The sequence below is a fragment of the Mytilus galloprovincialis genome, chromosome 1 (genome assembly GCF_965363235.1).
Source record: "Mytilus galloprovincialis chromosome 1, xbMytGall1.hap1.1, whole genome shotgun sequence".
NCBI lineage: Eukaryota > Metazoa > Mollusca > Bivalvia > Mytilida > Mytilidae > Mytilus > Mytilus galloprovincialis.
This window is the reverse complement of record NC_134838.1, coordinates 87,344,270-87,416,358: the sequence shown is the minus strand read 5'-3', so window position 1 is coordinate 87,416,358 and position 72,089 is coordinate 87,344,270. Positions and strand designations below refer to the sequence as shown.

General features: G+C 31.6%; 2 long non-coding RNA genes across 3 annotated transcripts; one reads left to right on the top strand and one right to left on the bottom strand.

Moving 5' to 3' along the window:
* Positions 1-15,871: 15,871 nt before the first annotated feature.
* LOC143043262 (uncharacterized) lies at positions 15,872-49,781 on the top strand. 2 transcript variants are annotated; one of them, XR_012968281.1, is made up of 5 exons: positions 15,872-16,005; positions 28,308-28,890; positions 32,034-32,203; positions 48,136-48,353; positions 49,447-49,781. It is a non-coding gene; the product is annotated as an uncharacterized LOC143043262 (long non-coding RNA). The 2 variants fall into 2 exon arrangements; XR_012968282.1 differs by lacking the exon at positions 15,872-16,005 and adding an exon at positions 18,994-19,016.
* Positions 49,782-53,316: 3,535 nt separating this feature from the next.
* Positions 53,317-62,072, bottom strand: LOC143048416 (uncharacterized). The gene is made up of 3 exons (XR_012969832.1): positions 61,977-62,072; positions 60,937-61,044; positions 53,317-54,323 (listed from the first exon to the last, which is right to left on the bottom strand). It is a non-coding gene; the product is annotated as an uncharacterized LOC143048416 (long non-coding RNA).
* Positions 62,073-72,089: the final 10,017 nt, after the last annotated feature.

The window sequence follows — 72,089 nt, the reverse complement described above, 5'->3', positions numbered from 1 at the left end:
CAAATAAGCAAAAATGATAAACGGCAAATATAGATAGCACAAAAATATCTAAGAAGCTCAAATGAAGTGTACTTGTGATATATATCAACAAACTTACCATCTGTTTATTCTTCGTCCATCTTATAATCCGTTCTGTCCTATTACAAACGATGATTTCTTGTCTAGCCAGGCCTAAATTAAGGTCGTATACAGTTTAAGGGGACGACCATTTGATATTCTGGGGGGGGGGGGGTTGAAAATAAATAACTCAGCCTTGATAATCACAAAAATAAATGGTTTGTTCTGTGGTAGTTTGAAAATATATTACAAAAAAGTACCTTACTTGCAATGTATTGAAAATAAATAACTCAGCCAGTCTAATCAAAACTATGAGATGGCACCAGATTCTTCATAAGATCATCTTTTCCAAAAAAAAAAAAAAAATACGGGAAACACTTCCCAAATTTTTAATAATAAAAACATAAATATTATTTAAATATACTTGAAATGTCTGAAAATTGGGTTCATTTAACTTGAGGTATGTTGTCTCAGGAAACCTTACCTCACATTTATTTTAACAGGGTCGTTACTTCAATGAGGCAAATGCCTCATGTAGGAAATTTCAAAACCAAACGTCTTTCTCCATATTTAATTGTGTTCAAGGCGTGTGCCTTGCAAGAAGTAAGTTCTGACTTCCCTCATACGTAGCCCTGATTTTTTGTGTCTTTTGTTCATTGATTGCCCTTCTGTATTCTGTTAGTGTTGCATTCATTTTGTAATCTAGTAATTTGTGTTATGAACTTGATCATGAGTTTAAAAAACAGCAGCCACGACTTAACTATGTGAATTCCAATTTTGCTTTATCATGCACATTGGTCTTTTGATGTTGTTCCTAGAAAATTAAGTCTTGCACTGAATTTATACATTTTGCTTTGAGACCAAAATATTGTCAAAAAATTATTAAAACAAAACTTGCATTTTCAGATTATGAAAGGTTCTTTGGAACACCCAGAAAGCATGATTTTGCATCATTTGTTCTATAGCTTCTTGGGCCTTCAGTGGCTCCAAAAACCCTTAAAAAAAGGTTTGCCAATATTTTCAATAGAGGCAAGTTACAAGTAAACTTTTAAATTAATACTATGTATGTATGCAATACATGTATATGCAGTTGGGAATATAAAAGATTCATTTCTGCAAAGGATGATGATTAATTCTGACTAAATGGTACATAATGACTTGACTATACATATATTATTTATAATAAACAAATCATCTAAATATTGTATGTTTTTGAATATCATAAATATAGTTGTGAATATGAATAATCAGTCCCTTGCTTTAATGAAAATCAAAAATCTTGCTTCAACAGTGCACTAAATGAATAATCTGTCCTCTTAGTTTACAAATATAAATAACCGATAAAAACAAATCCTCCAGCCCCCCCCCCTCCCCCCACACACACACCCCAGAATATCAAATGGTCGTCCCCTAAATGTACATGTACCAGACAACATAACACGTGGGTCTTTGAATTTCAATTAATTTTTCAATCACATTTAATAATATACCACCTCATACTTAAAACTAGATGTTTAACTTACGTTTTGACGATTAACCCCGCTAAATTTGGTTAAACAGGCTTTTTTTCTTCGCAGACAGTTAATATAAAGTGTAACTTCGTTCAATAACAGGTGCTATCAATCAAATTTTCAGTATTAAAGTGAAACACATATATTTTTATTTCGATCTAAACCATGACAATCTTGACCAAAACCATGACGAATTTCTAGACTCTTAACCGAACCATGTCAATCGCTTAACCAAACCATAGCAATTCCGATATCTTGCTTATTCTGCGTTAATTTCGTGAGACAACAATTCCAATATAGATCGTTTGACCTCCAATACAGATTCAAGCATCTTATTTGCTTTTTATCAGCTCGTGTGAATAGAACTGAGGCAAAAATTTAGGGAAGCAATATAAATTAACCATGTCAAACTTATCCAAACTATGACAAAATCACTGTACTAAACGCTCCTCGATATGACGACCTTACTACCCGTGAACATACAGTACTCAGGAAGTGACATTTGTCTATTATGTTCAAGATTCCCTACATTGTACCATTAAATTAATAAAAGGTGTTTTTGTTTCAGATTATAACATAGAAGTTCTAGTACCAAAGTTTCAAAAAGTCTAATTTGAAAAAGATAACAACGAAACAGTGTTTAAAGTTGTTGGGTTAGTCAGGATTCTTAGAAAACATATATAAAAAAGGAGATAAAGCCATCAAAAAGATAACCAAAAACTATAACTTTCGAAAAAGAAAAAAAATCAGAACTGTAGATGCTTACACGTTTGTGACCTTTCGGGGTGTTAAAACGTACATTTTTAATTATATGAATGAGTTTGCTGTCTTCAAAACAATTGCTGCAGAAATGTCAAAAGGTCTTTATCGAAAGAAAATTGAAAATATATATTAGAATGTTGATGAGAAATGTCGAATGCATCTATCCCATTGAACTAGAGATAAAGGATTCAACAGATACATTTAAATCGGCCTCATATCTTGACTTACATCTAGAAATTGACAATGAGGGTCGATTGAAAAAAACTTTACTACAAAAGAGATGATTTCAGCTTTCCAATTGTGAACTTTCCATTTCTAAGTAGCAACATTCCAGCAGCACCTGCATACGGTATATATATCTCCCAATTGATACGATATTCCCGTGCTTGCATTTCCTATCATGATTTTCTTGATAGAGGGTTGTTGCTCACAAGGAAGCTATTAAAATAAGTGTTCCAAATGGTGAAGTGAAATCATCTCTTCGTGAATTTTATGGACGTCATCACAAGTTGGTTGACCGTTATGGAATAACCGTTTCACAAATGATATCGAATATGTTCCTTACGTCGTAACTTCAATCACCTTCCCTTTAATGAATGTGACCTACCGAATTAGACTATTTACCGGATTTGTTATAACATAAGCAACACGGCGGGTGCCACATATGGAGTAGGATCTGCTTACCCTTCCGGAGCACCTGAGATCACCCCTAGTTTTTGGTGGGGTTCGTGTTGTTTATTCTTTAGTTTTCTATGTTGTGTCATGTGTACTATTGTTTGTCTGTTTGTTCTTTTCATTTTTAGCCATTGCGTTGTCAGTTTATTTTCGATTTTCGAGTTTGACTGTCCCTCTGGTATCTTTCGTATCTCTTTTGTACCGCCATTTGTAAAAAAGCCTTTAATGAAAATAACTATCAAACACTTCATATCAATTACATGGCGAATTTTAGTGAGAATGAATGGGACTAAAAAAATATATTTAAGTACCAGTTAAGTAGACAAAATCCACTCATATTAGACTTTCAAGAAACCTTCTCAAGATAATCTGTTTTCTAACAGGCTTATAAAAGTTTTTGAAATTACATGTAAATACTGACATTTCCAAATTTATCACAGAAATTGAGCAGAGGAAAGAGGCTTCTGAGTTGATAAATAAGGAAACAGTAAACTGAATAAAATCATCAATACGTACAATGGTCTTCGACAATTCGTTGGCAATTACCAAAGATATATTTTCAAGCACAAGCCCACCGACACTGTTACTGGGTGTCTGTCATAGCAATGTGTCTACCATACCAATGGCGTTCATGCATTTGTTGAATGTAAAGTTGAAGCAGATTTGGGTCGCTGGAGGAACAAGCTACACTAGAACGTTCAGATTTACATAAAACACATGGTATTGTTGTACCAACAGTGGTTTGAAATTGAAAAAAAAAACATATTGAATTGATATACATTGTAGTTGTAAACAATGTACAAATGACAACTATCATTAGTTTCATTTGAGAGATTGCATTTTTTTCTGAAAAGCTAGGGAACCAAATTTTTCATGTTTTGAATACATATGGTGAAGGTTAAATTCACTCACTTGAACCGAAAACACTAAAACATCAAGACGATGAAGACAATATGTATTGTGAATACATTTTTTTAACCTCTTCATTGAAGGCAATTTGACCTTCTTAAAGAATGGTACTTGAAAGTTTAATCAGAGTTGCATACAAAATTTCGAAATCTTTGTATCGTCAAGGACACATTGCGAGAATACTCGAATACGAAAACTATATTTTCTTTTGAACTTTGGATTCAACATCTCTGATAGAAAGTTTCATGGAATGCTACACCAAATGAACACTGAACAACTAGATGTCTAAATACTATTCAATTTGTATTTAATGCCAAAACATAAAGTAAGATAACCAAGATGGTTACAGAAAAGTTCTGACCTCGACAAAAGATACTATGGCGACTATTTGAAGCATTACTTGATACAAAATCACGATCATCAAGGTGAAGTTTTAAAATAGGAGGTATGCAAGATATACTGCTATTATACTGTGTACTTAGGTAATTTAGTATGATGTAGTATTCATCCTGGCAGGGATGGGGTAATTAAAAATGTAATGGTAATTAAGTGTAATGCATTACAATTTTCCATGTAATTGAATGTAATGTGTAATTGAGCATTTTTTTAATTACTTGTAATGGTAATTTAATTAATTATATTGAAAAAAGCATGTAATGCTCAATTACTTTTGAATTACATTTCAATTACATGTACTTTTATGGTGTTAATGATAAGGATTGATGTTTAATAATATAAATTGTAAAATTATATTTATTTTTCAAATATTGATATCACATACTTTCTGTAATTTATTCTAAAGTTTTTATATTACTTATTTGACCAACAGAATTTTTTCTGAATAGTCTTAATACATATGTTTTAAAGAAAGATCTTTAACTAAATAGATTGAAAAGTAATAAATCACCATGTTAAACAAAAACAAAAAAATGTCTGAAAAATCTTTATGAGAGTTCATTTTGAATTTAAATTTACTGCACACAATCATTTTGTCAAATTAGTATACACAAAAGGATTATAGAGATAAAAATTAACAGCTGTAAAAACAAACAGCAATTAATCAGATTAAAATGTCCATGGGGCAATGCCACTATTACATGTATTTTATCTAATTAGCAAAATATTGCTAAGAAATAGACATGATATACATTGTTTGTACTAAAAATTATTTTCAATGTTGTGACAAGCATACCTTTTAATAACTATTAAGTGATTTTTTTTTTTTTATTTATTTATAATTTCTTTATTCATGCCATGTTTGATTTAAATAACTTCACTTCTGAGATGTCAAAATACCCCTTAATGTATTGGCAAGTTAATAGGAACTAATTTCCTTCTCTATCAACACATCTACTGATTATGAAAGTATAATACCTCCACGATATATGCCACATTAGCTCCTATAGAAATACTTTTGAGAATGGCTGTCAAAGTGTACAGACCAGAGAGATGCAGACTAAATGACAAAACATTGAAATTACTCATGATTATCAAATGCAACGCTTAAACTATGTTTACACGAGTATTTTACACATACATTATACATACATGTATAATATTGGTTAACAAATATTATGATGAAATGTAATGTGTAATTTAATTAATTACTTTAGTAAAGTAATTGTAATTTAATTAATTACATTTCAAAAACTGTGTAATGTGTAATTAGTGTAATTGACCATTTTTACAATGTAATGTGTAATTTAATTAATTACATTCCAATGTAATTGACCCCAAGTCTGCATCCTGGTCCTGGTCCTTAAAAACACAGAGCAAGTTAGATATGTACTCTTACAATCATAATACAAGAACTTCAAAAACAGTCATACTTAATTAAATCCTGGTACCAAGATCTGGACTGTGATCTGCTTGTCAATTATATTTGGACTGTTCAAGTATAAGGCAGGTCAGAGTAGAAAATGTATTTGTGCAAGTGACGATAGATGCCAAAGGATGAGAGTAGCTCACATTGCACAATATACCAGAAGGAGAGCTCGAACAGCGATAAAAGTCCATGAAACATATTGTTTCATTCTAATGAGATTAACTTACAAAATGCTTTACACTGAGGAAATTATAGGATTCTTAGTATTTAAGATTTGGCTAAAACATTATTTCAAATTTCGTCATAGGCTATGCATGTTTATATGCAATATCATTCCATTTTTATTATTAAGACGGATTGGCAAATACCATCTTTAACGTGTCTTTTGAATAACTGATGCTTACGTATGACAAGAACAGTTGAGGGAACACTTTGCAGTAATATAATTTGAAGAAAAGTAGAAGGAAATGATTTTTTTTTTTCAATATAGGTGTTTTAAACTTTCAAATTGCCGTCACTATTTTTTAATTTTAAACTGTTTCTTAGGTTTTTTCCTTGTTTAAAGCAAAATATCGTTATGACCTTAATGGTTTATACGCATGCATTGTGTGTGGTATCATCTCATATCAAACATGAGTAGTATAATGAAAAGAACGATAATGACCAAAGATATGTGAATTTTTATTCGACTATTTACCTGCATGTGTGTAAAACAAGCCTAAAATGCATATTTAGATAATGACATTGAGAATGGAAAAGGGGAACGTGTTAAAGAGTCAACCATCCGATCATCGAGCAGACAACTGCCCAAAACAACCAATAGACCGTCAACACGTCGAGAAAATCTTGCACCCGGACGCAGGTTTCGGCTGGCTCCTAAAAAATGTGTACTTGTTCAATGAAAATGGACGTTACACTTAAATCCAAAATATAAATGAATTAAATTTGGGGGAAAAACAAGACTATCGAAGGCCAGATATGTTTTGTGAATCAAACCTCACATTGAATGACGCACAAACCTCCGCTTTTTCACCGTTTGCAGTCTTTCTTGCTTCTTTAATTCAAAACTATACTCAAACCTGCTTATTCAATTCAATAAAGGTGCTCGCAGGTCTAAATTCTTTTTTTTTTTTTAAATATAGGTTTTCGCTATATTTTTCTATAAATGAACTTTATCGTATACTTATTAGAAAAATTAAATACAAAAATGGGGTCACCGATCATTTACGCTCACAATCTGCATCCGAAAGAGGCACACATTTTGGTAAAGGTATTTTTTTACTGTTGAACTAATAGGAGAAACAGAGGTAATATCGAAATAAAAATAGACCTTAATTACAGAAATCGTTCAAATTTTACAATAGTTTAGTTTAAGTGCAGCTTATTTGAAAATAATAATAAAAAAATTATAGGTCACCGATGACTTAAAATAGATAAGTTAATACCGAAAAATGACATGTTTGCACCACAGGGAGATAATTTGGAGCGTTTTGAATGATATATACATTTTTAAAAGTAATCTGGCGCCAACACGATTTTATTTTTTTGAATGATTTTTATACCATATGATAAAGAAACAACTATTTAAGGTCACGAATAAAATTTGTAAAGAAAGAAACATATTATTTTCTTTCTGAAATTTGTATACACTCGAACCTCCTTAAACGTTTATTTTACACTACTTTGGACCTAGATACAATTGAATATGCTTCCACATTCACCAAAACGAAAGTTGGTTTTCCCAGAAAATCATTACCTTTTATTAACCGACGGATAAATGTCATTTTGGAAGGGCAACTTATAAAATTAATGTTAATTAATAATTGAATTCTTCTTTTTGTAACTTCTTTGGGGTGTAAAAGCGTTGACCGAAGTACATTTTGTATGAAGCGCGGAAGCGCTTCATTCTAAAAATTGCGCACGGTCAACGCTTTTACAACCCTATGAAGTTACAAAAAAAAGCATTCAATACTTATAATTACAATTTCTATGATCATGAAAACACGAATTTTATATTTTTTTTTATTTAATTCACATGTGCACTTTATTGTGGGACCACGTGTTATCATGAATGAAAAGTTTTATTAAGTAATGCAATTGCTTGAGGAATAACACGTGATATGCAGTTAGCCAATCTGAATAAAGTATTATAATGAAACATACATCTATTGTAATAATTATCCAAAAAACATCTCTAGAGATCACTGTTAGGAGAGGGTTAGCTCCCGCTAACATCTTTAACCCCGTCACATTCTGAATATATCTTTCCCAAGTCTGGAGCCTGTAATTCAGTGGTTGTCGTTTGTGATTTGGTTCATGACACATTTCTTTTTTCAATATTTTTAGATAGAGTTTGCCTTTAGTTTTATCGTTTGAATTGTTTTACATGTGTCATCTAGGGGCTTTTTATAGCTTAATATGCGGTATAGGCAATCGAAAATTTAACATTTTGTTATTTTCTCTATATTAGTTGACTGCAAAAACAATTCTTAACAGTACTGAATTTTACACTTCTGATGAATCTGAAAATTAGTGATTGATTGTTCAGTCTTATAATAAAGTGAGAAAAAAACCAAAGAAGACCCATTCAGATAAAATTGACATGCTCAAAATTATAAGAAAAGTTGTCTTTATTGTTTTCCGTCGGTCTAATGAACATACAAATCATTATTACATAGATGAATTATTTTTACAAAGAAATTAGTTTCTTTTTATATTTTGTTAAAATTATGGGCTAAAAGTAATTCCCACGATGTTCAATTCAACTGATTTTTTCATTATGAGTTACCGTTCCTGCGGATAGTGAGATTGCTGACTGAATTTAGAACCTTCCATTCCCTTTTCATTGTATTGTAGCTGCGGTAATCAGGACTTGATATTTTGTTAATCAATTCATATCCTGATATGAAGAATGGCGTGAAGTGTTTATTGTGTTCCAATGAAATACTGAGCAGTTTTGCCAATATACCGATGTATGCATCTTCGATTCGAATTACTTTAGAAAATGGTATCCCTTCTCTTAGTGTTTTTATCACGTGCAAATTTGTGATCATTGTACCACCAATTATGTATGGTGGCCATACATCAAATTCATAGTCCGTAACAGATATATACCACTTTGAATTTTTCCTGCGGTAAGGTTTTTCAAAGTTAGCTTTATATCCTATCATTTTCATGTCAAACTTGTGTAAATTTTTTAATGCTAGTTTTAGAAGATTTTTTGAATTAATCATCCGGTCGTCATCGACAAAATGGACATATTTTGTATTGATGTTCGAATCACATAACCAAGCAATAGAGAAAACTGTCTTATACACGAGATTATCATATATATCCTGCATATCAAACTGCAATATATCACCATGAATTATGGATTCTGTCTCTATAAGTGATTGCACTGATCCGCTATATCCTAATATGAATATTGTTAGTATGTGCATATCTCCATCTTTGCCCCATGTCTCACGAATTGCCTTCCTTTGACTAAAGTTTAAGACAGCAGATTTGATAAGGTATATGATATCAAAAGTCAGGCAAGATTCTGATTGACATTGTTGATGACGAGGATTTCTCAGTAGTCTATAAGATGAAGTTAAATTATTTAATGGCTTTGTTGATGTTGTACCTGTTTTCTCGATCTCAGCTATTATTCTACTTAGATTACTATAAACGAAATCTAAGTGGTAATTTTCTCTTTTGTTATTTGCGTTGGATAGATATATTATGATGACTAAAATGCAGATAAAGTAAAGTATACGCCTGGAAAAAAAGAAATCAGAATTGCACTAAAACTTGTCATCATGATTTAACAAAACACAATGAATAAAGTATTGATATTAAAATAGAATAATTCGTTGTAAATTACAAATAAAGAAAAACGAAACTGTTAGGATGTTCGATATTCTATAATTTGAATGTTATCAGATATATAGAGTAATTCGGAGGTAAAATACGTACTTTTTGTTGCGTTGAATTTGATGTTTGATAAACACATAATCGTAATCAAACATTGTAAACTGCATTTGTCAGTTATAAAAGATTGATTCTTCAGTCCATTTCATGTTTCAGGATGAGTGAGTTTAGATTTAAGAATATGTACAAAATTATTGCAATGAACAAATATATAGCAAATTTGACACTATAATGTAAATAGGTTCAATCAAACTCGATTAAAACTGATTTTCAAAGTTATGTATCTGTTCCAGACCATATGAGTATTTGGACCGTACGCGTACGGTTCGGACCGTATACGTATACTCGTACGGTCCGACCATACGCGTACGGTCGGACCGTATGAGTATACGCGTACGGTCCAGCTGAGCAGACATGTTTTGGGATCATATGGGTTAAATTTAAACAAACATTTATCAAAATCTTTATTTTTAGTTATACAAATTGTTATTATTACAAATAGATGAATAAAGTGAATAAGCGAACAATTGACATTAAATATTTGTTTAATTGTATATCTGAATCCTATTTTGTAACTCTGGACCAAGGTGACACTTGCTACAAATATACCACAAAGAACGTCATATTTTCTTTTACATTAACATGATTTGTTCATGCGTGTTCCTTTGTCTTTTTTTGTAAAGTTCCTAAATATTCTATAACAATTGTCTCCCCACATTATGTTTACTTCCGATAACTTCAATTTCAATGAGCATAATGGGCTGCATGCAGTTAACGAATTACTGACATGCTAAATACGGTCAAAATATTTTTCGAGATCCTGAGGATATAACGAGCAAATTGGTAAAATAATGTTGTTGTTATCTTTAGCGGTTGCGGAGAAGATTTGCACATAAGAATAACAGTGATTTAGAAGATAACTTTTACAATCAAAAGTATAATGGCTTATCAGGGCCAGTTTCAAAATTGTAAAATCTGTTCGATATCATATGCCAAAAATCTAAACGACATCTTGCGAAACAAAAAAGAACCGTCAGAAAATAGTGGCGGATGAAGAAAAAAATATGTCTTTTCACAGAAAAATGAAAAGACCTAAATAAAAACCAATTGTTCAGAGAACAATTGAAAGTCTTTCCGCATCATTTTTTTTCAAAATTATTGATGAGAAGCTACTTCCGGTTAACTTAAAGTTACTATTTACGTCAATCATAGGTTTCTTCATACTGATTCATTACATGAATATGCTTTTTATTTTTTCCTGAAAAAATGGAAAAAATGTCAACTTCCGGTTTAAGAATGTCAATTTTGGTCTTAAATGAAATTATACACTTTCGGTTTATTAAAGGTGATATTCGAATTTCATTCTGAGCGTTATTAAAAAAATTGAAGTGAGGGTGGGTATGCCTTGTGTGTGGTTGTTCTATTTTACTCCCTGCTAGATAAATCTCATACAGTCTAATAAATTTGTAGCTTGCTTTGATTATTTCATGAATGACCGTTAGAAGAAAATCAGTTTAGTTCTTTTAATTTAATGCGCCAAAAATATAAACAGACTTTCGCGGAATTTTATTTAATTTCTATTTTGCCAGATGCTTTCTCCAAGCTCTTATGCATTAATTCGTTTTATTATTATTATTTTATTAATAGCATTTTTAAAACAATAAATTCGGTAAGCCTTTGCAAACAGGGTTCCAATACTGTGGATATCACTTCTAACCTCTTGTTTGAACTGTCAGAATAATCTATCCCAGAAGTGTTCCAAGTAAATCTGTCAGAATCAGTTTTAGGTAGAACTGACCAAACCAGTTGAACTGTCAGCAAAACTGACCAAATCAGTTATCACCGTAGAACTGTCAGCAGAACTGACTGAATGAGTTCTAAACGTAGAATTGTCAGCGGAACTGTCTAAAACTATTCTAGCCATAGAACTGACTAAACCTGTCCGAATAGTACAACAGTTATAAAAATGACATTTTCCGTAGCAAGAAATGTTAAAGCAGTGCTGTGATGAGAATTTTTTAACATATATTATATTAGTTCTTTTGACTTATTTATATTTAAGACAAAGATTTCTTAAAAAATGTTCCATGGATAGAACTGACTTTTTATCAATTCTAGACGCAGAACTGTCCAAATCAGTTCTAAAATATAGGGAAAAGTGAAGATTTTCAAGTAAAAGTGTCTTATTAAGATTAAGTGTAGTAAAAACAAACTGCACATATAATCTGTGCATGTAGCATGGGAAAACCGAGCTTCCTAATTGATATTTCAGTTATTAATAATTTATTGTCTTGTTCCGTTGCAATAAATGTAATTCGTTTGTTTGTTTAAAATGTTTATTTCAGTGACTTCTATGTTTAGCTCAATCAATGTAAATGCTAGCTTATATAAGACTAAATCAGTTCTAGGTAGAACTGTCAGGATCAGTTCTAGGGTAGAACTGTCAGGATCAGTTCTAGGGTAGAACTGTCTAAATCAGTTCTAGGTAGAACTGTCCAAATCACTTCTAACCGTGGAACTGTCAGCAGAACTGACTAAATCAGTCAGGACTGTAGAACAGTTCTAAATGACGTCACTGCAGTAAGGGCACTTTAGAATTTAGAAGAAATAAATCTCTTCCAATCACTTTGCTATATATTAAATAGCAGATTTTCTATATTTTTTACTGATCAAACCACTTTTATTACGTTACATGTACAAATATCGAAGTGAATAGAAGGTTACCCAACTCATCGGAGAAATATTTTTATAAGATTGCGTACGGAAACATCATTGTTTACGTTTCTTCGTTCCCCGTTTTTATCAGTCTCTTTCTAAATAAAACTCTTCATTTAATTCATGGAATTTTAATCGTAATTTACCTTGTTTGCTTTGGATTTACATTCATTTAAGATTCTGTTTTGACAAATGTTCAAACGAAAATTGTACAGTGGATGAATTATGGGATATTAATGAAAAAAGTGTTGTACAACGTAAACAAACTATACATTTGCACCATCATGTCAATTTAGCCAGACTTATCCATAACGAATATAAATGATATCTGGGAGTCTGCAACTCAGAAAATTATACTGGATCTGAACATGAATGAAACATTTGCCCCTGGACGTTCGGCTACAAACAAAATCATGCATTTTTCTTTGCCTTCTTCAAATTATATTAACAGTATTCTATTCCAAGAAGAGAACTTCCCATACATGTACTTTTTATTTTATTTTTAAAATAAAGTATATGAAAGTCATGTGAGTGTTGGATGATGCCATTAAATAGTTTTGTTTAAAAAAAAAACCATCACAAACTACTGACTTAAACATGTTAAAAAGTCACTTTAGAATTTTTAATGACGGTTCATTATTATGGATACAGAGAGGAAATAACGGCGCGCTAAATTCTTAGATGTGGTATAAATACACCTTGTCGCTATTTGTCTGCCATTACTGGATATCACACAGGTTCCCGTAAAATTTTGACGTCTTAAAACAAAATATCTGCCGCCACAATGGAAAAGTCATTGTTAGGGGTATGCTTCAAAAGTTCAAGAGGCCGGGTCAGCCAGGATAAGCGATAAGGTGTATTGTGTTTCAAAGTTGGCGTCATTTTTATCATACGATCCGTCCTCACATAGAAATAATATTGGTTTACCATGTTTACAATGAGGCCATATACATGTTTATTTACATGATAAAGTGTAAATAAGTTCAGTTTTGGTTGATGCGGTCAAATAATTTTGTTAAAACAATTCTCACTCAGTCTGATATATCGAAACCACTGAAATTTGTTTACAATTCAATATTTTGAATAAAAAGAGGACTTGCTGATATTCTAAATTGATGTGGAAATTTTTTGTAGCCAATGTGTTCCAATATTCATTAATATTGCTGTCATTTGAATTATACAATCCATCGTAATATGTATTACTATAAGTGATTTAGTATGCGGCTATATATATATATATATATATATATTAAGATTTACATAACAAAGTGTAATTATGGTCAATTTTGGTTGATGCTGTCACATATGGTCAGTTTTGGTTGATGCTGTCAAATATGGTCAGTTTTGGTTGATGCGGACGAATAATTTTTTATATTCATGGAGTCAGGCTGAGATATCAAAACTACTGAAATTAGTTTACGATTCAAAATTTTGATGAAAAAGAGGACATGCTGGCACTAAAAACTGATGTGAGCATAATTTTATTTTCCAATATTGCTTTCATTTATATTAAACAATCCATCCCGATATAAAAATATACATGATTTACTTTGCGGCTATTAAGATTGACATCATGTACATAATAAAGTGCAAATATGGTCAGTTTTGGTTGATGTGGACAAATTATTTTGTTATACCAGTCAGTCTGAGGTATGAAAACTACTGATATTTGTTTATGATGCAATATTTTGAATATAAAGAGGACATGCTGGCATTTTAAATTGATGCAAATGAAATTAGGTAGCATTGTGTTCCAATATTTCTATCATTTGTATTTTCATGATTTTACAATCCATCCTTACATAAAAATATTACAGATTTACTATGCGACTATAAGAGTTACATAAAAAAGAGCAAATATGATCAGTTTTGGTTGCTGCGGTCAAATATGGTCAGTTTTGGTTGATGCTGTCAAATATGGTTAGTTTTGATTGATGCAGACAAATAATTTTGTTACATAATTACATGTTACTGTCAGTCTGAGGTATAAAAACTACTGATATTTGTTTCTGATGCGATATTTTGAATAAAAATAGGAAATACTGGCACTCTCAATTGATGCGAGAAAAAAAATTGTGGTCATTGATTTCCAATACTGTAGTTATTTATATACTACAGTCCCTCTTGACCTAAAATTATAACTGAGCTACTGTGCAGATATTTAGATTTACATATAAAAAAGCAAATATGGTAAGTTTTGGTTGATGCGGTCAAAAGATCTTATTATACGACTCAGTCTGAAGTATGAAAACTACTGATATTTGTTTATGATTCAATATTTTGAATAAAAGGAGGACATGCTCATTGGCAGATCAAAGGGGGGGGTTCAGGAGTTTTATAGTTGGAAACTCCCCCCCCCCCTCCCTTTTTAAAATGGCTGGATCTGCCCCTGCATGCTGGCACTATAAATTGATGGGAACAAAGTTGTTTTCCAATATTGCTGTAACTTGTATAGTACAGTCCCTCTTGACCTAAAATTAAAACTGAAGTACTGTGCAGCTATATAGATTTGCAGAAAGAAAGAGCAAATAATGTCTGTTTAGATTGATGTGGTTAAAAGATTTTTGTTAAACAGGTCCGTCCGAGGTATGAAAACTACTCGTTAACAGATATTGCATTTGGTTAATGAGGTCAGATAATTTTGTTATGTGATAACGAGCCATCCTGACTCCCAGAATAACAAATGTAAAACAATTCAAATAATACCCCCCCCCTAATACTAATTAACGGCCTAATTAATGTACAAAAAATGAAAGAAAACAAATGTTTTATGTTACACATTAACAAAAGAAAATCACTGAATTACGGGCTCCTGACTTGGAACAGGCACATACATGCAGAATATGGCGGGGTTAAACATGTTCTCTTGCCGATTATAAATCTGAAATAAAACCAACAAAATAGCAAAACTCTATATAATATTAATCGCTATTTTGCAGAAGCCTTTATATTAAGACAAATATTTCTTGAAACTTATAAACCAATTCTAGCCGTAGAATTTATAAATCAATTTTAGCCGTAGAATATATAAATTAATTCTGGCCGTAGAATTTATAAATCAATTCTAGCCGTAGAATTTGAAATCAATTCTAACCGTAGAACTGTTCTAGAAGTAGAACTGACCAAAGATTTGGCCAGTTCTAGCTAGAACTGTCTAAAACTGTTCTAGGGTAGAACTGTCAGGATTAGTTCTAGCTAGAACTGTCCAAATCAGTTCTAGGTAGAACTGACCAAATCAGTTCTAGCTAGAACAGTTCTAACCTAGAACTGACTAAAAGGTGTCAGGCTGACAGTTCTACATACTGTTCTAGAACAGTTCTCCTGACAGATTCTGACAGAATTTATGAGAGGTTAGAACTGATCTCCACTGTACATGACTAATATTAGGATTAGAAAAAAACGTACTTGCTTGCATCTTCAGTGCTCTAAAACAAATTCATATAACAACTGGGAAGTGAAATCGATATCTCACCATAAAATTGACACTTATTGACATTTTCAACAATTTTGTATTTTACGGTTAGTTGAGTTTTGACTGCCAGTATGATCAGGACAAAATGTAGGAGGATAAGGAATGTTATTCTCTGCCTAGCAGTACTTATCTGCACTAGCTTGCTGAGAATGAATAATTATAAAACTGTACGTATGCACTTTTTAATAACAGCATTAACAGCATTAACATGGGTTCCACTCTGTGAAGTATAATATTTCAATATGATTCCTACATTTTGTTTTGGTTAACACCTGATATATACCAGCATAAAACTATGCCAGAACATGATAACTATTTTTTATACAGATACATATGTACTATAATCAATATACCAATGAACATACAAAGAACACTCAAATGAAATGTCTGGACATCTAACTTTTTAATGTTACATGTACTTGATGATAATGCTATACTGTAAACTGTCAACACAAATATCGCACTCCAAGGTAAATCAAAAGTTTCATGAAATCTGAGATAATCAAATGCACGACTAAAATAGCAAAAGAAGCGAATGACAAACAACTGTCATATTCCTGACTTGGTACAAGCACTGTCTGAAGAAAATCTACACCAACAACTTGTATGACACATCTTGTAGGTCCGTAAAAAGGACAATAATACATATTTTTCTTACTGTTTTTGATGTGAAAATTTTATTTTATGATTATGCGAAACATTTTAACGCAAACAGATAATTGGGTAGGATTTAAATTTGTAAAACAAACACATTGTGAGTGGTGCTAGCCGTCCGATGTTTTCTTGAACAAAGTAAATTATCTATACTATTAAACGAGAAGACCTCATTTTGTGTGTGTCACTTCTCTTCTTTCCACAATAAATTAATCATCGTGCCTCTGTGTTCTATAGGTACAGTGCATAGTTGGATTTGTCATCCATTCATACGATTATTTAGATTGAGTTATTTTGGGAGAAAAACCAGAAAAAAGGCGTCCGGATATGTTTCCGTCATTGGACGAAATTTTAAGTCAGATTAGACTTCCGGTTTTCGTTTTTCTGTATACTTTGAACATACATATACTACTAACATAGATGTAATACCCTGTCCCAAGTGTATTTCTTGTCTGATATCATTTTCAAGAATACTATCATCGGCGGTCACAGAGTTTATTAAATAGGGTCTATATAATATATCAATGACCGCCGTGGATCGATTATGAAACTGAAAATTGAAAGTAAAAAGAAAATACACTTTATTTATAGTAATGCATGAGGGGGCAGGAACTTTTTCGTCGGGATCGGGTGTTTTTACCTTTCGGATTCGGGATTTCTTTTTTCGAATTTCGGGACCTCGGGATTTCATATTTTTAAGCCCGGGATATCGGGATCAGGATCACCCCCTCCTTTATGAATGTTCATAATATACAGATAACCGTAAAATTATTCATGTGTTGTTAAAATTAATAGAGAACAAACAAAAAAATAGGAATTTTTGGGGAAAAAGGAGGAGCCAAGCTAGAAAAACAATTATCCTGTCTCATAGTACCTTTTCTGAAATTCTCCAGTCATTAAATCTTTTACAAAAATTCATTGATCATACAAAAAAAGAAGATGTGGTATCATTGACAATGAGACAGCTGTCCACAAAATACCAAAATGACACCGAAATTAACAACTATATGTCACCTTTCGGCCTTCAACAATGAGCAAAGCCCATACCGCATAGTCGGATATAAAAGGCCCTGAAATGACAATGTAAAACAAAACTAACGGCCTTATTTATGTACAAAAAATGAACGAAAATCAAATATGTAACACGTAAACAAACGACAACCACTGAATAACAGGCTCCTGACCTGAATGTTCATAATATACTAAATGTATGTTCATAATGAAAGTAATAGAAAACAAAAAAATGGGAATTTTTGAAATTCTTAAGTCATTAAATCTTTTACAAAATTCTTCCTACAACACTTTACATACTTTCCACCACACTATGAATGCCCTCGATTTCGCGGGTGTGTTCTAGTAAACTTTAAAGCCGGATCATTATTTCCAAAACAAATAGATTGAGTTTCAAAGCATTGACTCCTCCTTTTCTAAATTATTGTATCGATCGGTACCACAAGATGGATAACTCTAAATACATATAAGAATTTCAAGGGTACAGTAAAACGTTGGTACTAATTTAGTCTTTGTTTCTTAACAATTTTATTTAATTAAATATACAGCTGTTTCGAAAATATATGACAGGATGAAATTTAGATCGGCAACATTTCTTCTTATAACTGCAAATCGTGTAATGCATTTACAAATAAGTACTGTTTGTACCTCTTGGTAGTATTTGTATGCAAAATATACAAACATACATAACATATATTTAAATTTATGTCTTCTTTTTTATTGAAACACATGGAACATTTGATAATTATACCTTCTATTCGGATTGATTGCGGTATTTTGTCATGACATATGAATAATATAGTTATACAACAGTTACTGTTTAAACACTTAATTTGCTTACCATTAAAAACCCAGATTACTGCATGTCCTTTGATGAACTGATGTTTTCTCATGTTACCGAACTACATTTTCGATCCTCCTTTTCCTAACGCTTTCTGTTGTTTTTTTTTTTTTCTTTCAAAACAAAACATGGTAAGTGAACATATAATCCCTTGTTAATGTGCTCGATTTATAATCATTGTATTTAATTAATTTTACTTTTGGATTGAAACTAATTAAGTGAAGTGTTTGAAACTGTGCATACACACATTGGAAATAACCAAAAGTAATTTTTATTTTGATGCTATATATAGTACTAATACCTTTATTAATAATTCCCCCGTTTTGAATAAATTAAATGCAGGAAAGGGTTTAATGTTTAATGTATCTAACACAGTAACAAACAATCTAAATATCAATTAGCAAATCGACAACTTACGTTTATTTGATTTTAAGAGACTTAATCGGTTTCGAAGAAAAGCGACCACTATTTGGTCAATTTGAAAGTTTTTATTTACACTTAACCTTCTTAACATGTTTCGAATTTATTGTATTGACAGATGAACTTATTGAAAAATATTTCATTTTATTTTAATTGTCTTTTATTCTCTGAACGGCAAATTGTTTTTTAATAGGAAGAAACAAGTTGGATGAATTGGTGTAGCTTTTTCAGTCCTTGAACTACTATTTACTTGTAAGAATTAATTATGCGACCTTTAGCTATCCAATATCTTAAAGTAAGAAGAATGTTTCCCTTTAAAAAAAAATGGACATTCATACAAAGCACTATTGTTTCTTACAGGTAAAGTAAAACAGTCCAATCACCGATATAAAGAACCGGTACAACAATAAGATAACGTCATAATAATATTTTAAATACAGTTTTATGGACACGAATAGACATTTTCAAATGCTTGAAGAGTCAAAATACCTTAAAATTATGATCAGATAGCAATTGTACAACTTTAAAATTTGAAGATTTTCTCTAATAACATGGTTTGATGAATTTCTTTCGAAGTTCTTTATACTTTTCACATACTAAAATAAATGATATTCATCTTCAATTACATATTACAAAGTCGCAGATGTCTCTCAATATTAAAAAATCTACCAGTTTCTATATTCAAACAATGAGCAGATATACGGTATCTACATATAAATGGTTTGTTAATAAAATTTATAGCCTCATCTAAATAAAATTGTAACATTTTGGGTTCAAATACATATCTATTCAACATACATTTTGAAGACTCTTCAACATTTTTAACACCCTGCTGTAACCATATATCCTGGAACCTATACATGTATAGGATTTCTCTATTTCGACACGCCCAGTTATATTTGTCGTTTGGTTTCATCTCTATAGCATTCTTCATAACAGTATTATCAGTACATAATAACGTTGATAAACCAATATTTTTACATTCGACAATATCTTTCTATTCACATTAAGTATCGTCCAAACTCACAATAAACCAAATAACTAACAGTAGACACTTTCACCCTTAACATAAGTTTTGATAATTTCATTTGAACTTGTTTTATTTATTGTGTCTGTTTATTTAACGCATCAATGTAAATATAACGAAATTTGATGAGACTGTCATTAAAGTGAGAGGGTTAGCGCTATAGAACCAGGTTTAATCCACCTACATTTGAAAATGCCTGTACCAAGTCAGGAATATGACAGTTCTTGTCCATTCGTTTTTTGATACGTTTTGTTATTTGATTTTGCCATGTGATTATGGACTTTCCGAATTGATTTTCCTCTAAGTTCAGTATTTTTGTGATTTTACTTTTTTTTTTCAATATCATCACATTTGTGATTTCCCCAAACTTCACAACTATTATTCAAAATACTTGCTACATACGTGTAAAACAATGACAGCATAGTTTCAAAATTAAAACAGTCAATCGGCAATTTACTTTATAAACTAAATAATTCTTTACGACCTTGGTTTGCAAATGATGTTTGGGTATATGTGAAATAACCATTATATCTAAATAAAATACAAAGATGTACAAATCCATCACACATGTATATGGGAGTTCCATTTGAATACCATCTCTCATTTGCTTTAACTTGACCTCTGTTTCTAACTATAACAGTTTTTGTTTTTATGTAATTAATAAATAAATTGTACTTAATAAATTAGAATTGACATTTAAAGAATAATTACCAATTATCTTTTGTAAATCTTCATTATTTTTGCTGAACAATGCTGTGTCATCTGCATACATAAGTACATACAAGTTCAACATTTTTATCTCAGATGATTAATATCCTTGACTAAAAAGATCTATTTCCATGTCATTTACGTACAATGAGTATACAAATGGGGATAATGATTCCCCTGCATTAAACCAACATTACTATTAAAGAAATTTGAGTAAATACCATCAAATGTAACACAACATTTAAGTTTTGAATACATAGATTTTAATACATTTAATAATTACCAGTTACACCTAATCTAATAAGTTGTACATTTTGTAATAGTAAAAGTTCAATGATAAGTTAATATCAATATTAACTTAATATTAACTTAATTATTGAACTTTTACTGACTTACAAACCGTCAAAAATATAAGAAAAGTACATAAAAAGCACTTGCAGAAACCTAGTTCCCCTGACCTGGACGAGTCTAAAAATGTTCAACTTAAATGGTAGTTAAACAGTACTCAGACTAATATATACAATTAACAGTTACCAAATTGAAATGAAAACGGGCCGATTTAATGGTATTACATCATATAATTATTTATTTATGATAAAACAATTTAGCAGATTCAGATTCAATATTTTATTAAAGTCTCACTACTTGCAATACATAAATATACAGTACATACAGAGTATATACACAATATAAAACAGACAATACACAAATATAAAATACAAGTACCATTCTATTAAGAATTATGAGAGACTGTAAAACAATTTCTATATAAAACTAGTTAAAATACATTCGATTATTAAAATAATTTCATTTTAAGAAAATAAAAAGGTATTTCTTCTTCTTAAAATATCAAAGCAGGTTTTGGCAACCATATAGCATGTTTCTCTGACTATTGTCATAAAAAATCATAATATCTAATAAAATGGATAGATTTAGCTAACAAAGTCCTTATATTTCAATAAGGTAACTTTATTTGTTAATGGAAAATTGTTTTAATGTTAATTAGGCCTAAATTAAAATTGTTTGCTTTCCCCTCTCTGTTAAAGTAAGATAACTCTGGTCAATTTTCCTAACATTCAATCATTATAGGAAGATGATATAGTTCTGTTTTCATTTAGAGTCTTTTTCATAAAAGTTCTAATTGTTTTGGGTAGGTCCCAATTACAATTTTACACTCTAGCATTCGGCATCAGTTAGAAGCTTCTGGAATAAAATGGTGACTATGCTGTACTGTTTTGTGTTTGTGTTAGGCGTTATTACACTTCTTTAATGTATTTGTCTTAAGGGATCGAGTAAAGCAGATAAGTTACATCAGCTTAATGCTTCATTTGAGTTCTGGCATAATGGTATACACCATACCGATCTTAGAAACAAATGCCTTTACGAGTAGAATGACGAATGCTGTTGGACAGTTTCTGATGCATACCACAACTTGAAACAGTGTATTCTTGACAGCACAATTAATGTTTTTCACCGGCATATTGTACCTCAAAAAGTAGGAAAAAAGTGGTTTTTTTTAATAATTTCCAGGATATGGCTTTAATAGAGAGCAATTTCATGAATACTGGGAAGATGCTTTTTCTGTGACATATTCACTTGTTTCAGAATATTTCCCCCTAACAAAGGAAAGTTTTATTCTGTAAGTGCCTGTGATCTGTGATTTTGATCAGTTTGTCTCATCGCTCTAAGAAAGTTAGTGATGATGAAGGCAGAATTGACCTTGTTTATTGTTTTACGTATAAACACGGTATGAATACTTACAGATAACAAAAAAATATTTATAAGATAACAAAATAATTCTTTATATTGGTATATATTAATTTCAAAACAAATAAAAGAAATTATAGGTATACATAAATGTCTTTGATAAACTATTGAAAAATACGAGTATCTAGTACATTACTGATTTTGTAACGATTTTAAATTCAATAAAAAAAACTATATTTATAAGATATAATTATAACCCTGTTCAAGGTAGACAATCAACATATTGACTTTATGAAATTTAACATAGACTCATAGTTCAAAGGAATATAACTCTTGTATACAAATGACACGTCAATCGAGTTATTTAGCTGCGAATTCGTGCACCACCTTCAAAGAAGATTCTAAATTATCAATATAACCACAAGTTGTTAATCTATAGATACTGACGACTATTGAATGCTAACCACAGTAAAGAATATTTGTTTGAAATTTTTTAACACTTACTCAGAAAAATGCTCGAACTACTTGACTTTCAAAGCTCATAATTAACGTGTTTACATACTGATATAATATGGTTGTTAAACATTACAAACCTGTAATCGTATAAGACACTATACACCTCGTGTGATTGCATTAACTTATCCAAAAATATATTTATTTCAAGCCTAAATATTTCTACATGTTGTTGACATTTAATAAATTTTAGAATCACAATTTCCGGTTAAGATTTGACTAAATACCAAATTCTTGATATCGTCAGGTAAATATACTAAACCATATCATAACAATTAATGTTTTTAAATATATAAACACATTTATCATCATCAGACAAATCATTAAAATCTACATTATATTTCATAGCTTCGCTATATAGACAAAAGCGCAAATCTGCATATAAAGGACATGATAGTATTACATGTTTTTCGTCTTCTATGTTATCATTACACATAAAACACACTCTTTCGTCTACATTTTTATTTTCATACCGCCCTGTTTCAATTCTCAACGGAGCTACTCCGCATCTAAATTTAGCAAAAGCACTTCTATATCTATAAGATAAATTTTTAGATAAATATAATTCATTTCCATAACTGTCTTTAAACAATTTATAAGTCCGCAATTTTTTACCGACATCTTGTGTCAATATTCTATTTTGCCAGTTTTCTGTATACTTATCAAGTAAAAATTCTTCTATCTGCGTAATATTTTGTTTACACAATATACATTATTTAAATCAGTATACAAATCTAAATAACATTCTTTAAACTTAGACATAATCCGAAAACACCAATTTCTTGAGAAATCAATTAAGTTGATTGATTGTTGTTTGCTTTACGTCCAGTAGCAAATATTTCATGCATCTTCATGACTATAACACATAAATTTTAAATACAATAGGTAGGTCGTACAATAGAAGGTCGAGAGTGAGGTTGGACGTGAAACTTTAAAATACCACTGGAAAATGCGGGTTTATTGAATAAGGGCAGAAATTAAGACTTTAAACAGCTGGCAATATGCAGACCACTCAAAAAATAGGTGCAAGAGCTTTTAATTTGCCGAGAGCGTTGATCCATACAATCTATCCTGAAGTCGATCATCCATGTTAACGTGTAGTTTACAATATCATTTCACGCATCCAATTTAGGTTAGATACATGTACCTTTAGCTCGCCTTGGTAACTGTGAGAATTCTGTGAAACTGTAGTGTGACTGTATTGTACTTTAGTTTTTGGTATGATATTTTGTACTACCGATCACGACCGCTCTCCTGGTTGGTCTCGTGTGGGGACGTTCGCCTGGAGAGCGGAAGGTCATTTGTTCGAATCCCGAACGGGTCAAACAAAGACGTTAATTCATATTCTATTTCAACGCTAAACACGTCGCATCATAGAGTAAGAGCACAGACTGGCCGACTTAGAGTCGGAAATGTGTCCGGGTCGGTTGACTTTTCTTCCTGCGAACTAATATCTTGTGAACTTACACGATAAAAACAAAACGACTCAACTTGTCAGTCTAGAAAAAAATGGGGTTAATACTCTTATTATATTTACATGTAATCGTCTTGAATATTGATTTTATTTGCAGCTGGTCATCATCCATTATCATTATTTATTTTACCGTTTTATTATACAGTGAAGTGTTTTTCTTTTACTGGTTTATATTACAACTTTTTAAATTTTCACCGATGAAAATTACAATATGGCAGGTGAAACTGTTCAACCAAACACTGTTGATTGTTGGGATATCTTTGATGGTAAATAATATTAAATCTAATGTGCCTTTTCGATATATAATATTTGACGGAAAATATTATAGAATTAACTCCGTATAACTATACTTTAGTCATGGGTCGGTTTTGAGCTTATTATTCTGTAAACGCATCTTTCTATTAAAAAAAGACCGAATGTTGACTCTAAATAATTTTCTTTATCTGTGTCTTTTGGCTGCTGTCGCATTAATGTATACTTTTATCTCCTTTTATTCAAAACCAAATGATTCGCTTGGGTATAGAAATATTGACATCTCTGGACCTCTCCCGTCCCACAGTATACCCTTGCTAAATGTGTGGCTTATTGGTTATATAAATACGCAGCTTTGTCCGATCAAAATATAAGAGGAATGTATATCCGATGCCTGGTGCAGTGAGAATTTCACGCTATCTTTACCTTAAAAAACATTAGAGGGAAAGACGATCTACGCACGAGTTGAATGATTGAAATGTGTAAACAACAAGAAAGGTCAGCTAAATCTTTTCAAAAAAGTCGCATGGCTGATTTTAACAACATTTTTTGTAACTTTTGCTAGAACAATAGAAAATGAAAAAAATATAACAAAATCGATTAGCAAGACAATATCAAAAAATGAATCGCCTAAAATAAGTTGAATCTTTTTATAAATTGTTGTCAACCTTTTTTTATCATTTTATTTTTTTTTTTTTTTGCTTTTATGACAACTATCATACCAGTCTGAGATATAAATAAACTTGAAACAGCAAATGTTGTCACCTAGACGAGACAGCCGTCGTTGTACGCTTCAATATATGAGTTATTACCACTCAATGAAGATTGTTTTTCTGTTCTGTTCCCTTCCCTATTAGTTTTGCTGGAAATTATACAATGTAACCCCTGATGTGTAATACGACAACGTTTTTTTAATGTTAAAAAGAAGATTAAATACAAAGAGAAAAATGAGGGAAGAAATGCTAAGATTTACGCATAAAATTCAAATGTAAATAATAATGAAATATATAAAAATTGTCAAACTGTTTGAGACTATAATCAACTGAGGACAAATGATTATACATCACTTAATGAAGCTGATTAATTTATTGATCCTTTGTGTCAAGTGGCAAATATGTCATGCATATTCACGACTAGATTCAAAGTGGATCAATCTGAAGCAAATGTTACAAATTTGGAGTGGCAGTTTTTAAAATAAGGCAGAGCGTTTGCTAGAGGTAAAACGTATTCCGTTATAGAATAGATTTGAACCACAATGATCGAACTCGTAAGTCAAAGTATTAGCCCTCCTTCCCTCTTTTTTCTCCACGATAGACGAATGCCATAAACAAAACGTCATGAATTTACAATAAAAAACGGCCACTATAAGTTAATGAAATATGTACTTTTTTTATAAATAAATTCCTTTTGCAGCCAACATCTCCCTGTTCGGGACAGATTATTATTTGCACAAAATACCGCCTGATTATTGATCGGAGATATTTAAGCAACCAAAAGCACTTTGAATCAAACAAATTCTTAAATTGTAAATTGAGGTATTTTGCTGGGTGTTTTTCCCGATCCTATATCGGACCCCCTGATTTTAAGAGGGCGTATCTAATTTGTCATGCCCGATTAACTTTAAGTAAATTGAACCTCAACTTAAAGATCTGCATCGGGTAAATAAGTTCGAGGTACAATAAGTAGACAATAGAAATCCTTTGTGAAATGAGATCGTCCCAGGTTTCTTAGATAATTATTTTCGTTGAATAGCAATGAAAAATGCACAAGCAGGTTTGTAAGTAACCATAATTTCATATGTGTGACACTATCAAAAGCCGTTTTATAGTCTACGAGACAACAATAAAACCTTTCAACAGATCTCAAAGATTTGAATTTAAAGAATTTAGAGTGAATACGTCGTCAGTTGTACCATAACCGGGTCAGAAGTCAAACAGGGCATCTGATAGTACATCATGGTTTCTACTCCATTTTGTAAGTCGAGCATTGGTGAGAGTTGTAAACAGCTTTCCAAAAGTGGGACACAAGATATATTCCTCGAAAGTTTCCAGGCTCATTAACGTCACCTTTTTTTAATACAGCGATATTTATACTTTTATCCACAGTTCAGGAAAGTTTCCATTTGTAAAAAGACAGTTAAATATTTTACGCAACACAGGTTTAATGAAATTTCTACTCATAATAATGTACTCGTTCATCATATTATCGTATCCTGTAGATTTGTCTCGTATTAATTTTTGTACGTCTTTTCCATTAATGGAGCTCATCGAAAATAGTGCATGCATTTTGGCCTGGTAAATCCCGCGGTTGTATTTCCAGGTTTGAATTTCATTTCTTAAAATGTTCTTCAAACTTCTCTAAAGGTATTTTATGATGTATATCCTTTTTACTTTTTTAAATTTTATATAAAATTGTATCGTCATATTCCTGACTTTGGTACAGGCATTTTCAAATGTAGAAAATGGTGGATTGAACCAGGCTTTATAGCGCTGAACCTCTCACTTATATGACAGTCGTATCACATTCAAAATAGTTACCTTTATCGGGTTTTCAGGTGTAAGCATAAAAAAAATCCATAATCAAAAACCCTTAAACTCGTTTTTGACGATTTTAACAGAATCGTTACAGTTTTAGTTTGAGTATACTTACACTCTTTCTACACTGATGACTTCTGTCTTCCTTTTCCAAAACATTTAACATTGACTAGAGCTGGTAATGGTTACAATGTATTTACTCTTATCAGATTGTGTGGATAGTCTGCCGACATTTTTTAGTATAACGTTATGCGTACATTGTATGTGCACGTCAGCTATGTTTGAATAAAGGCAACAGTAGTATACCGCTGCTCAAAACTCGTAAATCTATGGACAAAAAACAAAATCGGGGTAACAAACTAAAACTGAGGGAAACGCATTAAATACAAGAGGAGAACAACGACACAACATTAAAATGTAACACACACAGAAACGGACTAAGCATTAGACAAAATCCGATGAGAATAACAAATATAACATCAAAACCAAATACATGAATTTGGGATAGAAAAGTACCGTGACACGTCTTATAGTAATGTGAATTCAAACTCAAATATAAGAGAAAACAAACGACCCAACGGAAACACATCGTTAAAATGTAACACACACAGAAACGAACTATAATATAACAATGGCCATATTCCTGACTTGGTACAGGACATTTTAAAGAAAAAAATGGTGGGTTGAACCTGGTTTTGTGGCATGCCAAACCTCGCACTTTAATGACAATGTTAAATATAACATTAAAATGACATCATAATATTACAGAATAATAGCTAATAAAAGGCATTAAGTTTAAAATTTAATACGCCAGAAACGCGCATCGTCTACACAGACTCAACCGTGGCGCCCAGATATAAAAGTTCGAAAGTAAAAAAAGTTCAAAGTTGTACAGCACTGAGGATCAAAAGTTAAAAAAGGTTGTGCCAAATATGGCTAGGGTTTTCTGCTTTGGATAAGAACATCCTTATTATTTAGAACAATTTATGCTACAGCAAAAAGTAAATTTTATCATATGAATATAAAAGATATACATGATAAAACTGAAGTATTGACTAATTACAGAAAACAAAACCCGGATACATTACGAAGACCAACACAAAAAATATACATACCCTACTTAGTAAAGGCCTCATCGCGAAAAGTGAAAAAAGTGACGTCACATAACTGTGTTGATTAAAGACTATTAACATCCAATTGTTTCATAGTAACATTGTTATACTGTAATATTCTTTGACAATTGTTAACTCATATAACATGAGAAAACGAAAATAGAAGTGTTTATTTAATATTAATAAATGAAGAAAAAATCTGTATTTTTCTTACAGCAAGATGGATATTGTCCTTCTGATACTCTTTCTAAAACTGTGCATATATTTAACGCAATAGCTGAAGCAAGGTCATACTGGAAATCGGTTGAATATATTGTGATAAATGTCCTTGATGGTTCTACATACCAATCCAGTTTTGAATGCTGTATATTTGGAGACAAAATGTTTAGCGTGCATCGATCAGAGGCAGTTGTCAAAGACATTTTTCGGTACAGATCGATGAAGCCTGAACTCATAGCTAAAACATATAAGTGCTCAGTAAGGAGCATTAAATTCAAGCCAGTACATATAGGAATTGTGGGAAATGGAAACTCTTGTGATTCATGTCTTACAGTGACGTCTGTCATATATCCCGAAGTCATGTTACATGGTGCAGGTGTATGTGCGAAAATTGCTTTTAATTATCTGAACCCTTCGTATCTTATTGAATGGTTTGAATACCAGATAATGAAGGAAGTAGATACTGTTGTTGTTATGTTACAATACATAAATGGTGAAGCTTTGGAAGTGTTTAGGTACTACGAACAAAAAGGTTTATTGAAAATATTGCCCTATCCAATAGAACTACCAGGGAAAACAGGTAATATCATGTATCCTTTTGTCTGTCGAAAAAGGAAAAGATTTACCCTTAAATGTACAATTAAAATTCTGCAAACAATATGTTATCTCAGAATATTATTTTTTTGATAATGGTATTATGGTTTACATAAACCAAATACAAACGTCAAATTTACACATGTTTTCAGATCATTTTAAGTCTTAACAGAAAAAAAACAAGGATTTAACTGAGACCATCAAAAGTTGATAAAGGTAAGCGGTCAGTATAAAATAAGTATAGTAAAAGGAAGTGTGTTAAGAGATGCACTGACAATGTCGATGCAGACATTCTCGTATTGTGTTCATGCCATTGTGAACGAGGTTTTGGGTGTGTTCTGGTGGTTATGACAACTGAATGCAGTGACGATGTTCTCGTTTGTATGTTTGCTGATGTTCTGCTGCTTGTGAGTATCACGGTATCAGACATTCCAGTAACAACAACGTTGTCACACCATTCTTTTCGTATTTGTTTCTACCTTGAGTTTTTTTTAAAGGATTTAGGAAAATTAAACGTCTTAAAATGTCTAATAATGACATCTTAACTGATAGCAAACAAAATAAATATGAATAAACAATTTCAATGCACACACGTGAAGTAAATTGCCTGAGCAGTATGTATTACCAAATGACTGCAATCGCTATAGCTTATAGCTGCGAATTGAAACAGAACAACTCACAGATCTAATACAGTAATATTAGCGACAAATCAAAAGAAGGAAACATGTTGTACAGTTTATATGTGACAGTTTCAGATAAACTAATATAATTTAACACTAATATTAAACGATTTCCAAGCAAGATTGAATGTACGTTTTTCACTTCAAATCTCGTATTCAAACAATAAAGTCAGTATTAGAGTTATATTGTATCTGTTCCAGACCATACGAGTATTTGGACCGTACGCGTACGGTCCGGACCGTATACGTATACTCGTACGGTCGAACCGTATGAGTATACGCGTACGGTCCAGCTGACCATACATGTTCTGGGATCATATGGGTTAAATGTTAACAAATATTTATCAAAATCTTTATTTTTAGTTATACAAATTGGTAGTATTACAATTAGATGGATAAAGTGAATAAGCGAACAATTACAATAATTAAATTTTGTTTAATTTTATATCCGTGAATCCTATTTTGTTACTCTGGCCCAAGATGACACTTGCTTCCACATGTTTTGTTCATGCATGTTCCTTTGCATATGCATTTTTTGTAAAGTTCCTAAATATTCTAAAACAATTGTCCTCCCACATTATGTTTACTTCCGATAACTTCAATTTCAATGAGCATACTGGGCTGTAATTGATGAATTACTGACATGCTAAGTACAGGAGATTAACAGATTAAATAAGCCTAATTTTTTTACAAAAGTTAAAATATTAAGTTTTTATTTCAATAACTATTCCACTTTTTATGTTAATTTGAGATATAAGTTATGTTGATCTGTTATATACATTTGTATCTAATAAACTTGACCAATATGTAGTAAAGTATCTATCTTTAATCTGTTAATTTAAAAGTAATTATCTATGAGAGATCACAGACATAAATTCTCAAATCTCCGGTCAATGTTTACATTATCCATGTTATCAGTGTTAGATATTTTCTATATTCATCTTGTGTTAAAGTTAAATAGTTAATAGGAAGCTTTCTCACGGTTTGATTCATTCTACATGTTAACTGTACTACTATCAATATGTTATATTCCAATAGATTATCAGTACTTTTTATGTGCTTTATTTATATGTGTACGTACATGTAAAACCAAAGTTACTACAGTTTTAAAAGTAAAAAGTGTTCATTTCTTTAAGAAACTTTAAGTTTTTATATTTCTGTAGTAAACAAACGGCAGACCCAAAAATAAAAATAAATCATAAAATAACACCAAAAGATAAACATTTAAAAAAGATATAATATAAAAGAGTAAGACAGTGAAAGACGGATTACAGTTAAAAGGTAAGGCCCAAAGGTTAGAGGTACATTTTAGCAACACTGGAACAATTAACAATTGGTTGCGATAGCGGGTTGTAAAACAATAGTTAATCACAAATTCTTTATGGAAGACAATTTTAAAGTTACGCTTTACAAAAACAGAAACTGCAAATGATGTTGAATTCAATTCAACAGAAGTTTACCTTGCGATCTGTGATTTATTTTAACATCACACATACGTGTTTGAAAGGGCTAAAATCTTAGTTGACATATTTCCCGTATAAGGTATAATAAGGTCTTGTTTCAGAACCACCAATACGAAAACAAAAACGTATTATTGTTCGTCAAAATAATATCTTGCAGATGGTCATAACACGTTATTCAGTCATAATTGTCATAAAATGTTGATCTGTCATTAATGTCATAAAATTTTATTCTGTCATTAACTTTATTAAACGTAACTCTGTCTTAAATTAATATTCATAGTTTGCAATTTTGTCTTTCATTTTTTGTTAGGGTTTCAATCTACTTGCATATAATGCAAAACTGAAAAAAACGTTCATTTTCGAGATGAAAATCTAAGTTATGTGTTTTTCGGGGTTAGGACTAATGGTGGATCTTAAAACTTCTTGGAGATAACTATGTAAAATAAGCTGAAACTTCTAACTACATTTTTTTTTAAGGCAATACCAAGCTTCTTAATAATAAAAATAATCTTTGTTGAACTGCTATATATTTAAATAACAGATTATCAATAAAATGTGTGGTCAAAGTAAATATTTTGTTAACATTTTATAAAAATTAAACGAGCCAAATTGAGTTTTATCAATGTGTTTGGTACCACCTTATTTTGTTTGAAACTATGTGGTAAGATATTTTGACATCACTAGTGACATTTCTACACTTAGATATCCAGATTATGTCAACTTGTTCATTGAATAATGCATTTAACATTATTTTGAAAAGGTTCAATATTGAATAAGTTTATTGATTTGCAACTTAAAGGGTATGGTAATTTTTCTTATCATTTTCCTACATCACATTATAATTTATATCTGCGTCATAATTTTTTTTTTTACACTTGTTTTTTATACTGCCTTCTATCAGAATCTATATTTGTCGTAGTGATATACTAAACGTCTCATGTATTCATTCGCATTTTGTTATTCAGATTAATATACTATGATTTTAGATCGTGGATTTGAGTCAACAAATTGGCACTTCGATCAAAGCGTTCATGATGAACAGGTTGCTGTTTACACATGTCAGGCATATTTTCAAGGATATGAATTAGTTACGATTATCGATTTTGACGAATTCATTGTGCAAAATGAATTAATGTCATACAAAACCATGCTAAAGGTATGTCAATTATGTTTTAAAAGGTAAATTTACTGTGTATTTAATTCTCAGAATTTCGTTACTTGATGTAAACGTCAAATTACCTAATAATAACATTCGATAGATGTTTCATTATAGCACGCTGTTTTGTATGTCTAACATCAATCTCGAGTCATAATGTAAATTAACCTTCATTTTAAAATGAATTGTAACATTTATGATGACCCTTGTTTCCACACATGTAAGTGCACATGTAAATATAAGAAAAACTTGAATTTAATCCTGTTTTCATGATCATAGCAGAAAAATGTAATTATAAGTAAAGGAACGATTCTTTAAGTAATATCATAGGGTTGTAAAAGCGTTGACCGTGGACACATTTTTAAAAGCAGCGCTTCATCGATTCATACAAAATATGCTTTAGTCAACGATTTTATATCCCAATGATATTACAAAAAGAAGCATTCGATTCTTCTTAAAGATGATATCCATCATCCCTGATACCGAATGCACAATGACATAAGTTTTATTATATACAAACAACGTTCATAATAAATCAGTTTCTTTGACTTGATAAATCAGTTTCTTTGATTTGATAAATCAGTTTCTTTGATTTGATAAATAGTCAGGATTCTACTTCGTCAAAAGTATCACTTCACTACGCCATCTAATTTAATACTCAACAACAACATCAACACGATCAAAAAGTTCAAGCATAGATATTACACGAACACAAAACTGTAAGGAATTTTTAGTTCTCAATGCTCTTCCACTCCGTACTTTATTTTTGATTCGCGCGTCACTGATGAGTCTTTTGAAGACGAAACTCGCGTCTGGAGCAAATAATAAATTTTTAATCCTAGGATCTAAGATAAGTTTATTGATATCAACAGATTACATTTGTCTACGGACTTTCAAGTTCACGGAATATGAATAAATGACTTGTAACTGTAATGGGTTGATTATTATTCAAAGTCAATTGAAGATATTACAACCAAAAACAATGAAAGGTTGCGTAGCAATTTTTTTTCATTTGTCGAAGGCCAATCTGTCTATCGAAAACAAGATGTTTAACGTCCAGAGACAAGTAAATTAGATTGACCAGCTATTGTAAAATTGTCTTCTTCAGAATCCTGTTACTGCAACTGCCTTTATAACTAACTCGTGCATAATTTTGAATCTGATAGAATGTTGTCTCATTGGCAATGTCGTGCCGGGCGTGATTCCCATGCTTTGGAAAATAAATTTTCGTTTTCGGTTGTTGAATTATCGGGTATATTAATCTGTTAATCAATAATGGTATATATTTGATATTGTTAAACTCTTTGACACAAAACTGGACTTGTGTTACTGTGAATTCACTTATTTTTTTTGTGTGTACCAATTTTTAAGAATCAAAGAAAACTTGCATGTTCGTGAATTTATAATTTCGTGGTTTTCTCGTAGTCTGCTTACAAGCCTATAAAAAAAATATTATTAAGTTGAATATTTAATTTGGTAGTTCGTCTATAGACACGAAAGATACGAAAATTGATATCCAACGAATAATAATGAATCCACAGTACACAAAATTACCACTTCATGATATCTGCATGAAATTGGAACTCCATTGTGTAAGGTTTCTACTACACATTTAAATATAACCATTATAGATATTTATCCAAGAACAGGCCCCGGCGCCATAAAACTATTTGAGTAAAGTTTTTTTACTCAGCCTGAGAATTTTCTCAATTTTTTTATTCTCAGCAAAATGCACCGCCATAAAAAAATTCTCAGATATTTTCTTACTCAAAGTTAAGAATATTCTTAAATATTTGAGTATAGCCAAAACCATACTTAAGTATATAAAAAAATCTTAAATGTTTTTTTTTTAAGGTAATTTGATATAAAATTACAAATGTTGGTAGTGTTTTTGTTAAAATTTGCAAGGAAGAACTTCACTTATCACCTCAAATCAATTTCTATCCAAAGGAACATACACATCTTTATTCCTTAACATATTTTTTTTCATACATTTTTTAGGATGAATACTCAAAATCAATGTTGTCTAAAAAAGCTGATTAATGGGTATCTTAAATGTGTATTTTTTTACATAAAAAATAAGAGTAAGGTAAAACGACTGAAAAATGTCTCATAATTCTGTAAAAGCATATGAAAATTAAAAATGTAAGTTGATAACCCCATCTTTGTTAGTTGGTTGTACCATATTAATCTTACCAAATTTTAAAAGATACTACAAAAAAACCAATTAAACAGCTTCTCATTGTAGATACTTCTTCACTTTTAACATATCCCGCTTGACGCTTGAATATCTGATCTTTCTTAGAAATTACCAAAATAAACGAGGCGATTAACAGAAAAGAAAATCCCCCCCCCCCCAAAAAAAAGAAGAAAAATGTGCAAAAAAAAAAAAAGACTAAAAAAATGGGGTGTTAAAACGTACAATTTTCTTATATTTAAAAATTAAGAATAAGGTAAAACGAGTGAAATATTGAATTGGTCGTAATCGGAATTGGTCAATTGATGTACGTAAGCATTGCAATTTCTGTACATCCATAACCATCAGTATTTTGCTAAAAATCATGATCTTACATCAGGAGTTAACAAATCTTGACGTATCATTTCGTCCACTATTACAGATAAAGTCAACCTAACATCCTTCTCCTGCATTGTGTCAGAAATTACCATAATAAAACAGTTCGTGTCAGAGATCATACCAATATGATCATTGACAAAAACGTTGCAATAGTGGAAAACAAATTGAAAACAACAAATCAGAAATATGACAAAGAGACGAAGGTCAACTTTGTCAGAGTTGAAATCTCAGTTTCTTTAGATTTTTCAAAATTTATTAATGAACAACTAACGGTAATTAAAGTCATAAGAAACCTCAAATTAAAAAAAATAATGCATATATGTTTTTTATAACTCAATGGATAGTTTTCATTATTAAACTTATGTACATATACTTTTTTCTGAAGAAAATTCTTTAATTTGTTCATATTAAGAAGAAGTTTACATTATTCTAATTGTTTCCTTCCAGGAAGCAATTCCCCGACATATTTTCCGTATGCAAAGTGACCTCCGTGTGACCCATCTCGTAAAAATCCGGTGATCGCAGTACGCGTGGATGTCCTTAAAATAAACTATTACCCGATTGTACATGTTACTGTAAACACGTGCTCAATATCCATGCTTTTTGGTGGATTGTTGACAAACAGGTGACAATCGTTAAACTTCGGCTTCAAAACACGAACTTTAATTACCTGCTATATTTTCACAAGACTAACCGATTGAAAAAAAATTGACGATTATACGAAATTTATGCGAAAAAAAATGATAAAATCGTGCACAGAAGACTAAGTTTATGACGGTTGTATGCATTGGTTCAAGAATTGGAATAACATTATTTTTCACCGGTCACTTGTTTATTATGACTTTAAATAGAATTACAGAATCTAAAAAAGTCTGAGCCTCACGCTCGCCAGCATGCTTACTTCGTTTTATGTTCCAGTTTTGTAAGATCCATAATTCATTGCAATTTAATACAACATTTTTTGGTAAGGGCTGTTTGACTGATCCTCGAGAACGGATAATTACATTGTTTTCGATTTTTCTTTTTGTTTTTTTTTTGTTCACTTCCAATAAATTTTAAATATATGCTCCAAAATAGATGATAGATAGGCATTTTTTTATATTTTGTTTGACAGTTTGGGCTTATCAATGTCTTTTCTCTCTTAAATCTATTTTTACAATTTACTACTGGTACATCAATTAGATATCAGTACCGGTACCACATATCTACTAAACCAAATACATGTATAACCCACATGTTATGTCATCCTATCTACTATTTATTATCTTAGATATCAAAAGTTTAACAAAGAAAGTAACCCCCCCCCCCCCCCCCCCTCCCCCCCTGTTTGGTTTTAAACAGATATTAGTTAAAATATTGATATTCAGGAATGTATCATTTGTGCAGTACAGTAGTACAATGACAGATTTAGGAGGAGGGGTGTATTGTTGTCATACATATGTCGTTGGTCCAGACAAATCATTTATCGTGTCAAAATCATGATACAGAAGGAAATTTCCAGATGCACGATCAGAATTTTACAGAAAATATTTCTTACTGAATATAGAAAAATAGAACATCTTCCCCTACTCCCCTTTTCATGACCCTTATAAATCGGATAGTTTTGTTTGTTTTATTAAACTGTTTTTATTTTCGAAAATAATATTTGTACAAGGTGTTGTTAATAACTGTAATGGACATTACATATATATGCCATGCTTTCTCACACGACGTCGTACTTTTATTTTCTCTTCCTGTGCAATATGATATTAAACTCATTATGCAGAGCAATTTTTTATGACTACTTGCATAATTGTTAAATCGTATTAAACATGTTAAATTCTGTATCAGATTTATATTAATATTAAAGTTACATATATATTATGGCGGATAAAAAAGTTCTCATTCTTAGCTGAGTAAAATAATTCATTCTGAGAATATTTTTTTACTCAGCAAAAAAAAGTTTTATGGCGCCGGGGCCATAATCTTTAATATGTATTCCCATGTTTCTTTTGTTTGTAAGGCATTTTTCTATGAAGTTTATCTTCCCATGTTGCATCTGCTGCCAAAATATTGTTCTTTTATCTTCCTTAGATAAAGAATGAACAATGGTAATTTTGAGTATTGTGATATATTTCGTTTACAATGTCCCTTTCAAATTCCACATTTACTGATACAACTTTTATGAGTAGTATATAAGGAACCATTAGTTTAAAAAAGTACTCAAATGTCTCATTTTCATTCAAATTTTAAAATACTCCTTATTATATGTAGCAAGTGCAGTAAATGATTTGTTAAGCAATTCGACTAAAATAACAAGACTAACGTTTCACACAAACATGAGAAAAACATTTTTTTTCACAATTGAGAACAATTAGGCCAAGTCTTTTCAAGCAAAGAATGGTATCTATGTGGAAACAGAAGTTAATCCCAGAGAAGGTTTATGACATGTATTATATTTGTAGCATCATCAAAAGATTCTTGATTGATATTTCTACAAAAAGATAAAATACATCTTTTCTGCTGTATGCAAGGATTCGGGAATAAACGACTCGTTTACGTTATTTCAAAAATACGATCAGTTATTTACGGATATGTGCTGTTGTACGGATTTGTTCAGCAATACAATGAAACCTGTTTGGTAAGCAAAAACGTGGTTTTATAGACAGATTAGTTTCAAGTAAACTTCGATTTACGTATTTACTCTCTAGAAAAATCTTAAATTAATCTCTCATTAGACAGAATTTTGTTTGATATATGTTGTCTCTTAAGCATGTTGACTGTATCTCTAAATGCGATTTATTTGTTGAAATAATCGAAATTATTATTCAATTACCTCAGCAAAAAGCACTTAAAGTAATGTGGTTATGTATGTTTATTCACAATATTTTTGTCTTGTAATATTAAATCTTATAAAGTATGTTTGAAGTCAAGAAAAATTAATAATTAAAAATATACCCCTTATTTTTCTGATAATCATATTCTTAAGTCTGAAACAACTCAATGCCTTTTTCATTTGCTTATTGGTAAACTATAGCATAAGAAAAAATATGGTATCATAATGACTTCAAAATCGGGCACTATAATGAAAAAAAAATTTTTTTTACTTCATTTATTTTGACTAAAACTTTAATAGTGTTTGGTTCCAACAACATAGGTCACATACTGTGGATTAATTTATATTCGTTGGTACCGATTTTCGTGGATATTTAATTTCGCGGATGGAGGAAATCTGCATATCTTCCTATAGAAAGTTAGTAATTCGTTGGATATTTAAATTCGTGGTTCCGCTGTTACCAAGAATGTACGAAAATTGGTATTCAACAAATAGCATTGAAACCACAGTATAAGGAAGACCACTATTTTTGGTTACGATGTATACCTGACTGTTGTGAATGTGATATCTGTCAAGTTTTACTTTTATAAATTGTGACTTGGATGGAGAGCTGTCTCTTTCGCACTCATACCACATCTTCCTATATCTATCTTAAAGTAATGAAATTTTGTAATTTTGTATTTTATGAGATTTTGTATAAGTTTTTTTTTAGTTTTAAATATATTTTAAAATGGAATGAATGTACAATTTTCCCTAAGTTATAGAGTTACAAGTTTTTTTAGTTTAATTAGGTCTTTCCAATTTTCTGTGGAAAGACCTATTGTATTTGTTCTGTTTTTATTATTATTATTATTTTCTTCCGCCTAATTTTGTTCTAGCGTATCATTTTTGTTTCGCAATATGTCGCTTAGATATTTTGTATATAGTATCATACAGTTAATGCGATTTTTATTTTCACCCATTGTTTACAGAACAAGTTTCTTTGTAAGAATAATCTCCCCGAACAATATTTTTCTTGTCACACCATCTTCTCCATAACCGCAAAAGAAAGCGACAAATTTATTTTATCAAATTGCTCGTTATATCCTTCGCATGATTTTTCCTATTTAGACCGAAGCGATATGAACACTCCATATGAGAGTTATTGCCCCTAATGCATTTGATATGCATTTCTATCTTGTAAACCATAAGTGATAGAGACCTAAGATCTTTTGATTTGAGGCCCCCTTGGTCCAAAACAAAGGAAAATTAGGACAAGGTCAAAGGTCAAGGTCATATTCTAAATTTAGATTTTGGCTTATTTTCACTTATTTTTAAAAACCTTATAAGACATCGACAAAAATTATTTTACAAAATTTTTATTTGCGACATGTCGTAACATGAAACTTTTGAGTTCAAGGATAAACTGAACGTTAAAGGGAGTTTTCTCCCCTCTTGTTTGTAAAAATACACGTATGATGATATAACTCATTACCCAAACATAATGGTCTTTTGATTTGAGGTCCTTGGTTTATGACCTTGAAATTATTCTCGAGGTCATAGCTTAATTTTGACATTCTAGATTTTGACCTTTGCTTTAACCTCATATGTATACATGATAAAGCCATGAGACTGTTGGCAATAGGTTTCAAACCATTTAACCTTGAAAAATACAATCGGAAGTGACATTGTTTAAACCGGAAGTAACTATTTTTTTAACTTGATTAGTATAAAAGTATATAGAACCAGATATTTTTGGAATCAGTGTCAAGTAAATATTTAAATAGTATCGGAAGTAACATTTTTCAAACCGGAACGGGATGTAACAAATTATCTCCCTTATTTATACAAATTGTATAAAAACCATATCTTTTTGGAATCAGCGTACAATAAGATATCATTTGACGATTGTAATGACATTTAAAACCTAATTTGACTACTTTTATAATAAAATACATGGTTTTTGTATTTCTTTTCTTTTTATAAACTAGTCATACTTATGCAGAGGCACTAATGACACTGACATATTAACATATCTATATAACTTTCCATTTATATGTAGAAACATTCCAGCAGCGCCTGCATACGGAGTACATATATTTCCTAATTGATGCGATATTCCCGGGTTCGTATTTCCTATCATGTTTTCTTTGATAAGAAGCTATTAAACCAAGAGTTCCAAATTATGAAGTTGGAATCAGCCCTTTGTAAATTGTACGGATACTGTCACGAGAAGGTTGACCGTATTGGAATATCCGTTTCACAGATGATAGCGGATTTGTTCCTTATAGTGTAACTACTATCCCGTTCCCTTTTAACGATATGACTTACCAAATAAGATTTATTACCGGGTTGTTATAACATGAGCAACATGATAGGTGCCACATGTAAAGCAGGATCTGAAAAACCCTTACTTAATACCTGAGAACAACCCCAGTTTCTGTTGGGGTTCGTTTTTAGTCATTCCTTTTCCATGTTGTGTGTTTTGTACTATTGTTTGTCTGTTTGACTTTTTGTTTTTATTTTCGATTTTGAGTTTGAATGTCCTTATGAAATCTTTTATCCCACTTGTATAAGAGATTTGTTTTAGTAGAATGGTATACCCAACGTTTTCTTCAGATCAAAATTGAGCTCACAAATGTACATGACCGGTATATTGACTAACATTTACTTAAATATCATTATCTTAAAGCTATCTACATTGTAAAAAGATCAACAGAGAAAATAAAATAGGAGAGAAAATTGTTCTCTGCATATCGTTTGAAATTTAGATTCAAACACTTCATCAAGTGTGTAACAATATCTATCTACTCGAAGAAAAAAGTTGAGAAATATAGATTCTACACCTTCAACAAGTGTAGTACGATATTTCTCTAATCGAGACAGTACAAATTCAATATTTAAAGCGCGAGGCTTGCCGAGGTTTTTCAATAATTAAAATTTAACTGTAAAGAGTGGAGAAATATCGTAATTCACGAGTTGCAGTGGTGGAAGCTGTTTCTCTTATGATTTTTATCTCTCCTTTTCAAAGATTTAAGGAAAGTTGTGTACTTTTGATATGACGTCATTAAGCATGGTCACCTTTTTTCGTGACGCTACAATAAAAAAAATCTGAAGAAAGCAAGAAATTTTAACGTCACAATTAAATTTCAACCAATCATTTGCCAAAAACAGATTTTTCACTAGTGAGGAGAAATCTTTTTTCTCTCACCGGTCAGGAAATGTTAAAAAAGCGAAAACATTAGAGGAAGGATTTTTTCACAACGATCGAGAAATGTGAAACAGCAACGATATTTTTACAGTCGAGACGGTTTCAATTTCCCATTTAAAATATGACACCAAAAGAAATGAATTTGCGAGTATTGCATCATCAATTGCATGCTGTTATTATTTTCTCTGAAGAACTGTACATGTTATTCCTGAAGTTTGATGTATAAGTTTCAAGGGACATGACCATATAAAAAGACAGGACTGATTTGTCCTGAGATATGCATATATTTTTTCTTTTTACCCGAGTTTTAATTGTCTTAGAGCTTTTCAACAGTATAACTTGTTTTTTAGTATGCAATTATTGGTCAACCTTTTCCAATCCAATCAATATGAAAACTATAGTTTTCAATGGAAGTTTCTGTCGTGTAAATTAAATCTCAGAACTATGGTCTTAAGGGCCAGTCTGCCATAAAACCATGCAAAATCTCAAATTTTGTCCAAATTAGTAGTTACAACTTGCCAACATTATATATATTTCCAAAATCTATTGTATTTAGGAGTTAAGATAAAAAAAAATTTTTTTGTTAATTCACGCTATTTTCCATTTAACAGCCTTATTTGCATATTTGTGAATTATTAAAAAAAATGCAAAAAAAATCACCATATTTAGGTACTTTTTAAAGGTCTGGATAATTGATATATCTCTTAAAAATAACATTATCTTGTTATATTTTGCAAAGAACATCATAAAAAAGAAAGAAAAATGCATTTTAAGAATTTTTTTACCTTTTGGCAGGTTGCCAGAGAGGTTCGTGCAACAGATGTATTAGATAACTTGCATGTAGTACATGTACTCAGTAGGTGTTTTCTCTCAAGATCATATTTATTTTTTTTAACTTTTAGGATTTTTTTAAAGGTGCATATAAGTTCTAAGACAAGTAAAAAAATTTAGCCTGGCGAATAATTGGAAGTTAGTAAAAAATGCTCCCAAAATATCTATGAAATGCACCAATTGTAATAGTTTTTGCCCCTTAATATTTTAACTAAAACTGATCAAAGAATACTTATATTCAGGACAATAACTTAAGTTTAAGTGTATAGATCTTTATGGTTTTTTTTTTTTCAGAAGGTTCAATACCACAAAAGGAAGGTTGGGATCGATTTTGGGGATGATGGTCCCAACCGTTTAGGAATTGAGGGCCCAAAAGGGGCCCAAAACAAGCATTTTATAGTTTAAGGATAATAACTTGTGTATAAGTATTTCAATTGCTCTGATATTGTACCACAATGTTTAAAACCACAAGTAGAAGATTTGGATTCATTTAATGGGTTATGGGTTCAAAGTTAGAAATTAAGGGCCAAAAAGGGGCCAAAAACAAGCATTTTTTCTAGTTTCAAGACAATAACTTGTGTGTAACTGTATGGATCTCTCTACAATTGTACCACAATGCCCCATATAACAAAGGGGAGGCTGGGATTTAGTTTGGGATTAATTGCCCAAAATATGTAGGAATAAGGGGCCAAAAAGAAGCATGTTTCTAGTTTCCGAACAATAACTAAGGTTTAAGTTTATGGATCTCTCTGTAATTGTACTACAAGGTTCTATACTACAAAGGAAAGGATTGGATAGAGTTTAAGGGTTATTGCTTAAAGGGGGTTTAAAAGAGTTGGGGGGGGGGGGGATTTGATTACATTTATTTTAAGGGATTTCTTTTTTTTTTTTAACATTTTTCAAATTTCAAATTTTGAAAAGTTTAAAGAAGAAATCTTCAATTGCACAGTATTGTGCAATAGATTTGTTTGATCTTTGACCACATTTATTTTGTAACAAAAACCTTTATTTTGTCAAAAATTCAATCACAATTCAAATTCAGACAGCATCAAGCTTGAACATTGTGACCAAATTTAGTTTGCCCCAACTGTCACTGCGGTTGTATAAAGCTGCTCCCTACGGAGCACCTGGTTTTCACATACTTTCAATTGATGACAGTCTTTTAAAAAGCTTGTTATATGAAACAGAGTTGTGAACATACTTGTACTTCAAAATATCTTCTCTTTAAAACTTTTGATTGGAATGAAACCAATTATAGGGGCAATCACTCATTGAGTGTCTAGATTAGAAAGTTGTGTCTATTAGAGCGTATGTAAAAAAAATGTGGCCTTTTTTTTTTATCTACGAAAAAAGTTTATATGTGCATATATAATGTGCCATATAAAAGTTTTTGATTTATATCTCAGATTAAATCCAGATAAAAGAAAGACAGTTGAGGTGACCCTACTTCTTCAAAAATCGAAAGCTTTTCCAAAATTATCTTGAATGCCCCCCCCCCCCCCCTTCCCCCCTTCTCCAATGAGCATCTCTTTCCTGTGTGTTGATACTTTGAGATTTTGATTTTTTCTTTGGTATTTAGGGGTTCAATTTTGTTCCAGTCTGATATTTGTGTTTTGGTTTTGCTTGAACATTTTGTCTCGATATTTTTATGTAGTTTACACCATGACAAATTATAGATCAAGTTAAAATTTTATTCCATTACAATTAATTTGTAACGGGTTGGGGACTATGTATTGCAATGCATTACTCACAGAATGCTTGTTTTCATCAAAAACTTCTCAACTCTGATTCTGCAAAATTGTTTGATATTTAGTTAAAATAGATATTGATGACTTTATTATTTAAATGCTTTAAGATCTATCAAACTTTTACCCTTTTTAGCTCACCGGGCCCGGGCAACAAAAGGTCCCAAATAAGCATTTTTCTTGGTTTTTGCACAATAACTTTAGTATAAGCGAATAGAAATCTATGAAATTTTAACACAAGGTTTATGACCACAACAAGAAGGTTTGGATTGATTTTGGGAGTTTTGGTTCCAACAGTTTAGGAATTAGGGGCCAAAAGGGTCAAAAATTAAACTTTTTTGATTTCATCATAAATGAATTATTGGGGTTCTTTGATATGCCAAATCTAACAGTGTATTTAGATTTATAATTTTTGGTCCTGTTTTCAAATTGGTTTAATAAACATTAAGGTCCAAAGGGTCCAAAATTAAACTTAGTTTGATTTTAACAAACATTGAATTCTTGGGGTTCTTTGATATGCTGAATCTAAATATGTACTTTGATTTTTCATTATAGGCCCAGTTTTCAAGTTGGTCCAAATCGGGGTCCAAAATTAAACTTTGTTTGAATTCAACAACTAGAGGCTCTTAAGAGCCTGTGTCGCTCACCTTGGTTTATGTGCATATTAAACAAAGGAAACAGATGGATTCATCCCAAAATTGTGTTTTGGTGATGGTGATGTGTTTGTAGATCATACTTTACCGATCATTTTTGTTACTTACAATTTTCTCTATCTGTAATGAACTTGGCCCTTTAATTACAGAGGAAAAAACTTTGTAAAAACTTACCAAAATTTACCAAATTAATGAAAATGTTAAAAATGACTATAAAGGGCAATAACTCCTCAAGGGGTCAACTGACCATTTTGATAATGTTGACGTATTTGTAGATTTTAATTTGCTGAACATTATTGCTGTTTACAATTTATCTCTATCTATAATAGTATTCAAGATAATAACCAAATCGGCTAAATTTCTTTAAAAATTACCAATTGGGGGGCAGCAACCCAACAACAAGTTGTCCAATTCATCTGAAAATTTCCGGGCAGATAAATATTTACTAGATAAACAAGAACCCCTTGTAAAATTTGCTTTAAATACTTTGGTTTCAGAGTTATAAGCCAAAATCTACATGTTACCCCTATGTTCTATTTTTAGCCATGGCGGACATCTTTGTTGGTTGGCCGTGTCACCGCACACAGTTTTTAAACTAGATACCCTAATTATGATTTTGGCTAAGTTTCGTTAAATTTGGTACAGTAGTTTTAGAGGAGAAGATTTTTGTAAAATATAACAAAAATTTATGAAAAATTGGTAAAAAATTACTATTAAGGGCAATAACTCCTTAAGAGGTTAACTGACCATTTTGATCATTTGACTTATTTGTAGATCTTACTTTGCTGAACATAATTGCTGCTTACAGTTTATCTCTATCTATAATAATTTTTTAGATAATAACCGAAAACGAACAAAATTTCCTTAAAATTACCAATTCAGAGGCAACAACCCATTGTCTGATTCATCTGAAAATTTCAGGGTAGATAGATCTTGACCTAATAAACATTTTACCCCCCATGTCAGATTTGCTCTAAATGCTTTGGTTTCAGAGTTATAAGCCAAAATATACATTTTAACCCTATGTTCTATTTTTAGCCATGGCGGCCATCTTGATTATTTTGGCGGGTCACCGGACACAGATTTTACACTAGATACCCCAATGATGATTGTAGCCAAGTTTGGTTAAATTTGGCCCAGTAGTTTCAGAGAAGATTTTTGTAAAAGTTTACGGACGATGGACGACGGACGACGGACGACGGACGACTACGGACGACGGACGTCCGACGACTACGGACGACGGACGACGGACGCAAAGTGACGAGAAAAGCTCACTTGGCCCTTTGGGCCAGGTGAGCTAAAAATTGAATATATGGGGTTCTTCAATATGCTGAATCTAATCATGTTTTCAGATTTTTAATATTTGGGCCCGGTTATCAAATTGGTTCACATTGAGGTCTAAAGGTTCTAAAATTGAGCATTATTTGATTTCATCAAAAATTGAATTCTTCGGGTTCTATGACATGCTGAATCTAACCATGTATTTAGATTTTGGATATTGGACCATAATAGGTAAATGTTCTTAGACCACACTCATTCTGTGTCAGAAACCTATGTTGTGTCAACTATTTAATCACAATCCAAATTCAGAGCTGTATCAAGCTTAAATATTGTGTCCATACTTGCACCAACTGTTCAGGCTTCGACCTCTGCGGTCGTATAAAGCTGCGCCCTGAGGAGTATCTGGTTATCACATGTGATTATGAAATAAATTTTATTGCAATTTGAAATATTTGTGTATGTCTCAGCTGGTAGTAATAGGCCAGCTGTATTTTACATGTCTTATTCCCAAGCCTCAAATTGCTAGTGATTACATTCTAGGAGGAAACTTAACATTACTGTTATGTCCACTGTTCTCCCAGAATTGACATAGGGATTACTAACTGGTTAATGTCAGCGTCACAAAATTTCAGTTGCAGTTTTATCAGAAACTATTAGGAGTAGTCTCTTTATATTTGGCATAAAGCTTTATCACAATATACAAAATATAGCACTTTTCTAGGTAAGAGGCACAATACTATGAAATTCACAAAACTGTTAAATCTTCCTCTTTTCTGGAAATAGATAACATGAATGTACAAGGCTGCGCAGTTTGTACAATTTTGTCTACATTTTCATACTATTTTAGAAAAGAAAATAAATACCCCGATTTCATCTGAAGGAGACGTGCTTAGAATTTTTAGTACTTTTACGATAGTTTTTTTGTCTAAATTGCAAGGGGTTGCATTCATGTTGAGTCTCTATCTTTTATATATTAAACAGTTTTATGAATCATTATCAAATACAACATGTTTTAAAAATTTAAGACTGAACTCAATTGTGGCCACTTTGAATTTAGACAAAAAGTGTCTAAAAAGTAGAATATTATAAAATGCTAAAATTGTGAAGAACTCATGATGATGATATTACCTGATGAGTGTGCATAGTATTGTAAATAAAACAGCCCATTTTTAAGTTACTAAAGTAATTTTCTTTTGAATAAGTTTATATTTTAAACATATTGTAAAAATGCTCAGTTTAGGGGCAAAAAAGGCAAAAAAGGGGTCTTCCCGGGTTTACTCTTTTAGTATATTTTCTAATTTAAACTAAGTTAAACTTGGGTTATTCAATTAATATGACCAGTAAACATTAGTTCAGTCATTATTTTTCTTATATTTTGACTATCACATACTTTTGAAAAGTTTCTATTGAAACAGATAAAAAAATCAAAAATTCGACAAAATTGCCATCATGCCTATCTTTAATTATTATTTTATCGTAAGAAGGCATCATTTGCCGAGCACCATTTTCTTGCATTTTGTAGATAAATATATAAGCTTCATGAAATATTACATTTTATTGAAAATAAAACATGATCTTACAAGATTCAAGCCTTTAAAAATATACAAATTTTGCTGAATCGGCACTTTTTCAAAACCATGCAATTTCAACCTGTCAGTAGGGGTATTGAGAAATCTCACAACTTTTTGAATTATCATAATTTCCTTTCATTTTTAGTTGTTTGTTAAGATGTTTTTCATCATTAAGCTTTAATTTTTCTATAAAACAATAAAAATTCAGGTCAAAGCACCCTAAAATAGGCTTAAAATGGCCTTTTGTCAGTAGAGAAATGGACAATTATCGAATGTTCGGCATACACAAATAATGGTTGAATATTTTTTGAAAATATTTTGCACAAATAGTTATTACATATAAGGTATATAAAATACAAAATATCAGTCTGATTGGAATATTTTGGATTTGGACCATTTTGCATGGTTTTATCACAGACTGGCTCTTAACAAGAAGATGCAGCATAAAAACATCTGTACCTGTAACGTTATGCCTTCAATTTAAAAAATCATGATGGCTCATCGAAATTTGGGGATTGATACACTCATTGTTTTTTTAAAAGCATGTCGAGGTATATATTTTGATTTTCTTTTTATTCAGCGTTGATCGCTAAGAACTTTCGAAGATGTACGCATTGTACATATTGAAATATTCAAACGTAATTTTAAAGAAACATATGGCTGAACCCAACGAAGAGAATACACAACCGAACACTTTTTCATATACTTTGTGACCACCTACTTTGAATTTTTGGACACAATTCATCAGAACTTGTTTTATGGTAATCTTTGGAATTGGTTACACAGGAAGTGATTTTTTTCCAGCGGTGACGATCATTAGCTCAATATAAATCGGCGAACATTTTTTGATACTTCGAATACTAAGAATTACAGTTAGCTACATGTACCTCATAATATTAGATGCAAGTTATAAGTGGTTATACATATTTAGTAGGTCTACAATAATTTTCTTAACGGAAACCTATTATATACAAAATTATTGCCGTGTTAGTACTCCATATTTTCATATATTTTTATCAATGCGTGTTGAAACTTTAAAAAACAAATAACACGTTTAATGATTACCCTAGTGTCTATTACTTTCACTTGGTGGATGTACTCAAAATTGAACAAAATTAAACTTACTTTTGGTCCTTATTTAAAAACGTTGTCCAGGACAGAGAGGTAAGCTGTAATGAATGTAATGCATAACATTTTTTTATTCATTTATGATATTTTTTTTTTAAATCGTAAACTTATAACTTGACTATTTATATTTTTCTCTATTTCAGTCTGAATTATTGCCATTGTATCCGCTGGCTGCAGCATTTACATTCAATGTATCTTTTTTCATAACGGACTGGGGAGTTTCGGGAGTAGAACCATTACTAACAAGTCGATACATTAAAAGAACTAGTCCTCGATATGAGCGGTTTAAAACAATGTACATCCCAAAGAGAACTCAAGATGTGAATACGCATTATGTCCATGCAAAACCTGGATACAAAAGGTATGTTTCATGAATTAAATCGGCGAACACATTTAATGTAAGATCAGAAGAAGGGGACGAAAGATGCGATATTCAAGTTCACTAGTCTTAAACCAGTTGACTATCTACTGCAAAACAAAGACAAAATGACCAAAAAACACACAATGGTACACAAAACACAACCAACACAGAAAACTAAATATTGAGCAATACGAACGCTACCAGAAAATATGGGGTGATTTAATGTGTTTCTCGAGGATTATTAAATCATAATCCACATGTCGCATCATTCATTTTTCCTGTCTTACATGTGGTCATTATCTGAGGCAGAATAAATATATCTATGTTTTATGTACTTATATGTAAAATTCAATGTGATAGATGCGTTTTCAAACACTGTGCACTGTCATGGCGATTGTAAAAATAAACTGATAATCAGATGTAATAACATTGAGGGTACCAATTTTCCTGCACCAGATGCGCATTTCGACAATACATGTCTCTTCAGTGAAGCTCGTGGCCAAATATTTGAAATCCAAAGTTTAAATAAAAGATGAAGAGCTATAATCCAAAAGGTCCAAAAAGTATAGCCAATCAGAGCTTTGCATGAGGGAGATACATTCCTAGATTTATAATATTTTCTTATATTTTGTAACAGCAAATTTTAATTACACAACAAATCAGTATTTTCATGCCAGTACCTAAGTACTGGCTACTGGGCTGGTGATACCCTCGGGGACTAACAGTCCACCAGCAGAGGCATCGACCCAGTGGTAGTAATAAAATGATGGATCTTAATTATTAATTTTTAGTAGAATTAGCGCGAATAAATGAATAAGATAGACATAGTTAACTGACTAAGAGTTTATCATTGCGATGGACATTTCAGTTTTCGTTATGAAATCATTGTTAACAACATCGAATATACATTGACGACTCATGTTATGTTTGGTGCGACACAAGAAGTAAGAGATGGATTTTTATCGTAAATTTAAGCATGTCTTTATGAAGATGAAAATGTTATAGGAAGCCCAATTCCTTGTCTGAATAGCATTAATAAATTAATAAGTAATAATTATAATAAATTTTTTTCGTTATGTTTTTTTCCTTTCAGAATTCTCCTCACATCCCACAATGTTGTTTTACATCACTATAGAAAATGTCCACATGATCGGAAGTGGATATATTGCATGTATTTAACTCCAACTATAGATAAGAAGATGTTTAAATTGATGTCAAAGTTGCTCATGAATGTGATGGCCGTAAAAAATCTAATTGGTATCCTCTGATGTTTAGTATGCAGAAGGGTTATTAATAAATTCGTTGGTTAACTGTTTAAAATGATGCCTATACATTTGAACAGACCTGGGCATGCTGCAAATTATATATGAGGGTTTCGTATTAACATTTGTCATATATATTGAAATAAAACCGAAGAGTAAACTTTAACATCGACTCGATTCTTATTTATACATTGCAAAAGAGAGATTAAGTAAAATTAAAAGGACTTCTGGAATGAAGGATCCTTTGACTCTGAACTCCGTTTTAATTTATGCAAGCTTCTTTAGAATTTTTTTTCCTCAAAATGGGTCCTAAAATTCGGGCATGACGCAATTTATTGAATGAAGTCATTGTTTGGAAATCATGAAATGCAACTATAAAAAAAAGAACTCAATGAAATACCATACAAAACACACAAAAAATACAATAAACAAAATATTTTTAAAACAAAAGCACGCAAATATTGTAAGGTAACCGACGTGCTTCGGATGAGTAATTTAGCAGTTCTTTTAAAGCTTGTAAAACAAGACAAAAGTAGAACTGAAGGTAATTCAGGTGCTATGGATCAGAAAGCTGTTCATATATATTCTCCTGTTGAAATATATGATAAAGCGTATAAAACATGGCAAAATCCGTATCACATGCTGTATCACCCTCGACCAATATCATCCCTCGGGCCTAAAGGCCCTCTGGGTGATATTGGTATCTGGGGATGATACGGCATATGATACGGATTTTGCCATGTATTATTCTCTATATAATCTGCTTACCCTCCGGAGCACCTGATATCACCCAGTGTTTGGTCGGAATCGTGTTGGTTTTTTTCTACATTCTTGTAATTCCTCAAATATTTAAATAATTAATTCATGTATGCATGATGATCATTATTTACTTTTTAAAGCATCAGGCAAAGATGAAGGACTACATCTTCCTTCACTGTAATGAATACCTTAATTACACAGGCGTCTTTACAAACAACGCACTATTGCTTAGTCGTCCAAGTGCTCCTTGCAAAATATATCTTAATTATTTACATCAATGCTATCAACAAGCAAAGCCGGTTTTCAAAGTTGTTGTGAAACTACCCAATGTAGAAGGCTTATGAATCAAATGTGGATACTTATAAAATTCACTTTCCGCTATATAGATGATGTCCTCTCGCTATAATTCAACGTTGGTGTCTATGTTGAACTCATTTAAATTTATACTGTTGAACTTGAAATATTTAATAAATCCAAAACAATTAAGTATGTCTAATACCTTGATTTTCATCTAGACAATTATGAATTAGGGTCGGTTGAGAACAGAGCTTTACGACAAAAGAAATGATTTCAGCTGTCCAGTTTTGAACTTTGTTTTTTTATTTTGCAAGTTGGTTGACTGTAATACAATATCCGTTTCGCAAATGACGACGGATATTTACAAATTGTCGTTATGACAATCCCGTACACTTTTAAGGTAGCACAATACAAAGATTTTGTCACTCCCAATCAGACAACTTTAAACTGATGTAATTCATTTCATCCTCCTTTATATTTTATAAATGAGGTACCAAAAGAAAGAAGAAAGATTAATCTTTCAAATTGTGATAATTTCATTATGACATAATTATTACATAATTAATTATTATGTAATTAGTTGCTATATTGTGATGTCCACACTTGAATGAATTTAGCTTCTTTGTTTTTCATAGCATCCCAAAATACTTTAGCCTTATATCGACAGCATTTTGATACCAAACCTGTGCTACACTGTCAAATAATATTGACGTTTGAAGACAATAAGATTATACACATGTTTGAATAAATTTTTGTTTTTTCATATTTCATTGTTTTCTCAATTCAGTATAATTATACGACTGTCGAGTCATACAGTAACATTTATATATATATGCTCTTTAGAGCGTTAAAGTTGAAAGTGAAAGAAGAGTATACGAACTAATTGTTTTTTAATCCGCGATGTTCCTGGGGGAATCACTACGGACTGATTCATCAGGGGAACTTGTCAGCGTGACAATCTGTCTCATGCACTTCAAACGTCCATGACGTTTAATCATTCTGTCTGAAACACCAAATCTCGCTTCGGCTGTAGCACCAGCATATCGTAAACTATGTATATCGTAAGATTTTATATCGAGAACAAATGGTGAAAAATCATCAATTTCCTCATCCTTGTATATATTTTGTTGAACGAAAAACAAATTTTACTTTCATAAACGACAAATTTCGGAATAAATACAAATCTGAATCAGATTGAATGCCACTCCGTTGCATATATAATTCCAAATTCCGAACTGGACACAACATTGTCCCGGTTCGTACAATAATCAACCGGTTTCCATCTCTGTAAATATCCGTCTTGCTTTTTTCGATGAAAATTAAAATGTGGGATGATTTGAAATTAATATCATAGTAATGCGAATTTAACAATTCTGATACACGCATAAAACCTGCATATCACAATATACACGCACAAATTGTACGTTGTAAAAGAAGAGTATCTACACAGGCAGTATAGCACAATAGCACAGTATTGCGCAACATCACATTATTGCGCAAAGAATAGTATTGGGCAATAATTTGGCTGTATTTGACAAAACCGTTACGAACATAACAAATTATTGGTCCTCCTAAATTATCTGGCATATTACCATTTTGATTTCGGAAATTTCCAGACGAAAAGCGCGATACCTTTTGTAACTGTTTAAATGCACCTGAATCAAGAATGTTACCTGTGTTATCTAAAGATCTGTTTTTGTGTTGTTTTTTTGCACTAACTCACACTCGTGTTGTTACTTATACAATAGGGCATAAACTGTAAATAATGGGAAACAGAAAGTTAAGATAATATAGGCACTACTATCATAAAGTTACATTATTTTTCTGCTTCCCAAACCACATTCCGTCAATATTGATAAAGGTATAATCAATAACATATCGGGTGACCATTGTGCGTGATCAAAATGAGTTAAAGTGTAGTATAGTTCAGGCGAAAAGCAAAAGATACAAAAGAAACATGGAAACTCATACGCCGAAATTATACCAACAAATTGTATAAGATGAACATTACAGACACACACTAGTACACAAAACACAACATCGAAAACTAACGAATGAACAAGACGATCCCGCCAACCTTGACCTATTATGCTTTACTTTTATAATGTGCGACCTGGATGGAGAGTTGTTTCATTTGGCATTCATATCACATCTTCCTAAATTTAATTAATACGGAAACAAATGACATAATTGATAAATGTTAGAATATGAAGTTATATCGTTTAGTTGTCGTATGGATACATCGAACCAATGTGGATAATCAATTATATCTTCTTTTGTTTGAATTCTACAGCCATAGAACTCCAATATTGGAAACATGATTCATTAAAAAAGAATCTTAGACTTTATAATTTTTTTTAAATATATAAACCTGTGTGATTAAACTTGAAATAATTCTTAAATAATAGGGATTGTATTATCACTAACGAACAAAGTGTCAATTCTATTCCGTATACGAAAAACAAAACGAATACATGTATATATAATGAGGGTTAATCGATGTGGCAAGCTCTAAATTGACAGAGGTCTTCTATAGGTGTAACTAAGTGCATGCAACCATAAAAATGACCTCCAATTAATCCTTGGTTCTCTATATAAGAAAACCTGTTATTAGTTATTGTATAAAAAAAATGTTGTCGTGTATCTTTCGTGTTAATACAAAAGTAAATTTTATTTTCATAACTCATTGCTATCTTGTGTATTGTCCTCATGCAACAAACCCCAGTCTCGTATTAAAAGGTATGTTGCCTCATAACCAGGAGAGGAAACAGCCTTCCTTAGAACAGAAAGTGATTCTTTAAATGGTAAAAACCCACTATAATGTTTCAATTTGATATTGGCTGCTTTTGCGACTATCCCGATATATGCCTCTTCTACTGGAATAACCTTTATAAAGGCTACTGCAATGGCTAAAATCTTAATAGTTTTGATATTTGTCAAAATATTTCCTCCTATTATATATGGTGGGAAAAAAACAAAAGGGTAGTCTTCTGGAGAAATATAATTTTTAGCACTGTTATCTCTGCTTGCTCTCGAAAAAGACAATCTATATCCCAACATAAGTGAATCTGTTGAATACATATTATTAGTTGCGACATAGTAAATGTTTATTGGATTAACCAATCGGTCGTCATTTACAAAAAAGACGAATTCGGGTTTTAAATTGACCCGACTTAACCACAGGATAGAATAAATTGTTTTATAAACTTCATTTTCATACTGATCTGGCATGTTCAGCTGAATAATATCTTTGTTATGTGTAGACTCGTGTTTTACAAAATTGTCAAGACCATCAGCGTATCCAACGATAAATACAGTTTTGGATCGAAGTTTTGTCGTGCTTCCCCATGTCCTACGTATAGCCTCACGTTGACCAAAGTTAAACACATATGATTTTACAATTAAGATCATTTGCAAGGAATCACAATTTAAATTATCACACATTGAATCGGCAGGATTAATTTTGTAGATATATGCCTCATCGAACTTGTTAATCGGTTTGACAGTCGAACTCACATTGGATTGCATTTCATATACTATTTTTTCTAAATCAGGAACATCAATTATCCAGTTCGAATTGATTATGAACTTCTTAAATTGACTAACTTGGAGGAGAACAATGCCACATACCAACCCAATTAAAAATCGAAATCTGAAAGAAAAAGGACATATACATTTCAATATAATATATAAGTAGTGTTATGAATGTGTGTATGCAGAAAACGCTTTCTATGTCGACTCACTTAGTTTTGCTCCACTCGATTTCTGTGGCAATTCTGTCAGTTTGTTTTCGTGATTTGTACATCTGAATAGATTTACAAGTTTTGAACACAGTAATGTGTAATTCAAAACAACACTCCCATTTCTTTATACAATAAGTATAATTATAATTTATCATTCAGTAATTAAAAGTGTCTTAATTACAATGAAGTAACATATCAGCCAACAATTTTATCCCTAAAAGGAACTTTATCTTATCAGGGCATTTTATAGCTGACTATGCGGTATGGGCTTTGCTCATTGTTAAAGGTCGTACGGTTACCTATAGTTGTTAATGTCTGTGTCAATTTAGTCTTTTGTGGATAGTTGTCTAATTGGCAATCATACCACATCTTCTTTTTTTATATTTATCGGCGATTTGTACATTTGCCTTTTGATCTTACTCCAAATATTTTTTAGATCATTGCCACAACTTGATAGGCAAAACTATCAAGAACCGTACCCAAGTCAATCCGTGCTAAAACATCGGTGAAATGCATACGACTTCATTGATAAAATCAAACAACTATTCCATCGTGTTGTACGTATAATTTCTGAGTATTTTTCTAACTATTTCATTTTACTTCATATAGTTGACCAATGAAAAAAACAATTAAGATAAATTTCAAATAAAATAATAATGACATTCTAATTAATTTGATTACGGACGTCAATATAACAATCATAATTTTTAGAAGTGGAAAGACCTATTGATTTTTCTTCTGATTATTTTTTTTTCCTTCCACCTACTTTTTTTCATGCGCTATATTTTTGTTTCAAAAGATGTCGCTTAGTTTTTATGTATATGATTTCATGCAGTCTGTACGCTTTTAAAACTGAACCTGTTTAACCGAACACTTTTCTTTGTTATCTCCCCAAACACTCTTGTTAATAGATCTACTCCGCAACCGTAAGAGAAAGCGACAATTTATTTTTCCGAATTGCTCGTTTTATCCTCAAAATGTTAGGTTTTATTTTGACCGAAGCTTTACGAAGACTCCATATGAGAGTTATTTCCCCTTTTGTATTTGATATAATTGAAAAGTATTTGTGACAGGAAAACCACAAGTGATAATGGCCTAGGGTCTTTTGATTTGAGGTCCTTGGTCTATTAAAATAAAAATAAGGTCAAAATCAAAGGTCAAGGTCATTATAAAATTTATATTTTGGCTGGTTATTGCCAATTTTCAGAAATCTTATAAGATATCGACAATTTATTTACTGAATCGTGAGTTCCGACATGTCGTAACATGTAATTTTGAGTTGAAAGGGTACAGAGACATTTAATGGGAGTTTTCTCCCCTATTATATTCAAAATAACACGTATGGTGATATAACTCATTCGTCCTATATAATTAAGACATATGGTCTTTAAGTTTGAAGCCCTTGTTTCATGACCTTAAAAATGAGGTCAAGGTCAAAGATTGATTCTACGTTATATATTTTGACCTTTTACCTCATATATATATGTTAAAGCTACGGGGTTTTTTGAAAACAATTTGACCTTGAAAAAGCCAACTGGAAGTGATCTTTTGTAAACCGGAAGTAGCTTTTTCAACCTTTTACTTGTTTGGCTTTACAAATTTTTTAATCTGAGCGTCACTGATGAGTCTTATATAGACGAAACGCGCATCTGGCGTATTAAATTATAATCCTGGTACCTTTGATAACTATTTACACCACTGGGTCGATGCCACTGCTGTTGGACGTTTCGACCCCGATGGTATCACCAGCCCAGTAGTCAGCACTTCGGTGTTGACATGTATATCAATTATGTGGTCATTTTTTGTTGTGTTTTGCTATCAATGAATGATTATTATTACGTAGTTCGATTTTATACTTTGTTTTTGATAGTTCTGTTGAATGTATGTTTAGAGCATATCACTTTCAATGTCGTCCTTTAGTCGAAGTAGAGATTCAGGCGACATATGTTAACGTCATATGATAAGGCAGGTGTTGTTGATAAATTTGAATGGGAAAACTTCAACCGTAAAAATGAGATGTATGCACTTATGTGAAGGGGGTGAATGATTATCAGCCAGGACATCATCAACACGTTTGCAAATAAAAATGTTTAACATGAAAAGATGCCTTTTTTATGTCTGCGTGAAGGCTCTCAATGAACCCTATTATTATGAAGTTTTTAGTCAAACAATAAGGAGGATGAGTAAATTCTTTAAAAAATAATTCCTCCAAACTAATAAAAAACATATGATGTCGATCACATAATTTGGTATTTTTATGATAACATATTCGATGTAAATATTGTTTATAGAGGGACCTCGGGCGAGTGGTTTAAGTAATTACTTCTGTAATCACTAGCCAGTCAACAAGGGGGTTGTGAGTTCGAACCCTGCTCGTATGGATGCACTCGACTCAAATCTTAATTGACATGAATTGCTTTTTTCCGGGCACTACGGCTTCCCCCACCATTAAAAACTGGCAGCAACGAAATAACCTAAATGTGGTGCTAAAATTTGGATTGTAAACACCAAAACTCAAGCTAAATGTATTGTTAGAACCACTGTGGTTCTTTGACACAGTGAGATCTTTTAAAGTAATGTTTATTTGCGCGTTAGAAGAAAGCTTTGTTTGAAAATATATTATTCATCTTTCAACTTCACACGTAGATCTAGAGCGTAAACTTATTAATATGTATGATTTTGCTGCAAAATTGTCACACGTTATATATTTTTTAAAGCGACAGACTATAAGGAGGATGAGTAAATTCTTTAAAAAATAATTCCTCCAAACTAATAAAAACATATGATGTCGATCACATAATTTGGTATTTTTATGATAACATATTCGATGTAAATATTGTTTATAGAGGGACCTCGGGCGAGTTGTTTAAGTAATTACTTCTGTAATCACTAGCCAGTCAACAAGGGGGTTGTGAGTTCGAACCCTGCTCGTATGGATGCACTCGACTCAAATCTTAATTGACATGAATTGCTTTTTTCCGGGCACTACGGCTTCCCCCACCATTAAAAACTGGCAGCAACGAAATAACCTAAATGTGGTGCTAAAATTTGGATTGTAAACACCAAAACTCAAGCTAAATGTATTGTTAGAACCACTGTGGTTCTTTAACACAGTGAGATCTTTTAAAGTAATGTTTATTTGCGCGTTAGAAGAAAGCTTTGTTTGAAAATATATTATTCATCTTTCAACTTCACACGTAGATCTAGAGCGTAAACTTATTAATATGTATGATTTTGCTGCAAAATTGTCACACGTTATATATTTTTTAAAGCGACAGACTATAAGGAGGATGAGTAAATTCTTTAAAAAATAATTCCTCCAAACTAATAAAAACATATGATGTCGATCACATAATTTGGTATTTTTATGATAACATATTCGATGTAAATATTGTTTATAGAGGGACCTCGGGCGAGTGGTTTAAGTAATTACTTCTGTAATCACTAGCCAGTCAACAAGGGGGTTGTGAGTTCGAACCCTGCTCGTATGGATGCACTCGACTCAAATCTTAATTGACATGAATTGCTTTTTTCCGGACACTACGGCTTCCCCCACCATTAAAAACTGGCAGCAACGAAATAACCTAAATGTGGTGCTAAAATTTGGATTGTAAACACCAAAACTCAAGCTAAATGTATTGTTAGAACCACTGTGGTTCTTTAACACAGTGAGATCTTTTAAAGTAATGTTTATTTGCGCGTTAGAAGAAAGCTTTGTTTGAAAATATATTATTCATCTTTCAACTTCACACGTAGATCTAGAGCGTAAACTTATTAATATGCATGATTTTGCTGCAAAATTGTCACACGTTATATATTTTTTAAAGCGACAGACATTTTGGTTTTAACAAAAAAATCTGATCAACGAATTGTTACATTTAAGTCTTGGTTAGTCTTCCAGTCAATTTTCAATTTTTTCTCAAAAGTGACCAAGTCGGTGTTGTTCAGGCAATTGACCGTCTCAGACTTATATGTTTTTACTGTGTAATGGCTGTAATTGAATGTTTCTCAATATTTTTAAAGATATTGCATTAGATTGAAACACATTTTTTATCGTGATCAAATGATAATACACATTAGAAAAAATACAAATATTTGTGGATAAGTGTAGTACACTGTATCGTTAATATTCGAAGTACTAGTTTTATCATGTATGTTGTATATATGCTGTTACAAAAGATATTTAGACAGACATACAAGTGATTTCTGCAATCTTCGTTTTCGTTAATGGTGAAAGTGTAATTTTGATTGGTGGTATGCAGTGTACAAAGAAAGTTTTCCATTTACACAATCATATAGGACACAGAAGTATACAGCTGTTTTATAGTCAGTCATAATGTTTAACGTATTGCTACTGGAAAACAAAATATTAGCCGTGAAAGGAGGTTGTTGCATTCACAAACTTCAGGCGTCTTTAGAGGATTAGAAACCAGTAGGATTACGGTATATTTTAGTCTTAGCATACGCTTCAAAATGCAAGATGGAAAAGCTAATATATGTGATATACATTCAGACAAAGTATCCAGTTTTTATTTGAATCACTTGTGCTCCAACAATTATGATAGTAGTTTAAAAACTGCATCCATTAAAACACTGGGTTCATTTTCCCATTATGCATTCATTTAGAAATCACGTTAATAACTCTAAAACAATCTGCTCATTATTCATTGTTTAAATGCGAAAAGACCCCGAACAAAACAACTGTATGGATTTGGAAAACATGAAAAATCATGGGGTTTGGATTTTTATATTATTTTTAGGTGAACAATATCGGATGCTGTATGTTTTAGTAATGAAATGTGTAGGTTTTTTTTATAAGATTCTGTAAAAGAGGGACGAAAGATACCAAAGGGACAGTCAAACTCATAAATCTAAAACAAACTGACAACGCCATGGCTAAAAATGAAAAAAGACAAGCAGACAAATAATAGTACATATGACACAACATAGAAAACTAAAGAATAAACAACACGAACCCCACCAAAAACTAGGGGTGATCTCAGGTGCTCCGAAAGGGTAAGCAGATCCTGCTCCACATGTGGCACCCGTCGTGTTGTTTATGTGATAACAAATGTTTACCGTACCGTCTTTTTATTTAAAATATTGCTTTTATTGATAAACTCTGCTAATATTAATCAACATTGCTAATATAAAGAACTAAATTATTTTGCGTACACCTTGAATCCATCGATCAAAATTGTATCTTAATTAATTTGTTTTTGTGTCTCATATAAAATTGACATGTTTAAATGTTCACTCTAACGACAGAAATTGGGATTGCAGACGAATATTTTATGATACTGAATTGGTGGTTTAGGTTGAATTAAATGAAAAATTTTAGTAATTTTAATTACTATTCACATTAAGGTATCCTGTCCTTTATTGCCTGTTGGTACTAGAATTCTAATGCCATGATAATGGACAACTAACGAAAGGAATTTGTTTGAAGTAGGCATATTCTTTTGAAAAGTTGAAATGAAATTCGGAACTGGCATATCAGTAACTTCTAGAAGTCATTTGTAGATTTATGTTTATTATTGTATTTTTTCTTGAAGTAAGTTTTCTCTGTTAGCAACATTAGAGACTTAGACTTCAATTAAAGTTTGGTCGGGTTTCCTCCTCCATCATTGATTTTGTTGTAGAAGATACTAATTAGTCGTGATCTTTAATGAAATGTGCAAATTTTGAGAGTGGAATGTAATTCATGATTCAGACTTTTACTCTTAATATAAAAAAATATGTGTTTTATCATATTTACGACTGTAAAAAACACACTATTTATGTTTGATTCATTTTCCCCTCATTTTGTCAAATAAGGGGGGATAACTCAAATAATAGAGGAGATAACTCAGATAATGTAATTATAATAGAAAGTGTTCTGAATTTAATATGTGACATGAAAACAGGTCGAGTGACCGACACTTTTTATTAAATTTTTGAGAAAAGCATTATAAAAACCTATTTTGACTAATTGTTATCTTTGTGATGGATAATAATGAGGACAACCCAGACACCTTGTCCGAATTTTATTTAGTGTTTCGCTGTGTGTTTTTTTATTCAACAGTTGCTAAATTGTCTGTGGAACGTATCTCGCAAGACATATTAATCCCCACCGCATTTAATCGGCTTTCTCTAATCAGGGACGTCTTTATAGCTAGTCTGTAAATATTTTTTGGCATTTTGTTTTATATGTATATTTTGGAGTTGAGCGTGTCTTCCATTTCGCTGCACTAGTTCATGTATATACAATATTGTAGCCGGACCCCGGGTGCGAGATTTTATAACAAGATCGAACCCCCATTTTATTCTTTTTGACTTCTAACCATGTTCATCAACTCGTCGAAACTTCACAAAAATTTAATATAGTTTCAAAACATCACTTTAAAAGTATCATCATTTTTATAGAAATCCAAATCCACAATTGAAAACATTTAGTGTAGGTTGTTGACACGGATTAATGAACAGAGAAGTGCAAAAAAGTGCAAAAAATGCAAAATTTGATATATAAACAAAACTCTCTACCTGTTGACTTTCAGTTCTCTAATGTTCCATCTTCTAATTATCATTTTTACTTTCTCGATCAGTTGCTATTACATACAGCAAAATACGTCTTCAATAATCTATATTGGACTGTAATACAAAATCCATAAAAAAAAAGTATACCAAGTACCTTGTTATGAATCTACCGTCAATTTGGTACCATGTTTTTAGATTGTTTCATTATTATTTTTTCATGCTTATGTATCGTTTTTTACATTCATGTGACGTGAGCTTTACTCCTTGTGAAAAATTAGAAATCTGACAATAATCATTGCGTCATCATTTTGTATGTATCCTAACAATCAAACTTTTTTCCACGAACATTGTTGGCTTTGGAATTTCTCTCACACTTACATATACACATAAAACATGAAAACGGGTTTTGAAAATAGAATCAGATCTTTTTAAATCATCAAGTAATGAGATAACCACAACACAGGACCACATAAATTAATGGAAAGAACACATGATTTGGTGTAAATCGGCAAATTTTGAAAAGAAAATCGGTAAAAATGACAAATTAATACAAAAAATTGGAAACTTAATAACACAAACACATCATGTTATGAAACAACTATATTACGTTAATCCGCATACACATCAAGTAATGTTAAAACCACATTGGCTAATGACACAACCACATTTAACAATGATGAAACCCCTTCAAGTAATGACAAAGCCTGATTTAGTAATGACACCACTATATTTAGTCAATACGAAACCAAATTATGCAATATCGAAATATCATAAAGTACTTCCAGATTCCAAATTAATGTCAAAACCATATTAAGTAAAGATATAATTTCACCAAGTAATAACAAAACAGTTCTCTGTTTCAAAGAAAACTCTTATATTTAGTTTAGATTTATATTGGTATTTTATATTCAAAGGAGCAGTTTTATTGTTGACAACATCTGAAATATAATTAGTGTTTTTCCATATATATATATATATATTACACTTGTCTTTTTGAGGTTGTTTTTTGTTGGATACTTGTAACAATTTGTAATTCTTTACATTACCCCATTTGTCACGTATTAAGACAATTAGTCGCTTTCCACAGACATCATACTATTAGAAATGCCAATCCATTCAACATTTTAACACTCATTATTGAGAAAATTGAATATAAACAATTTTGCCATTAAAATTAACCAGGTGTAACAACTTTTAAATGATTGCCTTTAAATAAATTTGATGTAAAAAAAAACAATAATTAAATGAACAAATGCAGGTAATATATTCTTTTTTTTTTTTCGTTTTTAGTCGCCTAATGGTTTCCGTCATGTATTGTTTAAATCCAAAAGGAGGAAACTCTAGGTTCCGAATGTTTAATGATAAACAATTCAATATAATCATCTCGAAATACTTAACTTAAGTCCAAACAAAATGAATAGTGAATTTTGAACATTTAATTCGGTATGATATCACTTTAGAATATGAAATAGGAATTGTCAACTCTGTCATTCACACATTTAGACTTTTTTCGATAAGAATAACTACAAAACATGTACTTGTTTAAATGAAATTTGACAGCTAAAAATCCTCTTTGACTTAAGGACTATGTACCCTTATTTTGATTCAATGCTAAACATATGAAAATTTTATAGAAAATCCACAGCCTGTATTCTTGTACTCTCATATTTGGCAATTTGATGACTGATAGATATAGAATTATTGCATGCAGTGCTAGCATTCATTTCCTTAAAACTAGTTTATTAATGTACTTATTGGTTAAAAACAAATAAAAATATGGACCAAATCAAGTGCTCCTTTTAGAGTTCGCTAGACTTTAGTGACTTAGCACGAGGTATGTAGCACATCATAGAAAAGCAAGTGAGTAATCTTTGTTTCAAATTTTATAACAAAAATCTCTGTATTAAAGGCTGTGGATTTTCTATAAAAGTCACAAAGTAATCGTTTTCTATCAAATTCAATGAAACAGTAAATAATAATGCTTTGCATCAAGTTTCCCCTTGGTATATGTACTAAATGGCCTATCTCTATTTTTCATTATATCTGTAGTTTTGATACAATTGAAGTTTTAAAAAGTCGTACAGAAATGGCAACAGAAGGGGTCATAAATCTTCACCATTACATTAAAATATAACTTTTTTGTTTTTGATTAGAACTGTGATCACCTTGTTATAAACTCGGTATTTTTGTTGAGTTTCTCATACATATTTTGAAATGTCGTTTGCAAGATGTACATGGACATTAAACAAATTACAAAAAATAATAAAAATAGACGTGTTTTACGAACTCAGGATCCGAATATTTTTAAAGTTACCGGTGTCACGATAAAATTTATCATGAGTGTATAGTCCATGTGTTCATTAAGAGTCAATCCGCTAGCAGGCCATACAATATTCAGAAATCGTTCAAATCAACAATCACAACTTAAACAATTCTAATACATCATTTTAATTCAAAACATAAAATAAAAGAATTTGACCATTTAGTTTTTCCCCAAAAATTTTAAGTAAGAGACTCGTTTGCATAATACTGTAAATTCATAATGACACTATGTAAAAAATCGATCTTTATATGTCTTTGAAGAATAACCCAGAAATATTATTAATTCTAATATGACGTGCTTCTTTCGTTTTGTAAACAACATTGTGTGAAAAAATCTAGATATATCTATACTTATCGCAGACTCAAAGATATACATAATAATGGATGTTACAATATACCTCCCACGTAAATCCACATGTATTTGAACCTACTTTGCAAACGCTTTGTCAATTTCATTGTATTAGAAATTGTAATAAAACAAAAGACAAAAAAACTTTTACTATTATTCAGATGCATAATAAAAAGAAATAATATATTGCACCTAGTTTTGTTTATTTACTTAAAGCCTCGGTCACACCTTACCGGATAGCACGAACGGACGCCTAACGGATGAAAATAAAAGTTGTTCGTTAACAAAATTGATATCCGTTGGGAGTCCGTTGATGAACTGATTAAATAAAACGGATGCGTAACAAATGCATAACGGACACACACCGGATATGCAACGTACGAGAAACGGAAACGTAACGGACAGAACGGATGTCGAACGTACTTCAACGGATGAGTACCGCATAAAACGGACACCTAACGGAAGCGTACCGGATAAAACGGATGAATAATATATACGGAAAAATTAGAGGCGCCAATTATTATACATGTAAATAGCATAAATATTCAAAATGTTTCTGTGTAACTGATTTTGGTTTGTTCTTCAAAATGCCGCCAAAGGGCAGTGTCTGGCCTAAATAAGAGCTTCTTGATTGTGAAGACGTGTCCTTACTCTAAGATCGATTATGAATAATCAGAATTCATGAACCTTAAGCAATCTTATTGGTATTTCTGACGCGAATTTTTCAATTTGGCATTTATCCGTTTCAGAGCCGTTAGACAGGAGGGGAAAGAGGGTGTTTAAAATTTATGAGTGTCAATTTTAAGTTTTTTTCCTAACTGTGTATTGCTACCTTATGGCATTTGACAAAGTAAAGAATTGCTTTTTTTAGACAAATTATACCACAAATCTATTGATATTTAGGTTATAGATACAATTCTGAGGGAGAAACAACCTTTAGTAAGACAATATATGTTAGTTTTGTTGTTTATTGTCCTTAGCAACCAATATAGACATTTTGACACAAAGACTTGGTTCCGTCATAAATTGATACTTTATTGGCTACCCCTTGGAAAAAAAGATTGCGCGTTATGTAGAAACCTTAGAAGGGAACGCTTTATATTTTTTCGTGCGACTAAATCAAATTTATTATTTTAGCAAGTATAAAGTCACAATTTAGCATGAATTAAGCCTTAATTTTTTCCCGCTGTTATAAATAAATTCAGTATTTACTAAATTTCAACCAAGGCTTTGGTATGGTAATACACAACAAAATTGACATTCTAGAGCTTTAAAATAGCTTTAACTTGTAAAATTTGTCTACTGTTAAGGTTAATTTAAGTTTTTAAACAAGCAAAGACAGGCTTAGAAGGTATAGTTTTAGAAATCTGACTAAAAAATGAGAAAATGCACTTTGACATGGCATGTTTCATAAAATCACTTTTTTGTTGCATTTCAGTGTCAACTGCTAACCTTCATAAAATATTTATTTCTGAACCGATTTTCAAAACTAGCAGGCCAATTTGCTCGTTTTAGCTAGTAGAAAACAGAAATCCATCTAAAGTGGAATTGGGAAAAAAATGTTAATCCTTAAAGTAGAAATACACAGTTAGAAGTTTAGTTTCGCATTATGGCCCCTGTGAAATTTTTAAATATGAAAGTTTTTGTACAATAAAATTGATTTTTAGATAATTGAAGAATAATATAGCCTTCTTAGTGGGTTTATATGAACATTTATATTGTTTTTAACATGTTTTATAGGCCATTTATATGATTGACAGTCCGTATTTTCTTATCCGTACCGTCTATAGGTCCATAAATTATTGTAGTGTTTATCAACAAAGATTTTGCGCTCGATCTTTTCAATTCAATTTTATGGAAAAACGAGCAGAAATTCATATGATTTTTTTTTGGACCACTTGATGGATATAAACCTATGAATTCAGGAAAGGTATCACTGTAAATGATTGAAATTTTCCTTTAGACCAAATTTTGGAGACTTTTGTGACATGTTCACCCCCCTTTTTTGCTATATTTTGTATCTTAGAAATGCAGATTGTTGCCATGGTTACACCCAAAAGGGATTATATTTCACCCTTATGACCATTAGAAATCAAATCTATGAAAGATTCTATTTCTATAATTATATACATGCATAACACACATATAAAGCCTTCTTTGTTAGACAGGAGGGGAAAGAGGGTGTTTAAAATTTATCAGTGTCAATTTTAAGTTTTTTTCCTAACTGTGTATTGCTACCTATATGTCCAGTAGAAGTCCGTTTAAAATTCGTTCAAAATCCGTTTTATCCGTTAGACGTCCGTAACAAGTCCGTTGGTGAATTTATCTGCCAGACCTCCAACGGATGTAGAACGGACACGTAACGGATACAAAACGGAAACGAAACGGACGAGTACCGTACAAAACGGACGGCTACCGGACGTTCAACGGACATTTCATCCGTTGGACGTCCGTTCAAAGTTTTGAACATGCTCAAAATTTTCCACCGGACAGAACGGACGTCAACGGATAAAACGTAGCTAAACGGACATGCAACAGATATTGACGGACGTCTAACGGATATGGACGGACGTCTAACGGATAAGAACGGACGTCTAACAGACGTGAACGGATTGAAAATAAAATATCCGTTAGGCATCCGTTCGAGCTATCCGTTAAGGTGTGACCAAGGCTTAATATAGTAACACAGCTATATTTTGTGCAATGTCAATTTCATCATGGAACTCTTTCTCTACAATCAGGGGTTCATTAATGGATGAAAATAAGCTTGATATGTATGTTACGATTTTAAAAGCTATCAATATACTAATTTAAGTTGCAGTATAAAAACAATATTTAGTCATGGTCACAAAAATATAAACTTTTTTGTAACCATCGAAGTTCGTATAATATTGTATTGAAATGGAATTCTGAGGAAGGTTTTGTTTTTGTTTTCTATTCCATTGCATTTGATTTCAGGGAGTCAACATGGTAGCTCCTTCGTTACGAAATGTCAATTTTGGATTTGACGGTAATTTACGAGAAAACATGTAAATTAAAATTCGGAAATATTGGGTTTGAGAATTAAACATATTTTTTCTAGCGGTTACTATCGAAATAATCAATGCAAGCTAGAGATTTATGTGAATATTTTAGCCCTACTAACAAGGAGTAAAACAGAACAGCTACATACACGGCATACCCACCCTCGCTTCAGTATTTGAAAGAACTTATTTGTCATATTAGAATCGAAATAATTCATGGAATCATAGATTTGTTCTAAATTTACACATGGCCTGGGCCCTGATATTCGTTAATTTTATCCCTCGCTAACGCTCAGGATAAAATTCAAATATCACGGCCCAGGCCATGTGTAAATTTCCAACAAATCTATAGCTTCCATGAATTATTTCTTAATTAGTTTTTAATGTAATGTCAGCTTGAAACTATATATTTTCTATAATGATATGATTAAAAGAAATGAAAGTTTAAACGATTTGGCACAATGCCAGAAGCTCCGGCATAAAAGTTTTTTTTTGTTCATGAATTTACCTAGCTATAAAACAAGTTAAAGACAACATTTCAAGTTTTGACATACGGACATGCCTTTACCAAATCAGGACTACGACAGTTCTTATCCATGCGTTTGATGTGCTTGAGCGTACGATTTTGTCATTTGATAAGGGACTTTTCGTTTTCATTTTTAAATGGATTTCGTGTAATTTCTTGTTAGACCTGTTCAAGACATGTATGCAACTTATATCAGTTTTAACCAATAAATATGTTTTCTATCATAACAAAAAGTTAAGCTTTGCCAATGATTATTAGATGTTCATTTGTGCCTTGGAAAAAAGTTAATTTTAGTCATAAATTAACACCTTTTGAATTTGATTTGAATCAATTAGGCCGTGTTCACATTGACCTAAACTCCGTGTTGGGTTAGTGTAACTCACACGTAAACTAAACACAATTACGTTCCCATTGATAAAACTCAATGTTTGCATGTATTTGAAATCATGCTTTGTTTTCATGCAGTTGATAGTCAATGTAGGCTTTGTGTTGGTTAAGTGTACACAAAACTAGGCATTAAGAACATTTGTTTTGCCATATATATTCAAAGGAGAAACGATTTTTGAATAAAATTGATATTTTTAACTATTATTAATAAAGTTCTTTACAAAAATATTTGTCTAAACTTGATACATCTATTTATTATAAATAAAACTTTACGTAGCTTTATTAACCCCTTATCAAGACTCAAAGCATCATCATTGCTGAATACATAATTCATTTGAAAAGGTCTTCTCGAATCGATTGGACGTACACAGAAAAATTTGCCACTGGTATTTACTCAAACAACGATTCACTCATAAATGCATTACTAAAAAAGTGTGAGGAAAATGTATTGTTTGTCTAGTATCTCAGATCCGTTAAAATACACTTAGAAATTAAAAAAAAAATCATTACCCCCTCCCTTTACCAAATACTCATTGGAGAGAAAAATATCATTTGAAACAATCAGAAAAGATAGAAATGAAACTGATCCTTAACATCTAAATCCTTTTTCTTCGTCTGTAAGGACGCTGTTGCAGCCTACGTTTTCGAATGCGTAATCGAGAAATCTTTAGTATCTTAAAACTAATGCAAATTATCAAAACGGCTTTCATAAAGAAGCAACCACTTAACTTCAAAAAAAGGGGGTTGGGGTTATGTTGTCTTTTTTTTCTGAGACAGATTTCTTTTCGCGCGAACGTTTTTATTCAGGTTTTTTCGATGCTAGCAATTAAATTTGTTTTGTTCAATATTTAACACTATAATGTATGGGGAAACTCTGGATTCAGAATGAATGTTTTTATCATCTGTTTGACCAGAATATTTTTTTTTTTATCAAATTGGGAATCAGAATATTTTTCTAGGAAAAATCCATCCCTCCTTTTTTTAAGTCAAATGGTCGTTCCCTAACTAGTCCGTAAAATTTGCATTCGGTTCTACGTACTAACATTTAAATAGCATATAATGTACACGTAATTAAACAAGTGTAATGTGAAACCAGTGTACATTACATTAAACTAATTGTAAACATGTTTACTGTACATGGCGTTTTGTGTGAATATGGCCTTAAACATAAAATGGCATCTATAATCATTAAAAAAAGTGAATTGGATTTGATAAAAAAAAAAAAGGTAAATAAGAGGTTTATGTATTGCAAGTGCAAAAATCAGTTAGTCGAAACGTGTGAGTTCATCTTTTTTATGTTTTTCCATTAACTTATGTCCCTTTAACAATATCTCTCAAATATATCAGCTTCCAGTGTTGGCTTGATGTGTTCGAGCTTTTGATGTTGCCATTTGATAAGGGAGTTTTCGTTTTGAATTTTCCTCGGAGTTGAGTGTTTTTGAGATATTACATAGTTGACAGACGATGACTACAGATAAGTTTGCAAAGTTTTCAATCTTGGAGTAGCTAGTGGGCTGTCCGAGCATTATACTTCCACATACAACAAACTATTAAAAATATCCAAATTCACTAAAGACCCCTAAAATGTCCTAAATAAAAAAATGCCAAGAAATTCCAAATTACACCACAATAAATATTATGCAAAACAAGTCAAAAATAATAAAAACACCGAAATATTGTATCTCTTTCTTCGTAAAAACAGTAACGAGTGTAACCAACCTGAGGACACTACATTACGTGCACCAAGCGTTGAAATCAATCTTCATAACTAATCTCGCAACCCATCAATAAATCAATGGAACTCTTTCAACCGTTGTATTAAAGCAAGTATGGCAACCCACAACATATATATGCAGATACAGACTACCATTCCTCTCATACGTCTGAATACTACTGAAAACTTTGGTAGTGAATTGTATCTCTTACTTCGTAAAACAGGAAGGAGTCTAACCACCCTGAGGACACTATATTGCGTGCACCAATCGTTGAAATCAATCTTCATCACTAATCTCGCAACCCATCAATAAATCAATGTAACATTTTTTTACCGTTGTATTAAAGCCAGTATGGAGATCCACGACATATTTATACAGATACAGACTAACTTTCCTCTAATACGTCTGAATAGTACTGAAACCTTTGGTGGTGAATTGTATCTCTTTCTTCGTAAAGCAGTAGCGAATGTAACCACCCTGAGGACACTATATTGCGTGCACCAAGCGTTGAAATCAATCTTAATAACCCATCAATAAATCAATGGTACACTTTCAACAGTTGTATTAAAGCCAGTATGGAGACCCACAAAATATTTATACAGATATAGACTACCATTCCTCTCATACGTCTAAATAGTACTAAAACGTGGGTGGTGAATTTCCTCCATGACGCTTTATTCTATAAAGGACAAGGAGTGGTATATTTTACATCAACTAGTATGAGACGTTCAGCAAGATGTCAACACTCCAAGTCCCAGACCTCTCCTTTCTATCAAGGCCAAGGTTGACTGAGGATATTCACCCTGATCTGCAATTATAAGAAACTGTATAAAACTAGTTTTTTTTCCTTCAGGAACAGGTACACATATAACAATCTCATTTTTTCCCCTTTATAGTCAATCTAAAATGCTCTAGATTAAACGTTGGGTGAAAAATGCGACAGAAGTATAATCGTAATAATTTAAAATCGCATTTTGAAACTCTTTACATGAACAAATGAAAACAATCGGTATTAAAAATGCACTCAACAATTTCTAAATTAATAGTAAGTAAAAATGACATTACTTGTTTGAACTCTACCATAGGAAGTAAATAAGTTGTTTTAGAAACAGGTGTAAATAAAGATCCACATGCCTCCTCGAAATAATTTAAGATGTGTTTAAAGATAACGCTCGAATGCATATATGAATCACTTTTATTATACGCTAGAGAAAATAATCATATTGTGTAGACATGTATTTTCTCTTAAAGTGAAATTGAATGTGCGTATTGTTATGCGTTTACCTTTCTACATTGGTAGAGATATAGGGGGAGGGTTGAGATCTCATAAATATGTTTAACCCCGCCGCATTTTTGCGCCTGTCCCAAGTCAGGAGCCTCTGGCCTTTGTTAGTCTTGTATTATATTTAATTTTAGTTTCTTGTGTATAATTTTGAGTTTAGTATGGCGTTCACTATCACTGAACTAGTATACATTTGTTTAGGGGGCCAGCTGAAGGACGCCTCCGGGTGCGGGATTTTCTCGCTGCATTGAAGACCTGTTGGTGACCTTCTGTTGTTGTCTGTTCTATGGTCGGGTTGTTGTCTCTTTGATACATTCCTCATTTCCATTCTCAATTTCATGTATAAACTATTAACTGATGACACGATAAAATATGTATACCAATGCATGTTCTAAAAATTAGGTTGGACTTTATTTGAGTAATTGATTACTGCAAATTCAGTTGAGCAATTTCATAAATAAAGATAATATGCAATATTAGAATCCAGTTTAAAGTGTTATTTCCAATGTCCAAAAATAGCTTATTGTATATTGATTTCGAAAATATATGGTTCCTACATTAAGAAGTGAAAAATAGTCAATCTCAAAGTTTAGAATGTGTCTTTTACCTTTGACCTGAAATTAAAGGCTTAATCTAATTTTCCTTTTTTACCAGGGTCCCTAAATAAAGAGATTATAGGTATCTATTACTTATGTTTGACCAGTTACAAATGAATGTAACCCATTTTAAATGCACATTTTTCATAATAATAAGATGATACACTACTATTGGTTAAATTGCAGCCTGTTGAGTTTGATTTATCCTGTCAGATTATATGTACTTAACATCATTCATTTCATCTGTTTTATTACCTTCAAAACTAATTTTTCGTTCAAATATATCTATGCAAAGAAGAGTATGATTATTATTTAAGAAATGATTCGTGGAATTCATATATTTGTTGGGAATTCACACTTGCCTCGGCAATGATAAATTCCAATTTTATCCTGAGCGTTAGCGAGGGAAAAAATCAACTGTTAATTATGCATTTAAGCCCAGGTCAACAGATCGTAAGATTTCTTGTCGTGGACGATCTATAAAATAGTTGTCGTGGCACTGTCGTACAAACTGTCAAAAATATTTCAATGGGTCACATCAGCTACGACATGTCGTCGATGGTTCCACAATGGGTACACGACAGAAAAGAAATTGTAATTGTACTGTCGTGGGTTTGTCGCAAGTCGGCCGTGCAACAGTCGTGTGACAGTGATACGTCAATTGTGAGTTGTTTTGGGCTATTTTTCAGGTTTTCATGTAATGGGATGCATGTGTAACTGTCGTGTCACTGTCTTGCCGCTGTCATTCGACTGTCGTACAACATTTGTGGGTCATTTTTGAATCGCGTTTAAATCCGGACTACTAGTATATATAAAGAAGACCTGATTTATTGCGTGCCATTTGCCATTTGTTTTCAATATTATTCAGTGTAATTATAAGTTTGGTCCAAGAAAACGACGTTTTTCGTATTAGTTTATATCATAATTGTTTAGCGAATTTCAGGATGCCCTCGAAAAGA